Source organism: Myxocyprinus asiaticus, chromosome 9 (assembly GCF_019703515.2).
Source record: "Myxocyprinus asiaticus isolate MX2 ecotype Aquarium Trade chromosome 9, UBuf_Myxa_2, whole genome shotgun sequence".
NCBI classification, from domain to species: Eukaryota; Metazoa; Chordata; class Actinopteri; order Cypriniformes; family Catostomidae; genus Myxocyprinus; species Myxocyprinus asiaticus.
Window position 1 is genome coordinate 30007629 of NC_059352.1, and position 72089 is coordinate 30079717.

The following is a 72089-nucleotide window of genomic DNA, read 5'->3' on the forward strand; positions in this document are numbered from 1 at the left end:
AGAGAATATATATATATATATATATATATATATATATATATATTAAAAAGACATTACCTACCTGTGATATTGACAGTATTATCTGAGATAATTTCATATCTTTTCTCCATCATCCTTTTGAGTTAAAGTTATTGTTGTCTGTGTGAATCCTCCCAAGAACTTTTAAATCTACTAACAGTTTCACTTTTTCACTTCCTGTCTGAAAACTCCCCTCACACAGAGTCTCTGTTGTGCAGATTACATCCAGACATTCTATCACAGACACACACAGGCAGTGTTGGATGTTGGACTCACAGTGAGATATCTTTTAACAGCTTCTTCTATGGTTCAGCTCTGGGCCTCAACCTGCCCAGCTGTGCTCCACTGCTTTTGTTTATTCAGGAAGTAGCCCAAGCATGAGCCAATCACAACACTCCTCTCTCTTCGGAAAGGATCCCGCCTACTTTTACAGGAAGATAACAGTACTTTTTCTCTCTGCACTAGTTTTGGTGCTCCAAATATTTGCTAGTATAGATGAACAGATTTCATAAAAGAGTAGGTAAAGTGGCATCCAAGAAAACATGTTTTGGTTTGAAATATTGCTGTGGTATTTGTAACTGTACCATTTCCCTTGCTCAGAACACATGCAATTTTTGGGCTGTGGATGGAAATTTCTGATTAACTACTTGAATGAGTCATCACCTATACACTGCAATTTAGGTAGACCCAATTGTTTGCTGATTATAAGGTAAATCTGCCTGAGATGCAAAGCCTCTTGAGTATCTGCAAAAATATTTATATAATTTTATTTACATTACAGCTATGATTACTTTGAATGTATGATTACATGTGCCTCTCCTCTTTAAAATGAATAATCCTTTTGTGTGGGGTCCATGGAAAAGTAATTAACAGATAGCTCAACTCGATCTCTTTATTTAATTAATTTCCTGCCAGCTCAAATATAAATGGAAATTTCTACTTAGTGGGTAAAAAGTGTAATTGTAAATCAAATGAATACATGTAAAAATAATTAAAATTAAAATAACCTCTGACAATTACGGCTAATGAGAAGCAAAAATGGTTTAATGGCAAGACATAGTGAAGAGCCTCTTGATAAACATTAGGTTTTGACCGATGGTGCCTCTCCTTCAATTTCAAGGTTATGTGACAGATTACATCTCCCAAAACATGAGCTGAAATTTGATTTAGGTGGACAGGTGCAGGATGTGTGCTTTAGTGTGGACATCCGAAACAGCAGTACGCCTGGATGCTATTTGAGTATAATGTGCAGCATAAATACCAAACAGGTATCAACATTAAAATAGGCAGTTTATTTCCATTTAATGCTTAAAATAATCTGACACAAAACAATTATGAAAACTAAAGAAAATTCATTAAATGATCCTCAAAATAATTATTGTAACCTACTGTTATTGTCATAGTAATTAATTTACATTTAGAAAAAAAAAAAAAAAATAGATTCATCATTTATAATAGTGAAGCTACTACTTGATAGTTATTGATTTGTCTACTGCTTATTTCCTTGTTGTTAAAAAAATAATAAAGTCTAACAGGGGCACCTGCAGGATTTGATCTTGGGGTCACATGGAAAACCGATCTCATTGCCAAAGGCCATGGATAGTATGTAGCAGGATCTTCAGCACTTTTCACTTTGTGGGTAGGACAACACACATGTATTGCCTAGAGAACACATTGGTGCTGTGCATAGATGTGGCAAATACAGTGATCTGCAACAGTGAATAATCATCGTACAGTTAAATGTTTAATAGGATTTATACTAGCTAGTGTAGTATGGTCATTTTTTTATTTTCTATTTGGCTTTACTTTTAGAATAAGTGGAGTGTAGACAGGAAAATAGGGGTGAAGGATGGGGAGTGGGATCGGGACATGACCCAAGTTGGATGCAAACCAGGATCCCCGTGTGCCCACAGCTCTTATTTCTCCTGAGCATGTGCCACAGCTCTGGCTGGACTATCATTTTTGATTATACTGTTTGAAATGTGCATCACACCTGAAAAGATATGTAACAAAGCTTCACACAGGGAGGGAAGGAGGACACAGGGAACCGTGTTTCTTCAGTCTCAGGTAAGGCTTTTTAATTGTCAACTTACTGAGCTTACAGCTTCACAATAATTCAATAGCTTCACAATATCTCATTAGCTTTACATTAACTCTTTAGCTTCACATTAACACATCAACTACTCAGCGGGACTCTAGATCTCTGGCTCTCTCTCCCCTTCTTGTTGGTGGCGTGGTCCTTTTATACTGCTTTCCCCAAGCTCACTGCAACTAGAAACAGGTGTTAATCGTAATATAGCTCAGGTGTATGCACCCTTACTGCTTTCTCTCTCTCCGGGCGGACTCTCCACCACGTCCCCGCTGCTACATATACCCACCGCCCGACTCAGGCCGGCCTGTCTACCATTTCAGGAAAGGAAGTCGGCAACAGCCATCTGCGCTCCCGGTCTGTGGACCACCTTGAACTTAAACAGCTGAATACCCAGATACTAATGGGTGATCCGCACGTTGGTATCCTTCATGTGGTGGAGCCATTGGAGCGGGGTGTGGTCTGAGCAGAGGGTGAGGGCAGGTAGTACTGAAGAGTGAGGACTGCCCATTTGATGGCAAGACACTCCTTTTCAACGGTGCTGTACTTAGTCTCCCTCAGCGAGAGCTTGCGACTAATGTACAGCACCAGGCGCTCCTCCCCCTCCACCATCTGCGGGAGTACAGCCCCCAGCCCCCTGTCTGAAGCATCTGTCTGTAAGACAAAAGGGAGAGAGAAATTAGGTGAATGTAAAAGCGGCCCCCCACAAAGTATGCCTGTTGACACTGCTCCGTCCACTGGACCGGGTCTGGAGCTCCCTTTTTAGTGAGATCAGTCAGTAGGCTGGTGATGTCCGAATAATTAGGTACAAATCTCCTATAATAGCCAGCCAGCCCCAGGAACTGTCTCACCCCTTTTTTGGTCTTGGGCCTCGGGCAGGTCGCAATCACCGTAGTCTTGTCAATTTGGGGACGCACCTGCCCGTGGCCCAAGTGGAACCCCAGTTACCGTACCTCCACCCGTCCAATCGCGTACTTCTTGGGGTTTGCTGTGAGTCCCGCTCTTCGCAGCTCGAGTGCTGCCAATCATTGCTGTAAATGATGATGTCATCAAAATAGGCAGCGGCATAAGCCGAATGCGGTCTGAGGATTCGGTCCATGAGATACTGGAATGTAGGGCAGGGCCCCAAACAAACTGAATGGAAGCGTCACAAATTGGTGTAATCCAAACGGTGTAGAGAAGGCTGTTTTTTCAAGGGAAATTGGTGTCAAGGGGATCTGCCAATAACCCTTTGTCAAATCCAATGTTAAATAAAATCGAGTAGTGCCCAATCGACCGAGGCATTGGTTAGGCATCAAATTTAGACACCGCGTTGACTTTTCTATAATCCACACAGAACTGTACAGACCCGTCACTCTTAGGAACCAGAACAACCGGGCTGGACCAATCGCTGTGGGATTCCTCTATTAACCCCATATATCGAGCATTGCATCCAATTCTTCCCGGAAAATTTTCTTTTTGTGCTCGGACAACCGGTAGGGACGGCTACGTACTCGGTCTCGATGTGGTGCTGGATGAGGTTTGTATGACCCGGTAGAGCGGAAAACACGTCTGCAAACTCTTGTTGTAACTTGGCAACCTCTGCGAGTGAGAGGTAGTCTCCGTAAGTGACCAGGGTGACGTGATTGTGTTTTGTGTTTACCTCCGGCCCGAGCTCTGCCCTCTCCGGAACTACCATAGCCAACATCACAGGGACCGCGTCCCTCCATAATTTCAGGAGGTTGAGGTGATATATTTGATGTGCGTCCCCTCTATCTGTTCACTGTACCTCATAATCGAGTTCCCCCATACGTCGTGTGACCTTAAAGGGTCCTTGCCACTTGGCAAGTAATTTGGAGCTTGATGTGGGGAGTATTACGAGTACCTTATCTCCCGGTGCAAATTCCTGCAGCCGAGTTCCCCGAGTACAGTTGGCTCTGTCGTTCTTGAGCTTGAAACAAATTATCCTGTGTTAGTTGCCCCAAGGTGTGGAGTTTTGCTCTAAGGTCAAGAACGTATTGATTTCATTCTTACTGTTTGACGGTCCCTCCTCCCAAGCTTCACATATGACATCAAGCATGCTGCGCGGGCACTACCCATGCAGCAGCTCGAATGGGGAAAACCCAGTGGAGGCTTGTGGGACCTCTCATACTCTGAATAACAGGGGATCGAGCCATTTGTCACAATTTCTAGCATCCTTGTGTACGAATTTACGAATCATGTTATAAAGGGTTTTATTAAATCGTTCCACCAGGCCATCTGTTTGTGGATGGTCAACGCTGGTGTGAATTTACTTAATGCCCAATAATTCGTAAAGCTCGTGTAGTGTCCGTGACATAAAGGTTGTGCCCTGATCGGTGAGGATTTCTTTCAGAATCCACACCCAGGAGATTATTTTGAAGAGTGCCTCCGCAACACTACGTGCCAAGATGTTTCCCTTTGGGAAATCCCCCAAGGATTGGGAGGGGCTGCAGCTTCTCCCCCCCCCACGTCATCCTGATGTGGAGCTGACGAAGACGGCCCCGGCTCCGCCTCCCCTGCCAGAGCATCGCACATTTCACATCTCGTCGCTTTTGTGCAGGACCCATCTGCGCATATTCCCATTAATACATTTCTAAATTCAGGCCAATTAGTCCCCAAAATCAGTGGATGGGTGAGGCGGGAACTAACCGCGGCATCCACTCTATGCTTTGTTCCCCGAAATTTAATAACGAGGGTCACCACAGGGTGTATTCACATAGTTGTGAATATCCCCATGTACACATTTCACCCTCACCCTTTTAGTTGTGCCCAAAGCCTTGTGTTGAACCAAGCATTGGTGGATAGTGGTCTGGTTACAACCCATGTCCACCAAGGCTTGGTGTGTACCCGATCGGGGGCAGCCTGTGGTGCGTCAGGGATCCGGACTACAGTTCCCAACTCCATCACAGGACACTGATCCCGGAAGAATTCTGGATCCCCACAAAGCCAGCAGATACACTTGCACTCTCACTCGCACTTGTGGGGGTGGGTACATCTGCCTGAGGGGGAGAGCCAGTAGACCCTGAAATCGCCAGGAAAGGGAAAAACTGGCTCAAGCGAGGAGCCAGCATCGGCAGCGGGTTTCCATGCCTCCGGGGTGCAGGAACAGGGCCTGGAGAGAGAACAGAGTGAGAGGGGAGTGGAAAGAGACGGGAGAAAACACAGGGGAAGGGGAGAGAGAGAGAGCAGGCTCCTCCGCGCTTGGGCACGCCGCCATATGGTCCTCCACCAGCTAGACCGCTTCCTCCAGCGACGCGGGGCAATGGCACTGGACCCACTCCGCCATCCCTTCTGGAACCCGCGGATGAGCTGTTCCAGCACCACTTGGTCGACCACTCCCTTGATGTCGCGGTCCCCCGCCAGTAGCCATTTCCGGCAGGCATCACGGAGACGTTGAGAGAAGGCAAACGGGCGGCCGGTCCTCTCCAACTCCATCGACCGGGCGGTGTTGTTCTGGGCTCCAGCCAACCCACTGCAGGATGGTTTTCTTCAAGACATCGTAGGCCAGGAGACTAGCTGCTGGCAGATATTGAGCTGCGAGCTGGGCCTCCCCGGACAACAAAGGGATAAGCCGGGCCACCCACTGAGCACGTGGCCAACGCCAGCTCTTGGCAGTCCGCTCGAACAGGTCGAGGAATGCCTCGGGGTTATCTTCCATGCCCATCTTCACGAGTGAGGGTGGATGCAAGGGACTAGTGTTGTCCAGGGTTGCAGCTGGGGCTTCCTCCTGGCTTCGGAGGCTTCGGATTGCCTGCCAGTCCTCTGCTTGAGCCCTGAGGATCTCATAGAAGCGTTGATCCTGGCGGAGCTCAAGCAGGGCCTGTTTGTGGGAGTGGTGCAGGCCGGTGAGGTACTTGATGACTTCCGCCAGTGGTGAGGACTCCATGGGGCGTACTTCCTTCGGTTCCAAGCAGGTAATTTGTTCATCACCTGGAATTCTGTGTCAGGCAGATTTTTAACAAATTTCTGATGAACTAATGAGACTGGATCAGGTAAGTGAACATTTTCCTTATTCCCATCAGATTTTATTACATCAGCAGTTTGAACTGTGTAAGTCTCAATCATAATGTCGAATTGAGGTTGTGAGTAATATACTTCCTCACCATCAGAATTTGAATATTCAGCACTCTCCTCAATTTCAGGATTTTCGCAAGCTGTTACACTACAAGTCTTACATTTTGTGACTGAGTGTTGAGACTCAGCATCTCTCATTTCTTATGAAAGTGTTCCACAAGGAAGTAATAAATCACGGTGCAGTGTGCGGGGAGGTCCTGCCTGTTGCTCAGGATGAACTTTATACACCGGCAGTTCTCCATGTTGGTCTACAACCACATGAACAATTCCTTCCCATTTATCTGCCAATTTGTTTTTCCCTCTAAGTCTGACATTTCTGACCAAAACTCTGTCTCCCTTTTGTAACACGGATGCGGTTACTTTCTTATCAAAACGAGTTTTGTTTTTTCAGCCATCTTTTGAGAGTTTTTAGTTGCGATACGGAAACTTTCCTCAAGGTTTTCCTTGATTCTTCACATACTGTGAATGCGGAACTTCTTTATCTTTCAAAGGTAAACCAAAAGCTAAGTCCACTGGAAGTCTAGGTTGTCATCTGAACATGAGTTCGTAGGGACTGAACCCAGTAGTCTCATTCTTGGTGCAGTTGTATGCATGTACCAAGGGTTTTACAAATTCCTTCCAATGACTTTGCTTTTTGTGTTCAAGGGTTCCTAACATGCCTAGTAAGGTTCTGTTGAAACATTCAACAGGATTTCCTCTAGGATGATAAGGCTTTGTTCTAATTTTTTGCACTCCTACCATCTCACACAAATCTTTAATTCAGTGAGATTCAAAATCAGGCCCTTGATAACTGTGCAAGTGCTCCGGATAGCCGTAAAGACAGATAAACTGCTCCCAGAGACACTTTGCTACACTTTTTGGTTGGGAGTAGGAATGGCAAGTGCATATTTCATGAAGTGATCGGTTATCACTAACACATCCTTGGTGTTACTTGAGAAAATCCATGCACACTAGTTGCAAGGGACGATTAGTCGTTATGTTCACAAGTGGAGCTGCTTTCTCAGGAGGAACTTTTCTCTGGATACAGCGACCACAAGTTCTGATTTTGTGCTCAACACCTGAAGCTAACTTGGGCCAATAGAACCTTTGTCTGACCAAGTCAAGGGTTCATTCAACACCCATGGGTACAAGATCGTCATGCAGATGCTTTAGGACTGCTTTATGTGAAACTCCGGGCTCTGGGCTTAAACAGCTCGCTGTGCAGCTGGATCCTGGACTTCCTGTCAAGCAGACACCAGGTGGTTAGAATGGGCAGCAACATCTCCTCATCACTGACCCTCAACACTGGAGCCCTGCAGGGCTGTGTTCTCAGCCCACTCCTGTACTCCCTGTACACACATGACTGTGTGGCAACACATAGCTCCAATGCCATCATTAACTTTGCTGATGATACGATGGTGGTAGGTCTGATCACTAACAATAATGAAACTGCCTACAGAGAGGAGGTGCACACTGACACACAGTTCTCACTGCTACCATCAGGCAGGCGGTATCGCAGCATCAGGACCCGCACCAGCCGACTACATGACAGCTTCTTCCCCCAAGCAATCAGACTTCTGAACTCTTGATCTATCATGATCAAAATACATCAGCACTGCACTTTATTACTCTTATTATCTCACACTGGACTGTCATAAATTATATTCTCTCTTAACTACACACTGGCAACTTACTATCAACCGACAGCCTGAATATCAATACAGTACAATACAACCTACTGTATATTTTACATACACTATATATACTATTTTTATTGTATAATGTGTACTCTATATTGTGTGTATTGTATACTGTACATTGTATGTTATTATTTGTATATTGTGTTGTGTAATTATGTGTATATTAGATTTTAAATTGTGTTGTGTAAATCTGATGTTTATTGTAAATTGGTATATGTCTCATCACTGTCACGACTACTATGTTGCTTGGAACTGCACCCAAGAATTTCACACACTATTGCACTTGTGTATATGGTTGTGTGACAATAAAAGTGATTTGATTTGATTTGACTTCCACATGAAACTTTTCATGTAGAACCAGTTGGTAAGTACCTTTGTCAGCTATGCTTCTCTTTCTGTAGAGAATCCCATCATGGAACTCTAGACAGTCCTTCTCCCAAAGGAGGTAAGGTAACCTAGGAAGCACATTTCTAACTGTACTTGAAGGAGATTCTCCAGTTTGGAGTAAAGCAATAACTTCATGGATACAAGGGTCGGCTAATTGCGCATTTCGGATTTCAGAAGATGAAAGGTGAGTAATTATAGGTAAACCTCCACCTTGCTCTTCCTGAGCATAGACGTCAGGCACAGCAGTTGCTTGCATTGCCAAGGAACCGATGAAGGGAACGGGTAAATCACACAAACCTTCAACCCACTGAACGAGACGACTGTCACAAATAGCTTGTACCACATCATCCTGAATTTACTGACCATCAGGATGTGTCATGAGCTTTTCGGCAAACTGTAAGATACAACTTTGCTATTCTTTAGAGACATTGTCAACTGGAACTTCTGCATGGGGTCTACGGAATAACCCATCAGCGTCAACATTATGTTTTCCTGACCGGTATTGCAGCTTAAAATTATAAGTTGACAGAGCAGCTAACCACCTATACCCCGTGGCATCCAGTTTGGCTGTGGTAAGCACATAGGTAAGGGGATTACTGTCTTTTACCACAAGGAAAGTACTACCGTACAGGTAATCGTGGAATTTTTCTACCACTGCCCATTTCAATGCCAAAAATTACAGTTTATGAGCTGGGTATTTGGAATCACTGCACGACAATCCCCGGCTAGCATAGGCTATGACCCTGACTTGCCTATCCTTTTCCTGATACAAAGCAGCGCCTGATACAAAGCAGCACCTAAGCCTGACGTGCTTGCATCCGTGTGTAAGATGTACGGCAGTCTTGGATCGGCAAAAGCCAACACTGGCGCAGTCGTGAGTTCTTTGATGATTAATTCGAACACTTTTTGTCAAGTGGCTGTCCACCTGCCATTAACCCTCTGGGGTCTGAGGGTGTTTTGGGCCGTGGAGAAGTTTTGACATGCATTGACATTTGTGCTTTTTTCAGTTGCTTAAAACATATTAATGGCTAAAGTCTGATAACACTGTATTCAGCACAAACTGGGCTACAATAATATGTGAACAACATGTATGTGCATGTTTGTATTTTTGAGAAAATAACATTTATGTGTGGTTTTTGAAAAAAACTAAAATTGTAAGTCACTGAAATAAGGCCATATAACACAGACTAAACATTTGTTCACAAGACTTTTGAGAACTGGATCTTGTAGCCTAGAGTTTTTGCTACAAAAATTATGTGAAACCATCCTGATCACTCATTCATATAAAACAATATAGTCATTTAACTTTTGTAAGACACTTTTAGTGTTAGAAAGGCCATATGCGAGGAGACATGGATGATCACGAATACTGATGTGATTCACACCTGAGAAGACAAAGACCCCTCCCCTGAGAGAGAATGAATGTGAGGAGACTTAATGATTGAATGTATTATTTGACTATACATTTTCTTTACATAAAGACTTTACTTAAAAACTTTAGACCTACACTATCATTTAAACGTTTATAGATCTGTAAGATTTTTTTTTAATGTTTTTAAAAGAAGTCTCTTCTGCTCACCAAAGCTGCATTTATTTGATCCAAAATACAGCAAAAACAGTGATACTGTGAAATATTTTTACAATTTAAAATAACTGTTTTCTATTTGAATATATTGTAAAATGCAATTTATTCCTGTGATCAAAGCTGAATTTTCAGCATCATTACTGCAGTCTTCAGTGTCACATGACCTTCAGAAATCATTCTAATATGCTGATTTTCTAATATAAGCATATTTACAGCACATTTTACACATTTACACCCGAACAGATATTTGCAAGCACAAGCTTCGTTGATGATAATGAGGCAGCATAAACACTAGTTAAAATGTAATCTAAACATTCATATTATTTTTATATCATATTACATATCATATTTATATCATACAGCATACAATTTAAATACCTGCTTTAGCTGAAACAACATTTAAATGTAACTAAAACTTGCCTATTGGGACATATTTCAAATGTCAATACTCTGAATCCTGGCTGGCAAGTTTGGAAATAGTCCAGCTAGTAAAATATGTACATATTTATATAAAATAGCATGTCAACTAATATATGTAAAACTAAATGACTTACTCATCCAGAATTGTATCCTCGGCTGGATCCAATCGCTCTTCAAAATGTAAACATTCATCGTTGGAGTCCCGCTCTGCTTCTGAGGAAAATGTGAACTCTTCGTCACTATCCAGGACCATCTGAAAATCTTCCTCACCTGTGTAGCGTGCCATCTTCCAAACGCGCAGGAAAGTGAATGAATCTGATGATAAACTTGATATTTTTAAGGCACTGTTGGGGGCGTTTACCATTTGCATTGATTGCCTCAGCACATTACCGTATGAATAGCAGTGTGATCTCATTAGGGATAATGAGCTGAGCCAGGAGAAACTGTATCACTTTGTTTTATACAGATTACATCGCAGGAGAATATCTGTTTTAAATTTGAATTGTTTTATTTAAAAGTAGACATATTAAGCTTTCTTTAGACATATGTTTCATGTTTCTGTGATCAGTATTCACGGAGATTCACTTCATTTTTGTGAGATGTTTCAGAAAGATGCTCGCGGAGACAGAGACGGCTGAAAGCGCACCTTGTTTATTTTACAAAAGCACAAGGTTTTGTTGTTATTGTGAGTGTACACAAATAAAAGTAGACCCTTTATAGTTTCTAATGATGTCTTACACGTATCTGTCTGCCCAAAAATGACGGAGTATTTTAAGCTGTTTCCGCTGTTATGCGTAAAAAATCAAGCAGGACGCGCCAGCGCGTCCGTCGATCCCTGAGGGTTAAAGGGATCTGTAGGATTTCTGTAAAGAGCATTATTCGCTACCTTAAAGTTCTGACGGGTAGGGGGATACCCTGAGGTTAACTCTTTCAAGGGTTTTACTTTCTTTGCGAAATCTTTGATAAAACGACGGTAGTACCCAACAAATCCGAGAAAGGAACGGAGTTCTTTCAAGTTTTTAGGAACCGGCCAGGTTTTGACTGTAGCTACCTTCTCAGGATCAGTTTGAACTCCTTTGTCAGACACTATGTGTCCAAGGTATTTGACCGAAGTCTGTGTGAAAACACATTTTTCTGGAGCAAGTTTGAGACCATATTCCTTGTGCCGGTTTAAAACATGGAGCAATCGGTCCTCGTGCTCTTCCAAAATTTTGGAAAAAACGATTATGTTGTCAATAAATACCAAGACTTCACTTGGACCCAGTTAAGGCCATGAATGTGTCCTCAAGCTTAGGAAGTGCGTAAGTGTCTTTAATTGTCTGCTTGTTTAGCTTTCGGTAGTCAATACACAACCGAATGTCACCGCTCTTCTACCTTACCACAACTATAGACAAGGAAAAAGGGGATTCGGATTCACAAATGACCTTAGCATCAAGTAACTTTTGGAGGTGTTTCTTTACAGCCTTTAGATCCTCAGGATAGATGGGTCGGGATCTGTGCTTGAAAGGGGTTTTATCCGCAAGATTAATTCGGTGTTTGACTTTATCAGTGCGTCCGAAATCTTGGGAATGCAGAGAGAATACCTCTGGTATTTCCTACAACTTTTTCGTAAATCTGCCCTTCCACTCAGATGGAATGGATGAATTCCCAAAGTCGAATTCAAGAGATGGGCTCTCAGTAACATTTGCTTATTTGTTATAGCTCGGCTGTTCACCAGGAAACACAGACTGTACTGCCTTTACCTCAGCAACCACGCATCTGGGAGGAATTTTGACATCATGAGACGTAGGATTTACAACTACTGCAGGTAAGTGACAGTTCAGACAGTTTCTCCCAGAGTGATGACACACACCTCCACCAGTAAGCCGCTAGGTAAAGGAGAAAGAGATGGATGTTCAACAACTATCAACCTATCAGAGTGCGATACGCGGAAGTGAGCTGTACCGCAGAGAACTGCGCTTTGACCAGCTGGAATTACTTGAGAGGTTCGTTCAGGCATTCGCACCAGTCCAACATTTCCTTCTACATTTTACTACACTACTTAAATCGGTTACTTCCACATAGCCAAGGTAAGTGAAGTTAGGTGGTTCGAGCGATCAAGCCCTATTCATTTAAATTGCCATTGGACCCATAGTTGGGGCGCTGGATCGTACCCGTTGCATGGACACCCACTTGGCCACTAGCTTGGTGGCCATATGTCACTTTGCCATTACTTTGGGGTAAGTTTAATTTTCCTCCTTATCTCGCCATATGAACACCTCTAGGGGTGCTCTCGAGTTGTCGTGGTCACTTCGTGGAGTGCCCACGAGCCCCCTACTGCCCACAGGGCATTTAGTAATGTAAACAGCATCCACAGAGCCTCTTTCTGTACACCTTAACACTAGTCTTCATCATAGTCTTCCTCTTGTCCACGAACTCACTTCCTGTGTCCCCCTTACCCACTATTCTTCTAAATGGGCTTCCTGTTGTCCACGAACTCACTTCCTGTGTCCCCCTTACCCACTAGTCTTCATCATAGTCTTCCTTCCGTCCACAGAACCACTATTTGTCCCCTTACCCACTTAATACCACTTTGGCATGCCTTTGCCCCCAGTGTGCCCCCTGATGCCATACATCACCCTAATTTGTGCGGGCAACGCCCAGGCATCCTACATGCCCCCATAAGTGTGTTTTTAGGCATTCCAGACAAAAATAATTTTTTGTTACATTTTTTAATCCATTTCCTCATGGGGCACACGGCGGGGGCCCGCTGTGCCCGTGCAGAGTCCATTAAAGGTGTTTTCTAATGTTTGACCAAAACTTCACTGAAATTGTTAGCACTCTCAGTATGTCTTCAAGAGGCCCACGAGGGGTCACTATGTGAAATTTGGGGTCTCTGGGACCTCTGGGCACGCTGCCAGGGTGTATCCCATGAGCAATTTATTCCATTCATTTCTATAGGTGTTTCGTGGACACCCCTCAGAAAGCTCCAAATGACTCCAATTTGAAATCTGTAGCTTCACAGGGGCCCCTTAGTAAGTGTGCAAAGTTTGAAGTCTGAATGACTTCGTTAAGTGCTTAATTGGCTGACTTGTTAATGAAAAGTGAGTTATTTTTCTATAATATTTTTCTTGATTTTTTTTTAAAGTACTTCACAAATTCTGAGGGACATGGCTTTTTAATATGTTGTTTCTAAGGGCCCTACGATGAAGCATTCGAAGCCCCCAGGTCTTAGCACCTAATTTAAGGCTGTCCACGAAACACCTATGGAATTGCTTTGGTTTGATGGGCAAGTGGGCCATCTAGAAAAGGGGGTTTCAAAGGCCACAGGACCTTGAAATTTGACAGCCTCGACCGTCAGGGGCTCCCAAATCAGGTTCTAGAATTTGGAAGTCATAGGTGCTTGCTAAGTATTAAAGCCTCTGATGAATGTACTGATGCACATGGGCCTACAGGGCAGGCTGTCTCATTGATTCCTATGAAAAGCAGGGAGATCTATTGAAAATAATGGAAAAAAAATTTCATCCTAGGCTTTAGTCCCCTTATTATGTCGATAAGGGGCACTCAACGTGTCAGCGTGTGAAATTTGGGGTCTCTGGGACCTCTGGGCACGCTGCCAGGTCGCATCCCACGAGCAATTTATTCCATTCATTTCTATAGGTGTTTCGTGGACACCCCTCAGAAAGCTCCAAATGACTCCAATTTGAAATCTATAGCTTCTCAGGGGTCCCTTAGTAAGTGTGCAAAGTTTGAAGTCTGAATGACTTCATTAAGTGCTTAATTGGCTGACTTGTGAATGAAAAGTCACCAATAATATATTTCTTGATTTTTTTTAAGTACTTCCAAACTCTGAGGGACACAGCTTCTTAATATGTTGTTACTAAGGGCCCTACGATGAACCATTCAAAGCCTCCAGGTCTTAGCACCTAATTTAAGGCTGTCCACGAAACACCTATGGAATTGCATTGGTTTAGTGGGCCATCTAGAAAAGTGGGCTCCAAAGGCCACAGGACCTTGAAATTTGAGATCCTTGACCGTCAGGGGCCCCCAAATCGGGCCTCAAAATTTGGGGTATCTAGATCCTTCCTGAGCGTAGGTCCAAACCCTACCTTTGTTGTCTTTAATCTAATTCAAGAGGCTCTGTCAAGCTGTGAGTGCAAGTGGCCGTGTGTGAGAATCTTGCATAAACTGTCAAAAATACTTCTCCTCTTTTCTAGAGCCTCGTCCTCTCGATATGTCTTTCGAGAGTCATCGGGCTACCACCGTGTGAAATTTGGGGGCTGCAGGACCTTTCTAGAAAAGTCCCACCTGCAATTTATTCCATTCATTTCTATAGGTGTTTCGTGGACACTCCTCAGAAAGCTCCAAATGATTCCAATTTGAAATCTAGAGCTTCTCAGGGGCCCTTTAGTAAGTGTGCAAAGTTTGAAGTCTGAATGACTGTTATACGTTGTTTATGAGAGCACAAAGATGAAGTATTTGAAGCCCCTAGGTCTTAGCATTAAATTTAAGGTTATTTTCACCAGGTCACACAGGAAGTGCCCATGTACAATTTATTTGAATGGTGAAAAATACATGGTTCGTGGACAGTCATTTTTTAGCTACTTATACATTATTTTGAGCTGTAAGTTGCATAAATGGGTTCAATTGAGTATGTTGAGTGATATACTTGATGTTTGAGTGATAATATTACATGCAAATAGCAAGAATAGCTTTCAAAATGATGACCCATGAGCCATCTATTTGCCACCATTCAAATAAATTGCACGTGGGCACTTCCTGTGTTTTTGCCAAGTCATGCAGGAAGTGCCCACGTACAATTTATTTGAATGGTGAAAAATACATGGTTCGTGGACAATCATTTTAATGCAAATTATACATTATTTTGAGCTGTAAGTTGCATAAATGGGTTCAATTGTGTATATTGAGTGATATACTTGATGTTTGATTGATAATATTACATGCAAATAGCAAGAAAAGCTTTTAAAATGACTGCCCTGGAACCATGTATTTGCCACCATTCAAATAAATTGAACGTGGGCACTTCCTGTGTTTTTGCTAAGTCATGCAGGAAGTGCCCACGTACAATTTTTTTGAATGGTGAAAAATACATGGTTTGTGTCGACCCATGACAACCCATGAGCCATCTATTTGCCACCATTCAAATAAATTGCACGTGGGCACTTCCTGTGTTTTTGCTTAGTCATGCAGGAAGTGCCTACGTACAATTTATTTGAATGGTGAAAAATGGTTAGTGGACAATCATTTTAATGCAAATTATACATTATTTTGAGCTGTAAGTTGCATAAGTGGGTTCCATTGAGTATGTTGAGTGCTATACAGGGTGTTTTATTGATAATATTTCATATACATGCTAATAAAGTCATATAAATAAAAAGTGTGGCAATTTTTCCTCAAAAAATGTTAAGTCCAAAAGGAAGGTCACATCTGCAGTTTATTTGATGGATGCCAAACACATGGTTCATGGACAATCATTTTAATGCAAATTATACATTATTATGAGTTATAAATTGCATAGATATATTACATTTAGTATGATGAGTCCTCAACAGGTGGTTTCATGAATAGTATCACATACAAATACTATTAAATGTCCTAAAACATGATTGTCCACAGACCACCTATTTGTTGTCGATAAAATAGACTGTATCTGGGATGATCCCATGTTCAATATGTGACAAGGTCCAATCTTCTTGAAATTCACACCATAGATAGAAGAGGTTGAGATAAGCACAGCAGTACCAGTTACCTATCTGTCACTCACTTGAAGTTGTGTCGATGTAGTGACACTAGGGGTCACTCTTGGGAGCCCGAAACACCTCTGGTCTTTGATAAAAGGCCAATGAAAATTGGCGAGTGGTATTTGCATACCACTCCCCCGAACATACGGATATAAAAGGAGATGGTATGCAACCACTCATTCAGATTTTCCCTTCGGAGCCGAACGGTCGATGCTCACTGAGCTGAATTCCCATGGATGTTCATTCACCTCTGCTGGATCTGACAGCGCATTTCAGCGGCTTCTCCCCCCTCTGCACTGGTGCACTGCAGAGAACGCCCCTGGGCGCTTCAGAAGAAATATAAGAGTATATTTTTTTAAAACAAAGAGTATATTTCTCTAAAAGAGCGGCACACACGGAACTTCTTTTTAAAGACGTGTCTTTTTAAAGATGCGTCTTTTTAAAGATGCCTTTCCATTTGTGTGTTATTCCTCGTTGAGCTTGTTATCTCTCGCCTTCTGACGGTCACGATCGCTGTCTTTCGTGTCTCGGCGCTGCCCACACGGAGACAGCGTTCGTGGATGGGTCATGTACTCATCGCGAGAACATATCCATGGCAATGATGCGATCGCGGCTTGCCTTTGTAAGAAAGCAAGCCACCTCAGCGGCTGCCCACCCCGGTCCTTCAACCTATGGGTATGAGGCCAGCGCAGCTAGCACTGGGGGTGATTTGGGGACCCCAATGGGACCGCCTCCGCCGGGTATCTCCCCACGGACCTCCCTTCACATTCCGTGAAGGTGATGAATTCTCGAGAGCAGCATCAGAGAGCGGGCTCATCCAGTCGGACACGGAAGCCTCAACAGGGCTCCTCCGCTCGAGTGCGGTCACCCAGTCACAGGCGGACGTGGAGATGACGGACATGCTTTGCCGGGCAGCTGCGAGCGTGGGGCTAGAGAGGAACCCTCCACTCTCCCCTGAACCCTCGAGGCTCGATGATTGGTTCCTGGGCTCGTTGCGCCGCTCACAGCCACGCACTGCCCCAGTTCCTTTCTTCCCGGAAGAGCACGAGGAGCTGACAAGGTCGTGGGAGGCACCTTTTACTGCCCGGTCCTGATCTTTCAGCTCCCCCGACCTCACTACCCTCAATGGTGGGGTGGCCAAGGACTATTCGGCGATCCCCCCGGTGGATAAGGCGCAAATGATGCACCTATGCCCGCAGAGCGCCGCTACCTGGCACAGGCGCCCAAAGCTCCCATCCAAGGCCTGTAGGTTTACGTCATCCCTGACGGCCAAAGCCTACGGTGCCACTGGACATGCCGCCTCCACCCTGCACGCCATGGCTCTCCTGCAAGTCCACCAAGCCAAGGTGCTAAAGGAACTGCACGAGGGTAGTTCCGCCCCAGGATTGATGCAGGAGCTGCACTCGGCGACTGACCTCGCTCTTCGGGCAACGAAGGTCATGGTGCGGTCACTCAGGTGGGCGATATCCACCTTGGTGGTCCAGGAGCACCACCTTTGGCTCAACCTGGTCGAAATGGGAGAGGCCAACAAGGCACGGTTCCTTGGCACCCCCATATCCCAGGTTGGCCTGTTCAGCGACACCGTCAAGGACTTTGCCCAGCAGTTCTCGGCGGTGAAGCAGCAGACGGAGGCTATCGGGCACATCCTGCCCCGGCGCGGCTCAAGACCCCGAATCCCGTCTGCTCATTGCCAAGGGCATCCCCCTGTGGTGACTGAACTGGCTCCGCCGCAGCCTGCCCCAGCGGCCCAACCCCGGCGTGGATCCCAATGCAGGAAGCAGACGCCACCCTTCTCACGGCCGGCTGCCAAGAACCCGTGAAAGGCTTCGAAGATCCCCTGAGATGGGTGACCCAGGGACGACAAAACCCGCTGCTCTGGAGCTGGTAAGCAGACCACTCCATCCCACGGTGGAGGGCTGGGAGGAGAATCTTTTGTTACATTTTCATTTAATTTCGCCGCATGTCCAAGTGGCTGCGGTACCCAAGAGTTCAGCAAGAGCGGTTTCCTTGTTCCCTGGGTCACATACCCAGTGCGCACGGCAGTCATCATGACCACTGTCCACCATTCCATTTTGGCAGGTTTGGCGCTCCAGCTGTGGTCTCCCTGCCCCTGCGTGCCCAGCTGTGGCACAAATCCGCCCCAGATGTGACGGTCTCCACGGGTCATGAGGACAGGCCTCTTCCTCCCCCATCCCAGGCTGTTCCAGGGGTGGTCACAAGGAGCCAGATAAGTGCTTCGATGTCCCTGAACTCAGCACGGCCACGACACGGCGTGGCACCTTAGGCTCTGCCCCACCTGCCGGTACGTCCGACGAGATTGTCCCCTTGGTCCCCCTTGCCCGGAGCTTAGATGTGTGGCTTGCGCTTTCCAATCCGTAGCGATGGCTGGTCCAGACTGTCTGACTCAGCTACGCGATTCAGTTCGCCAGGCATCCGCCCAGGTTCAGCGGTATCCACTTCACCTCGGTGAAGGGCAAAAATGCCGCTACCTTGCACGTGGAAATCACTACCCTCCTACGGAAGGGTGAGATAGAGCCTGTCCCTCCGGCCGAGATGAAAAAGGGATTTTAAAGCCCCTAATTCATTGTACCGAAGAAAGGCGGTGGATTGCGGCCAATCTTGGACCTGCGAGTACTGAACCGGGCCTTACACAGACTCCCATTCAAGATGCTGATGCAAAAACGCATTCTAGCGAGAGTCCGGCATCAAGATTGGTTCACGGCGGTAGACCTGAAGGACGCGTACATCCATGTCTCGATTCTAACTCGACACAGACCCTTCCTGCAGTTTGCATTCGAGGGTCGGGTGTATCAGAATAAGGTCCTCACTTTCGGCCTATCCTTGTCCCCTCGCGTCTTCACGAAGGTCGCAGAAGCGGCCCTTGCCCCGTTAAGGGAAGTGGGCACTCGCATCCTCGTCAATTGCTCTGTGTATATGTTGTGTGCACACAAGGACCTGGTGCTCTCACACTTCAGCCGACTAGGGCTTTGGGTCAACTGGGGAAAGAGAAATCTCCTCCCGGTTCAGAGCATCTCTTTTCTCGGCTTGGAGTTGGACTCAGTCTCGATGACGGCATGCCTCATGAACGAGCGCGCACAGTCGGTGCTGACCTGTTTGAAGGCATTCAGACAGAAGACAGCGGTTCCACTGAAAATGTTTCAGAGGCTCCTGGGGCATATGGCATCCTCAGCGGTGACCACTCCGCTCGGGTTGATGCATATGAGACTGCTTCAGCACTGGCTCCAGACTCGAGTCCCAAGATGGTCATGGCACCGCAGGACACATCGCGTGGCAATCACGCTGGTCTGTCAGCCCTTGGACCGACCTCACATTCAGGCGTTCCCCTAGAGCAGGTCTCCAGGCACATCGTGGTTACGACAGACGCCTCCAAAAAGTGCTGGGGCACTGTATGCAATGGGCACGCAGCCGTCCATTGATGTTGGCACATCAACTGCCTCGAGATGTTGGCAGTTCTGCTCGCCCTGCGGAGGTTTCACCCACTAATCCATGGCAAGCATGTGTTAGTTCAGACAGACTACACACCAATGGTGGCATACATGAACCATCAAGGTGGTTTATGCTCCCATTGTATGTCACAACTCGCCCGCCGTCTCCTCCTCTGGAGTCAGTAGCACCTGAAGTCGCTGCGAGCCACTCACATCCCGGTTGACCTCAACACTGCAGCGGACACACTGTCATGACATGTTACCTTCAGGGGAGAGTGGTGACTCTACCCTCAGGTGGTCCATCTGATTTGGAGTCGATTCAGGCAGGCACAGGTAGACCTGTTCGCCTCCCAAGAATCCTCCCACTGCCTGCTCTGTATGCCCTGACTGAGGCACCTCTCGGTATAGACGTGCTGGCACACAGCTGGCCACCTGGACTACGCAAATATGCATTTCCCCCAGTGAGCCTACTTGTACAGACCCTGTGCAAGGTCAGAGAGTACGAGGAGCAGGTCATCCTGGTAGCACCCTACTGGCCCACCCAGACATGGTTCTCGGACCTCACGATTCACGCAACAGCCCCCCCTGGCGAATTCCCCTGAGGAAGGACTTTCTTTCTCAGGGACGGGGCACCATCTGGCACCCGCGACCAGACCTCTGGAATCTCCATGTCTGGCCCCTGGACGGGACGTGGAAGACTTAAGTGGCCTACCACCCACGCTGGTAGACACGATCACTCAAGCTAGGGCCCCCTCTACGAGGCACCTGTATGCCTTGAAGTGGCATCTGTTCACTAAGTGGTGTTCTTCCTGACGCGAAGACCCCCAGAGATGCGCAGTCAGATCGGTGCTTTCCTTCCTGCAGGAGAGATTGGAAGGGCGGCTGTTCCCCTCCACCATGAAGGTGTATGTAGCCGCTATAGCGGCACACCACGACACAGTGGATGGCAAGTCCTTAGGGAAGCATGACCTGGTTATCAGGTTCCTGAGAGGTGCCAGGAGGTTGAATCCCTTCAGACCACGCCTTGTTCCTTCATGGGACCTCTCTGTAGTTCTTCAGGGACTACGGAGAGCCCCCTTTGAGCTCCTGCAGTCAGCTGAACTTAAGGCACTCTCTTTAAAGACTGACCTCCTGACTGTGCTCACTTCCATCAAGAGGGTAGGAGACCTGCAAGCGTTTTCTGTCAGTGAAACGTGCCTGGAGTTCGGTCTGGGCTACTCTCACATGATCCTGAGACCCCGACCGGGCTATGTGCCCAAGGTTCCCACGACTCCTTTTAGGGATCAGGTGGTGGCTGCAAGCGCTGCCACAGGAGGAGGGAGACCCAGCCCTGATGTTACTGTGTCCAGTGCACGCTTTACGCATCTATTTGGAACACACGCAGAGATTTAGAGTCTCTGAGCAGCTCTTTGTCTAATTTGGTGGACAGGGGAAAGGAAGCGCTGTCTCCAAGCAGTGGATCGCACACTGGGTCATTGACGCCATAACAATGGCATATCATGCCCAGGACGTGCCGCCTCCAGCAGGGCTATGAGCCCATTCTACCAGGAGTGTGGCAGCCTCCTGGGCCTTGACAAGTAGCACCTCTCTAACAGACATTTGCAGAGCAGCCAACAACCAACACCTTTGTGAGGTTCTACAATATCCGGGTGGAACCGGTTTCGTCCCATGTAGTGGCAGTCACAAGCAGGTAAGCCCGGGACAGCTGGCCGGGTGTATCGCTTGCGCTTAGCGCCTTTCGCCTCCCCTGAGCTGAAGATGTGCGCTGTTGACTCCCAGTAATGTTCACAAACTGTGTTCCCTGGATTATTTCCTCTGAGCCCTGTGGCAGACGAGTTTGTGGAGAAACTCACTGCCGGCTCAGTACATGTGCAAACTAAGCCCTGTACAGTCACCATGTTTGTAGAAACTCCTCCTCCGTAGGGTAGGACGTACCATGGGACTTCTCCACATGACATACTTCCGACAAAGCTCGGCAAGACCATGTGATGTATTTACACTCAAAATACACCCCCCCGACATAGACCTGGTGGCCCCAGTCAGTTAACTCTTTTTTGGGGGAAAGGAAAAAAGAGGATAAGAGGCCACAACTGGGCTAGCCCGTCTCTATCTTTTGGGCAGTCGACTTGTCCCTGAAGGGCCGTTCAACACTCATAAAAGAGTTGGGGGAGGTTAAATGTCGGCCTGGTGCACTGACTACGAGGCACACAGTGGTATGCCCGTCACACACCGCCAGTTCACGTAACACAGTTCAGCCAGTTGTGGCATTTCATATAGGGACCCTTAGTGTCACTACATCGACACAGCGTCGAGTGAGTGACAGATAGGGAACATCCTGGTTACTTGTGTAACCTCCGTTCCCTGATGGAGGGAACGAGACGTTGTGTCCCTCCTGCCACAACGCTGGACTACCTGCTGAAATGGCCGGGACCTTGTCTCGGCTCCTCAACACAAAATCTGAATGAGTGGTTGCATACCAGCTCCTTTTATACCCGTATGTTCGGGGGAGTGGTATGCAAATACCACTCGCCAATTTTCATTGGCCTTTTATCAAAGACCAGAGGTGTTTTGGGCTCCCAAGAGTGACCCCTAGTGTCACTACATCATCACAACGTCTCGTTCCCTCCATCAGGGAACGGAGGTTACGCAAGTATCCAGGATGTTTCAACTTGCTAGCTCATTCTAGAGCTGAGATATGCAGATCCCACGTATAATTTATCCCATTCAAAATTTAGATGACTCTATGATGCCCCCTGAACAACATACACCCTTCAAAACCTCAAAATTTTACTGTCCACGAACCACCTAAAATTTTGAATGGGATAAATTGTACGTGGGATCTGCATATCTCAGCTCTGGGTTTAGCTAGGAAGTTGAAACTGGTATTTCTGTGCTCATCTCAGTCTCCTCTATCTTTGGTGTGAATTTTGAGAGGAGAAAGTCAAATATTTTGTCTCAGGGTTAATACACCTATACAATAAATTGAAAATGGACATTTAGTATGTTGGTGGACTAGGGTTAATATACCAATACAATAAATTGGAAATTAACATTTAGTATGTTGGTGGACACAGGGGTAATAGACCAATACAATAAATTGGAAATGGACCTTTAGTATGTTGGTGGACACAATAGACCAATACAATGAATTGAAAATGGACATTTAGTATGTTGGTGGACTTAGGGTTAATACACCAATACAATAAATTGGAAATTAACATTTAATATGTTGGTGGACACAATAGACTAATACAATAAATTGAAAATGGACATTTAGTATGTTGGCGGACTTAGGGTCAATACACCAATACAATAAATTGGAAATTAATATTTAGTATGTTGTGGACACAGGGGTAATACACCTATACAATAAATTGGAAATGGACATTTAGTATGTTGGCTGACACAGGGGTAATAGACCAATACTATAAATTGGAAATGGACATTTAGTATGTTGGTGGACTTATGGTTAATACACCAATACAATAAATTGGAAATGGACATTTAGTATGATGTGGACACAGGGGTAATACACCTATACAATAAATTGGAAATTGACATTTAGTATGTTGGTGGACTTAGGGGTAATAGACCAATACAATAAATTAAAAATGGACATTTAGTGTGTTGGTGGACACGGGTAATACATCTATACCATAAATTGGAAATGGACATTTAGTGTGTTGGTGGACACAGGGGTAATAGACCAATGCAATAAGTTGGAAATGGACCTTTAGTATGTTGGTGGACTTAGGGTTAATACACCTATACAATTAATTGGAAATGGACATTTAGTATGTTGGTGGTGACAGTGTGTCAGAGTGTGCACCTCCTCTCTGTAAGCTGTTTCATCATTGTCAGTGATTAGATCTACCACCGTCGTATCATAAGTGAACTTAATTGCTACTGCACCCACTTGCAAGTCATACATATTTTGTCGTATGCCCACTTGTCGCTGCCTCATGCGAGCACTTTTGGAAGCTTGCTTACTCTCCTTAGTTCGGAGTGAGGTCATCAGTTCTGTGAAGGACGGAAGGGAGTGTTTTCTCTGTTCTAGTTGTAACTCTGAAATCAAAGATCTCTCCCAAAACCCTCTACAGAACTGCCTGAGCAAGTGCTTATCTACTTCAGAACTATCCACTCTGCCTCGTCGCAGGGTGGATTGCAACATTACATGTAGCCGTTGCAGGACGGCACTTCACCTGAGTTTTGCAAGGTATTCAGAAACTTAATGAACAACTCATCACCAACCTCTATTGGTGCAAAAGCAGAATCAAGATGTTGTAGATAAGTGATTGGTGATGCCGTCGACCCTACTGACTTAACGATGTCAGCCGCCGGAGGCAAAAGACTCACAGATTCTACGCACTCTGTGGAAGTCGGAAACCATTGAATCTAAAAGTAGTAAATCAACGCTAGCGCGCCAAGTATCAAAGTCACCAAATTACCAAATTTCGTTGGAAGAACAAGGAACTCAGCCAGAAAACTTGGGAAGTCGCAACTGCGAGTTTCCGTGAACTGCCAGATCATTGTTGCACACAAGGTGTTCCACTACAACTTTCTGTATTACAGGTGGGTTCAATTTACTGATTGTAACAGATGGAACTTCTGAATTCATGACTGTTTGCGCCAACGGAACAAAGGGATGCTCTTCAGAGCTGGCTGTTCTTTGTGGCTGCTCAGACGTGAAATCAGTCAAAGACTGCTCAACCAAGTCTGCAGGTAAAGTATCACTGACTGCAGTATTAACAGACACCGGAATTGCGTCGGCACCGCAACCTCATGAATATGCATTAGCATGCCCTTTAAGACATCCTCAAAGGTTTCCCCACTGTGCTTAGCTAACTGTTTTAGCTCAGCGAGGTAAGTTTGAGTTGTGTCTTTTCCCAATTTGGACAGAGCATCAACATAGTTAGAAACAAGTTAACCTCAACTATCAAAGAACCTTGTGACTCTGCACTGGGGTTTTCGCATGGGATAATTCTGTGAATTGACCCCGTATTTTTCCACAAAGTTGAGTATTTCCTTGTCAATGTCAGTTTTAGTGATGCCAGAAATTAAGATGGCATTCTTAATTTTCACGCCTTTCTCTTCTACAACATCCATTTTGTTTCGAATTTCTCAGATTTTCTTTTAACGAAGGCTAAATTGAGCTGTTTACGCAGGAAAGTTCTAGATTTGCAAGTATTTATGTTGATTGTGTATGCCACTCTGCCTCCTGGCTGGCTCGCCAAAGAATTTTCCTTGTAACATGTGGCATGCACGTAGTACGTGTGATGCCACCCAGGGGCTGCAAGAAGTTGGGCCAATCAGAAGATAACCAGGTACGTGATGGAGGCAAAATATACACACACACTCAACAACTAACTTTTGTAAAATAAATTATTTATATTGAATAACTTGAATAACATAAACATCACAGATAAAACAACAGTCAGTACAACAAATAAATCTTAAATAAAATAATATAATAAACACAATTAGAGATTTTATTTCAATATTTTTGTTAATTTAATCTAATTACACCTATTTAGTTTATTTGAAAGCTAATAAAATGTTTATCGATTTTAATTCCCAATCTATTATCAAATTGAACTCAATTCAATAAAATGTAAATAAAACCAAACAAATAAAATTACAGTTACTATTAATTACCTATACAATTCAAATAAACAATTACACAATTAAACAAGCAATAATCAATCAACTGAATTACCAAATGTACTAAATTCAGAGTAGTTTCAAGAATAAACATTCAATAAATATCCAGATTCACAAATACCTCGACCTTTGTCGAATTAATTCAAAGTAGAGATGAATTGAAGATTATTCGGAGATCCACGAACAGAAGATGTTCACAGTTCAAATAAACTCTTGGGTTTTTGGCTTGCCATCAAACTTTCAAGAAAGTTCGTGCAGAAACATCCATGATGAAATGTTCACTATCCTCGTTGAAAACGTGGTCAAACTCAAACAAAACACATATGTACAAAAACTGGTCTGCACAAAGCAGGAAAACATTCTCAGAAACATTTTCCAACATTTCAGACAATTATTTTACTTTTCTTAACTCCTAATACATTCATTAGCTTTAGCTCTAAATGCGGTACCTCGTGGTAGCATTTACACAACACGTTTTCTCAACTGAGTTCACTCAATAAACAAGCTTATGTTTCTGATTCTCATTTATGTTTAGAATAAAAGATTAAACTTACCGATTTCCTCAACAATGAACTAAACTTGTTATTTTTCTTCCAGGTTTTATCCGGATGAACAGTGAAATAAATGACTTTACTTCATCACTCAGCTTTATCTCGATTAGACATCAAGATTCACTCTCAGGTAAGTATTTTTTCTCTTTTTCTAGAGCTTTAGTTTAAGATTAAACAAATCTTTTCTATTTGTCAGACTTTTGCTGCTATAAATTCCTAACAGCGCAGTTGATCGCCATCTCATTGCTCTTAGCTTCTGCGTCTGTTCTGTGTCTGTCTGCGTTAACTCTAGTGTGGAGTCAGCGTCTACAGCAAGATTGGCTGATTAGACAAATCACATTTGCAGCGATGATCCAGACCCTTATTGGTCAAGTTTATCTGCAATATGTTTTACATATATTTGCAAGTATTAATAATAAATATACAATTTTGCATATTTTTCTGACTCTTTGACTTTCATTCTGTTTCTAGTTACTTGTCTTTAGTTTCTTCACATATTTTAGTTAAATATGCACTTTAGTAAGTTTTGAGCTTATAACTTAGAATACAATTTACTCTGATTTTACATATGGGTTACAATTAGTTAATGCACATTAATGCACTATGAACTATTTGTATTAAAGCTACACTATGTAACTTTTGGCCCTCTAGCGGTTAAAAAATAAAACTGCATGTGTCTTGCAGAAGAACATTATTTTGGTTGTGGTTCGGCTCTGCTCCTCTGCCGGATGAATGTGGTTCGAGGCATACGGATACAGGACATCTTATCAGAGCGAATGGACAAATAAACTAAGAAAGAAAAGAAAAGATGGATATCCAAAAACATGTCATCTGAGCAGATAAGTGCCATATCTTATGCTGTTGTTTTGACTTACTGGAAACATTGATGTTTTGAAATAAATGAGGTTACAAAAGTTAGGCAACATTTGTTAACATTAGACACAACGATTGCTATTATGATAAGGTCAAACGTGGCCAAATAGACCATGGTAGTAACTAATTTATAGATTGTCATTATACCAACAAGTGGTCAACATCATTTCAGGACTTGGCAAGCCTAGGACTAAAGGATTTATTTATGTAAATTATTGTCGTTATAAAGAAAAATACACACGTGTGCTAGCAAGTGAAAAGTTCTGCACAGATTACAGTATAATTATTGTATTTCACTACACACACACAGACTATGCATAAACCATATCAATAAAATATCTTACCTGTTGAGTAAGAAAAAAGCCATCTCTAAGTCGCTTTTAAATCCTGTCAGTTGTTGCCACCTCTGAAAATCTAAGCCGATGTTGATACGGGTTTTATTACGTACTCTGTCGCTTTCCCTTTTTGCTTGTAGACTCTGCTCTGTTCGGGGTTTTTTTTTGTTTTTACAAAGTGATTCCCTGGAGGTTTGCTGCTTTGAATGATCCATGGTCATTTTTTCTCGCTCGTTGTGACAACAAACTTTCAGCTTCAGTTACTCCCACACACGTGCTACAGTAATCGTATTTTCTCTGTGTATGGATATGACGTCAGCACGCAAGGGTGAATGACATATGTATGCAATTTCCTGTGAAATCCGTCCTGACAGCTCTAAAATATTTATAATATAATATCATTATTATAGGTTTATTAAAGTGTATTTGGGTAAAGTAAAGACATGGTTTGGAAGATGGATTTTTGTTGCACTCTCTCATTAATAACAATTTGTTCTTTTTTAACAAAAAAAGTTACATAGTGTAGATTTAACTAACATTATGATTAGTAAATGCTGTAAAAATATATTGTTCATTGTTTGTTCATGATACCTAATGCATTAACTAATGTTAAAGAAATGAAACCTTTTTATTAAGTGTTACCAAAATAACATTAAAATTACATTAATTGTGAATTAATAACATTTATTTTTTATTGAAAACAGTTATTAATAGTTCAAATTAATAGTCAATATCAAAAGGTCACTGTGACATACTGGCATCCAAAAAACATGAGAGCATCACACACAGCAGAGATCCTTTCAAAAATAAGAAAAATATATCCATTACAAGCTTTAAAATTGCTCCAGTGAGAAATCATTCATATCTATGATTTGTTTACCATCTTTGGCAACTTGTTATAACACAAATCACTAATTATTAAGCAAATGCATGAAGACACAGTGCCGTCTGTTATTAGTGGTATTGTGACCAACATTAATCAGATTTAAATTGGGATCCTCACAGAATAGCACTGCGATGATGAGATATTGAGAGCACCTGGAGAGCCGCCTGTTTGATTGACACCGAGAGCGCTCATATTAAAGAGTGTAAACCTAAAAGTGCTCATGAAGGCTCATATAGTCTCTATTGCTCCACACAACGTCTGATTTACACGACTCATGTTACATCACGCGTACTCAGATTTGTATTTGCATGTTTATTTATAGTTTAATTTGTTTTTATACCCATTAGCAGCCTGTTTATCCTCTTCCTGCTCACTGTGCAGCGAGTCAGAATAACTACCACACTGACTCTAGAAAATGGCAACTTAATATTCTTACACCTGTAATTCTTAAAAATGTTTAAAAACAAAACGGCATATTCATGTGAATTACATCATGTCTGAAAGTTTACATTTGTGAATGCTTAGAATTGCCAACAACTCACCCTCAAAAGGCCACTCTGTCATGATTCAAGGGCTGAGCAAGTGCTCATTCATTAGAGGAGCAATGTATGTGTGATTCCCTGTGTGCTGCAAAAAAGATTGGTCCTGATTCTAGGCACGATCGGCCGATCGCGATCACGGATTTAAGATGAATATCAGCCGATTTCGATCGGTGACAGATCGATTGGTGCACCCCTACTGTAAATGAAGTTGTTCATGGTCTAATTTGATATTTTCTGTGATATATAAGTAAGTCATGGCACTCTATCCACAGACCAAAGTCTGAAGTCAATCTGTGTATTTGCAGTTTGGGGATTCCACCAGCAGGTGCTATCAAAGCACTGACGTGCACAGAACGGGGAGACATTTTAATAATTAAATGAAAATAGTTAAATAAAACAAAATTAAAATCTCATCATAATCTCACAATAACAGTAATAATATGTTATGAGATTTCTTTGTAAATCGCGGGCGTATTAAAAAAAATAATCGGAGGTGCTTTAAGAGCACACACTACAGCAGGTCGGGGGCGGATACCAATCGCAAGTGATCCTCCCTATGCCCTATACTCACTCCGAACTGCAGAGCCCTTGAAGTGGGTACTCTGAAGGAAACATGGCATTACTTTATGCATGTACCCTTCCCTAACAGTCTCGTGGAAGGGCCCTCTGAGAAAAGTTTAATTTTCTCACTTTCATTTTGAACGAGCTTTCGAGTGGCATCCCCTCCCACAGCAGTGCCCTTCAAGAAAGCAAAAAATGTTTTGATTTCGCCCTGGAGCATCGAAGTGCTGTTACCTCAGACAAGTAACAGGTCAGATAAAAAGTCCACTCCATTTATTGTGCTGTAAGTTCATCAAAAGAATAATACTCGATTGCTACCGTATTCCCGACATCGCGTACCACTATTGTAGACAGATTTATTAATTATAATGGGAGCAGTCATGTCACTTTCAGTGATATAAATTCAATTAGTCTTTTATAGAATATTGACATAAACTGAAGGAGCTGTCTGGTTCAGCCAAAGCCAGTTTGGTTTTGTTGAAACTAATAAGCCATTAGACTAATCACTTTCTGAAAAATACCATTAGGCTTCCACAGTACTGCCGCTCTCTACAAGCATATTCCGCAGTATGTGTAGGGCACCAACTCCCTAGAGGGGCACCAGAAACTCCACCGGCTGCCCTTACTCGCATGTTATACGTTAATCAAGGACCCTGTAGCATTTGCGGAACACAGTCGACCGCCTTGTGCTCGCACTTTCTCATCGTGCCTTCGCACTGTGCACCACGTTAGCAGGGTAATGCCATGGTACTGAATGATGATCATGTTCATATTTCATGATACTGTCATGGTACTCCAAGGTACTTTAAAAATACCATGATTTTACAATAACACATGTCAAAAACATGGGGTTATCACAGACTAACTCTAAATAATTATAAAAATAAATAAATAAAATAATTACTAATAAAAAAATTAATAAAAAAAAATCATTGCCCTTTTTATCCTTCCATCCCTGTCCCTGCTAAGGTCTGTGCACATCACTGTATCAAAGTACATATCCAAACTCTGGAATTACAGTGACAGTTGCAGTTATTACTTCAGTACCCATGGTGTTTTGTCTCAGTAGATCAATATGACTAATTGTACTTACATTCTCTATAATTTGACAGAGCCTACATATAATTAGTCCTTACAAGCACCACCTTTTCCATGCATAAAGAGCATGTCCTAGAGGAACTGCCATTCAAGAAGGATGCTGTTACTATGCAAAATAACGTAAGACACAAATGAACTATTTTTCTAATACTATCTAATGTATTGCATCCAGCCCATTTACACTAGTTACACTAGAATCTTATGAATGGACTGTCTTCATTTATAGCTTGCACATTGCACTCACAATTTCCCTAACCCACTTATGCCTAGACTTAGCACATGCTTGCTCAGAAATATAAAAATTCAATGGCCATGCCCACCAACATTGCATGTATGGTGTATCACATAACACTGCATTGAAGAATTAACAGTCTTAAAAATAGGGCACAATGCATTTAAGCTGATGTTAATAATACAGTATCTGTTTTTTGCACATCCTGAAACTTCACTTATGTTTTTTACCGGTGGCTAAAATAGCCATATATACATTTCGAGGAGGTACACACTCGACTCGACTGCACGTCCTAGCACAGAAACTGATTCTGTGAAGCAGTGCATGATTATTCATTACGCATGCCCAGGGCATAATAAACGTGGGAGCAGATTTACTGTGTCGTGAATAGAGACTTCACCCGCAAGCGGTGAGCCAGGCATGGGAGAGGTATGGACAAGCTGCAATATCTCTTCGCATCACCCAAAATGCTCACTCATTTTTATCTGAACCAATCAGTTTTAAAGCGAAACTGCACGAGAGAGACCGAGTGTGTGCGTGAAACAGACTGAACGGCAGCCAGAAAAAATTATAATTCTAAGATTTTAAATTCAGCAAATTAAACTTCAGCATTAAATTTTATTAATATGTGTATGTATAGTGTCTTATAAGTCTTTGATAATGTACTCTTACGTTTATCTTGCCAATAAAGCTTGATATAAATTGAACCTGCCCATTTGATCCTACTAGATAACTAGGTTACTTGTGTAACCTCCGTTCCCTGATGGAGGGAACAAGACGTTGTGTTGATGTAGTGACACTAGGGGTCACTCTTGAGAGCCCGAGACACCTCTGGTCTTTGATAAAAGGCCAATGAAAATTGGTGAGTGGTATTTGCATACCACTCCCCCAGACATACGGGTATAAAAGGAGCTGGTATGCAACCACTCATTCAGGTTTTATGCTGAGAAGCCGATATAAGGTCTGGCCATTTCAGCGGGTAGTTCAGCGTTGTGGCAGGAGGGATACAACGTCTTGTTCCCTCTATCAGGGAACGGAGGTTACACAAGTAACCATGATGTTCCCTGTCTGTCACTCACTCGACGCTGTGTCGATGTAGTGACACTAGGGGTCCCTATACGAAACCCCACAATTGGCTGAACTGTGTTACATGAACTGGCGGTGTGTGGTGGGCAGAATACTGTGTGCCTCATAGTCAGCACACCAGGTCGACACGTAACCTCCCCCAACATAGTTATGAGTGTCGAACGGCCCTTTTTTGGGGACAAGTTGACTACCCAAGAGATAGAGACAGGCTTAACACAGTCGTGGCCTATTTTCCCCTTCTCTTTTTTCCACTCCCTAAAAAAGAAGGGGGATTATCCGACTGGGCCACCAGGTCTAGTCGGGGGGTGTCCCTCACATGGGGAAGACACAGCGGAGACCACACCTCGCCCAAAGAGAGGGGGGGATATTTAAGTGGAAGTATACATCACATGGTCTTTCCAACCATGTGGAGAGTCTTCAAGGTAGATCCTGCCCAATGGGGGAGGAGTTACTACAAACATGGAGACTGGGGCAGAGGGGCACTGCCTCAAGGAAGACACAGTTTGCCAACAGGGAAACAAATTAGCGGAAGATATATATCGCATGGGGTTAGCCTTACAAGGAACCGCCACATGCGGAACACCTACCCCAGAACAGGACTCTTAGTTAGCATGTGTACTGGGCCGGCAGTGAATCTCTCTGAAAACTCGACTGCCACAGAGCTCAGAGGAAGTCAACCAGGGAACAAACTTGTGAACACCACTGGGAATTAATGGCGCACGTCTTCAGCTCAAGAGGAGGTGGAAGGCGCTATGTGCAAACGATACACCCGGCCGGCTATCCTGGGCTTATCCGCTTGTGTTGCATGCCACTACCTGGGATGAAACCGGTTCCACCCGGAGGTTGTAGAACCTTGCAAAGGTGTTGGGTGTTGCCCAGCCCACTGCTCTGCAAATGTCTGTTAGAGAGGCACCCCTGGCCAGGGCCCAGGAAGTTGCTACACCCCTGGTAGAATGGGCTCGTAGCCCTACCGGGGGCGGCATGTCCTGGGCGTGATATGCCATAGTTATGGCTTCAATGAGCCAGTGGGCGATCCTCTGCTTGGAGACAGCGCTTCCTTTCCTCTGTGCACCAAAGCAGACAAAGGGCTGCTCAGAGAATCTAAAGCTCTGCGTGCAATCCAAATAGATGCGTAAAGCACGCACCGGACACAGCAACGACAGGGCTGGGTCTATATCCTCCTGGGGCAGTGCTTGCAGGTTCACCACCTGGTCCCTAAAAGGGGTTGTGGGAACCTTGGGCACATAGCCCGGTTGGGGTCTCAGGATCATGTGAGAGTAACCCGGACCGAAATCCAGGCACGTTTCGCTGAAACCCTTACCCTCTTGATGGAAGTGAGCGCAGTCAGGAGGGCAGTCTTCAAGGAGAGTTCCTTAAGCTCAGCTGACTGCAAAGGTTCAAAGGGGGCTCTCTGTAGTCCCTGAAGAACTACAGAGAGGTCCCATGAGGGAACGAGGCACGGTCTGGAGGGATTCAGCCTCCTGGCGCCTCTTAGGAACCTGATGATCAGGTCGTGCTTCCCTAAGGACTTACCGTAGACTGTGTCATGGTGTGCTGCTATGGCAGCAACATACACCTTAAAGGTGGAAGGGGACAGCCTCCCTTCCAACCTCTCCTGCAGGAAGTAAAGCACTGATCCGACTGCGCATCTTTGGGGGTCTTCCCGTTGGGAAGAACACCACTTAGCGAACAGACGCCACTTAAAGGCATACAGACGCCTCATAGAGGGGGCATTAGCCTGAGTGATCGTGTCTACCACTGCAGGTCCTTCCTCAGGGGAATTCGCCAGGGGGGAGCTGTCACGAGGAGCGTGAGGTCCGAGAACCACATCTGGGTGGGCCAGTAGGGTGCTACCAGGATGACCTGATCCTCATCCTCCCTGACCTTGCACAGTGTCTGTGCTAGTAGGCACACTGGGGGAAACGCATATTTGCGTAGGCCAGGGGGCCAGCTGTGTGCCAGCACGTCTATGCCGAGGGGAGCCTCGGTGAGGGCGTACCAGAGTGGACAGTGGGAGGACTCTTGGGAGGCGAACAGGTCCACCTGTGCCTGTCCGAATCAACTCCAAATCAGCTGGACCACCTGAGGGTGGAGTCTCCACTCTCCCCTGAGGGTAACCTGCCGTGACAGCATGTCCACTGTAGTGTTGAGGTTGCCCGGGATGTGAGTGGCTCACAGCGACTTGAAGTACTGCTGACCCCAGAGGAGGAGACGGCAAGCGAGTTGTGACATACAACGAGAGCGCAGACCACCTTGGCGGTTGACATATGCTACCATTGCCGTGTTGTTTGTCCGAACTAACACGTGCTTGCCCTGGATCAATGGCCGGAACCTCCGCAGGGCGAGCAGAATTGCCAACAACTTGAGGCAGTTGATGTGCCAATGCAGTCGCGGACCCGTTCAGAGGCCTGCGGCTGCATGCCCGTTGCAAACAGCGCCCCAGCCCGTTTTGGAGGTGTCCTGGAGACCAGTTCTAGAGGAACACCTGCCCATAGAAACGAGAGGTCGGTCCAAAGGCTGAAAAGATGGTGACAGGCCGGCGTGATGACCACACGATGTGTCCCGTGGCGCCATGCCCATCTCGGGACTCGAGTCTGGAGCCAGTGCTGAAGCGGCCTCATATGCATCAACCTGAGCGGGATGGCCACCGCCGAGGATGCCATATGCCCCAGGAGCCTCTGAAAAAGTTTCAGTGGAACCGCTGTTTTCTGTTTGAACGCCTTCAAACAGGCCAGCACCGACTGGGCGCGCTCGTTTGTAAGGTGCGCCGTCAAGGAGACTGAGTCCAACTCCAAACTGAGAAAAGAGATGCTCTGAACCGGGAGGAGCTTGCTCTTTTCCCAGTTGACCCGAAGCCCTAGTCGGCTGAGGTGTGAGAGCATCAGGTCCCTGTGTGCACACAACATGTCTCGAGAGTGAGCTAGGATTAGCCAGTCGTCGAGATAGTTGAGAATGCGAATGCCCACTTCCCTTAACGGGGCAAGGGCAGCCTCTGCGACCTTCGTGAAGACACAAGGAGACAGAGACAGGCCAATGGGAGGACTTTGTACTGATACACCTGACCCTCAAATGCAAACTGCAGGAAGGGTCTGTGTCGAGGAAGGATCGAGACGTGGAAGTACGCATCCTTCAGGTCTACCGCCGCGAACCAATCTTGATGCCGGACGCTCGCCAGAATGTGTTTTTGCGTCAGCATCTTGAACGGGAGTCTGTGTAAGGCCCGGTTCAGTACTCGCAGGTCCAAGATTGGCCGCAACCCACCGCCTTTTTTCGGTACGATGAAGTAGGTGCTGTAAAACCTCTTCTTCATCTCGGCTGGAGGGACAGGTTCAATCACGCCCTTCCGTAGGAGGGTAGCGATCTCCGCGCACAAGGTGGCAGCGTCACGTCTTTAAAAAGACATAACGTGTATGCCACTCTTTTGGAGAAATATATACTCCTTTAGAGGAAAAAAGCTCTTTCAGAAAATATACTCTCTTGTTTTCTGCCGAAGTGCCCAGGGGCGTTCTCTGCAGTGCACCAGTGCAGAGGAGGGAGAAGCCACTGAAATGCGCCATCAGATCCAGCAGAGGTGAATGATCAGTAGAATTCAGCTCAATGTGCATGACCGTTCGGCTCCGAAGGGAAAATCTGAATGAGTGGTTGCATACCAGCTCCTCTTATACCCGTATGTCCGGGGGAGTGGCATGCAAATACCACTCGCCAATTTTCATTGGCCTTTTATCAAAGACCAGAGGTGTCTCGGGCTCCCAAGAGTGACCCCTAGTGTCACTACATCGACACAACGTCGAGTGAGTGACAGATAGGGAACAGCATAAGATTTGCACAACTTTAAATTACTGCTTGTCCACTCATTTTATGGCCTGTAAATATATACTTTTATCAAAGATTTACTGTATACATGTAAAAAAAGAAAACATTGTAAAAAAACAAAACAAAACATCAAAATATATCATACTATATTCTATACTATTATTTTGTAATTGTCTTGAAAATGTTTTGAAAATTTGACACTATCTGGGCTTTTTGTAGATTTGCCTCTAAAGTCCCGAGTATGTAATAATGTTTGGCGAAACACCCATGCATTTAAGGGTTAACCATGAGCTAATGCAGTGGTTCAGCCAATAAAATCCCTCTTCTGTTTATTTGAAAGTCTAAGTGAATGTCAAAAAAATAAAAAGCCAGTTTTGATGTCCAAAACATTCCACTGAATATTAAAGCTTAAAAATGTTTAAAGTCAGCTATGCTGAAGTATTTTCCCTGCAATTGTGAGAGGAGATTACTCTTTTGTCAGTTAATTCTTCATTTTTATATTTAAACACACTGATTCCTGTTTCCCAAATGTAACTTTCATGCTTGGAGAATTAACTTCAAAATCCATCAAACAACAGACAGAGAGAGAAAATGGAGGCAGTGTCTTTATGCCCATTAGTTTGCTTTACCATCTGTGGAATGTCTCCAGGCTTGCAACACAAAGCCATTGCCAAAACTAAACAGCTTCCCTTACATAATCATTCTTACAGTGATGTAAGAATAATTAATCCAGTCTGTTGAAGTTTTGAAGCTTTCAAAATGCTAAAGGGAATTTGTAGTTACAGGCAGGGGTGTCGGAGCACAGGTAATGATGGACCTGAGTAACAGGGGCCCACACTGGAGGGGGGCCCACAGAAAGGCTACACTGATATTCCATTATATTATCATTTGTTATACATACTGTACCGTAATAACATGTTATTGTTTGGAATAAAAGGTGGCATGAGTCTGTTTTCCACCTGTAAAAAGTTCCACTATAATCTGCCTTGTCTCCTCTCATGTTAGCGACCCTCACCCACCTCATCAAAAGCGAAAGTGGTCTGTTCCATCAGCCAGTGTGTGGTCCAAACTGAGTACATGTCATGATGTACATTGCTTCAGTCAGTTAATGCATCTACAGAAATTAATCCAAAATCTGACATTTCAAAAGAAAAGGGAGTGGATAAAGAGCAGGAGGACAATTTTTTAGTTTTTTACAGTAGAAAGTGAGTCATACCTCTCAACGTAGCTACTTTGTGAATATTAGTTTGATATCCATGAAAACATGATCCAAAATTAACACATTTGAAAAAAGTGCTTTTGACAAGAAAATAAAAGGGAAATATTCACCAGGTGGTAGGTAACATTATTAGCAACTGCATCATTACATGCTTTTCATTAAACAGTGAACAACAATCAGATTCTTGCTTAATAAAGACATGCACAATTCAAATCAAACTGTCAACATCTGCTGCTACTCATGCATCTACTGGATAAACATATTTTACTTCAGTGCAAAATTTACCATCAGATGTTCGTCTATGATGCCTAAATGTTATTTTTCTCCAGAACTCCATGGGGATGGTACATGTGAAATTTTCATCACATTAAGCCACAAAAAGAATATGTGAGGAACAAAATCAACATCTAGGTTACTGTTGATACCCCCATTCCCTGATGGAGGGAACAAGACGTTGTGTCGATGTAGTGACAGTTGGGAGCCCCAAACACCTCTGATGTTTGAGAAAAGGCCAATGAAAATTGGCGAGTGGAATTTGCATGCCACTGCCCCGGACATACGGGTATAAAAGGAGCTGGTGTGCAACCACTCATTCAGGTTTATGCTGAGGAGCCTAGACAGAGTCCCGGCGATCACAGCGGGTAGTTCAGTGTTGTGGCAGGAGGGACACAATGTCTTGTTCCCTCCATCAGGGAACAGGGGTTACAACAGTAACCTAGACTTTCCCTATCTGTCACTCACTCGACGTTGTGTTGATGTAGTGACACTAGGGGTCCCTATACGAAACGCCACAACCAGCTGAACTGTGTTACTTGGATCGGCAGTGCAGGCAGCCACTGCGTGCCAAGTAACAAGTGCACTGGCCCCATCATAACCTTCCCAACGCCCCGTGCACATCGTATGGACCCTCGCCCCACAAACACATAAAAGGGGGGTCAGACGTGCCCACAATTGGAACAGACCGCACCAGCTGTTTCTGAGAAAGAACTCGATTGATTCCAGCTGGGGCCAAACGTATTCGCATTGGGGTAGGTGTCCTTGGAAAAAGACACCGCGGAGACCACACCCTGCCTGAAGGGGAGGTAATTGTTTGGAAATATTTCACATGGGCTTACTGATTCTTTATCGGCAGTATTGCATGTGGAGGAAGTCCCCATGTTAGGTCCTACGCGGAGGGGACAGAGCTCTACAAACACGCGACTGGTGGCAGAGGGGATTCTGCCTAAGGGGAGACATGGGTCTGCCGTCAGAGAGACCGTACTGTGGAAGATTACGTCATATGGGGTTACCGACAGGGAACCAATGCATATGGAGCACCTATCCCAGTACAGGGGCTGACCTGAACAGGGCATACTGACACAAGTACTGGGCCTGGCGTCGAATTCCTCCACTGAATTTGCTTGCCGCAGGTGCTGAGGGAGGAATCCAGGGTACACCGATCCCGGGAACTCATGTGGATGAAAGAGCACACGTCCCCTGGGGAAGGGAAAAGGCGCTTGTGTGCCAGCAGTACACCTGGCCAGCTGCCCGCATCCTTACCTGTTTGTACCTACCAACACACGGGATGAAACTGGCTCAACCCGGAGATTATAAAATCTCGTGAAGGTATTGGGTGTTGCCCAGCCTGCTGCTCAACAGATGTCTGTTAGAGAGGTGCCGTTGGCCAAGGCCCAGGAGGAGGCTATGCTCCTGGTAGAGTGTGCTCGTAGTCCCAAAGGGGACAGCGCACCCTGGGCCTGGTATGCCAACGCAATGGCATCCACAATCCAGTGGGCATTCCTTTGTTTGGAGAAGCATTCCCCTTCTGCTGTCCCCCGAAACAGACAAAAAGCTGCTCGGAGCATCTAAAGCTCTCCATGCCTTCCAAATAAAAGACGACGTAGTCTTACATGCCTTGGATGGGAGCCTAGGACGGTTCCGCCAGGTGGCAGCGCTCTGTGGGCACAAGTGCACCGCAATCGCCTGCTCTACCTGGGGAACGTCTGTGTAGCCCCTGGCCGCCCCGCCGTCGAGGGTGGTGAGAGCAGCAGAACTCAAAAGCCCAGTCCGGGCAGTGAAAGGTGCCCGCCACAACTTCACGAGTTCTTCATGCACCTCCGGTACGAAAGGCACGTGAGCGGCACTCCAACACCAGGAACCAATCATCAAGCCACGAGGGTTCAGGGCAGGGTGGAGGGTTTCACTCCAGCCCGACGCTCTTGGCAGCCCCGGCAAGCATGGCCGTCAACTCAGTGTCAGCCTCAGACTGGGTGACCACACCCGAAGGCGGAAGCCCAGCCTGCTCTCCAATGCTGCTATTGAGATCTCATCCTCCTCCTGAGTGCCAAATGAGAGGTCGAACCTGCTCTGAGGTGGGCCGCCTGACTCATCCCAGAACTCAACCGGGGCGCAAGAGCACGCTGGGGAATGGGAGGTCCGTGGGGATTCACCCGGCGGAGTTACTCCCATTGAAGTCCCCAGATCGCCCCCAGTGCTAACCATCACGGTCATGTGCCGGCAGGCAGAAGAACCGGGGCAGGGAGCGACTGGAGTGGCTTTCCCTCTGAGGAAGGAAAGCTGCGATCGCAACGTGGCCATGGTCATGCTCTCGCAGTGCGGACATGAACCATCCACGAATGCTGTCTCAGCGTGTCTGGAACCCAGACACGTAAGGCAGCGATCGTGACCATCAGAAGCAGAGAGATAACGACCGCAACCAGGAACTGCACATAACCGGAAAGGCATCTTTAAAAAGACGCTTTCCGTCAGTGCCCACTCTTTTAGGGAGAAATATACTCTTTTAGTGCTCAACGAGCGCTGTTGAAGCGCCCAGGGGCGTTCTCTGCACTTATCTGTGCGAGAGGGGGAGAAACCGCTGTGATGCGCCATGAAAACCAACAGCCGTGGAGATCGCTTGCTTTCTACAGAGGCGAATGGATTGGCAGTGGAATACATCAACACCGCTCGGCTCCGAATAAAAAATCTGAACGAGTGGTTGCACACCAGCTCCTTTCATACCCCTATGTCCAAGGGAGTGGCATGCAAATTCCACTCGCCAATTTTCACTGGCCTTTTCTCAAACATCAGATGTGTTTGGTGCTCCCAAGAGTGACCCATAGTGTCACTACATCGACACAGCGTCAAGTGAGCGACAGATAGGGAACAGTAGTTGCACTCAGATGCCATTATCTATTTAAAGAGACAGTACCGATTTAGCATGTGTTCTGAGTATCAATGTAAATCATTGTAAATAGAACAATCTATGCATGTAAGCAATAAACATAAAACAAATATATGTTTGCAAAATAACAAATGCAGTTTCAAGACATTTATTGATGGAATATAATGATTTTGACCATTTTTAAAAGCTAAAATGTGACCAATATGATGAAAAACTGACAAAATATAAAATTTAATCTAGAAATCTGTAACAATACTAAATAAATTTTGGACCCTGTGAAAATATCAGTTGGCCAGTTAAGACTTTCTAAAACTACCTGAGAGCAGAAATGTCTCAGGATAGACTGAACAAACTGGCACTCTTCTCATTTCAGAAATGTTATGGTGACTTTGCCAACAAGAAAACTCATGTAACATGTATAATTTATTTTGTTATTAGGTTTTTTTTTTATTTTTATAATGTATTGCTTTATTCAAATAATGTTTGCATATTGAAAATAAAAAGTTGTGAATTACTTATGAATTAGCACTGTTAAATATCCATCTAAAATTTTTATTCTGGATATTATCCCCACCACAAACCGAAATTGCTATGGGGGCCCTAAAATAGTTCTCTACCAGGGGCCCAAAATTTAGTGCAACGCCCCTGGTTACAAAGGGGTGGACTTTGTCCAAGAAGAGATGGCACACCAACTCTTCCAAAGAGGGACAGAAAGAAGCTAAATTAGTCTATGGAAAATTCTTCATATCTGCAGCAATTTGCTTGATGAAGGGTTGAGTAAGGCCTTCTGATTGGATAATTAAATGGCAAGTCTCTTTGCTTTTCATGAAGAGCACTATTATTAAAACAAGCATCTCCAGTCATTCCTCTAGATAAATAACTTAACACCAAGTGCCATGAAGCCCATTAAATTGCTTTTTTGGAGATGGATCTTGTCCAAACACACAATCAAAGGATTTGACCAGGATTATCTCCAATTAGAAACACTCAGAGACAAATGAGGAGATGACAGGATATCATACATTGAGAGAATAAATTAGCAGTTACATATCAGCACCAATTTGGTGATGGCTGTTAGTATAAAAAAGAAGGGAAGAGAACTGAAAGAGAGCAGGAGAAAGAGGTTTAGCAAAACCATGTTGCCTTGAAATGGAAAATGCAATATAGCATGTTTATACCTTATTGAAAGTTCTTAGCCTCTTTCTCTTTGTAAATAAAGACTTCATCTGCCAAAATAGACTGAGAAATGCTACAAAATAAGACAACCCATATGAAAGGTCAGATAGCTGTTTTCCTTTTAGTGTGATGTATGTATTAAACATTGTTCCCTTAGAAGAAGGTAACTTCGAGGCTGTGTCAAAAGCTAATGGTATGGAGAACCAGTCAGGGGATGGGACTTGAAACCTATTTTATTGGCTGGTGAAGATTAGGGCTCCGCCTATTCTGTCGCCATTGCAATCAAATAAGCAGAAGCTAGCTTCACATTATCAGAAATGTCTTTTTTTTTTCAGGGCAGTGTAGACTTCTCTCGTGCTACTGGAACTCTAAACCAATGCTTTGCTGAGTATCTTGCAACTTGTCAGTGGGAACGAGAAATATTTTTCTCCATGCATGTGCCAGCAAAGAAACACCTCTTCAAATCACTTCTGGATTTGTAAAGTGTTTACATTGCACTCCTAAAGAGTATATTGAAGAAAACTAAAAGAGAACACTTGCTGAAAGTATTTTTAAAGTGTTTTCCACTTGCGACCATCCTTTTGGCTGACGGGCTTGACTGCTGTACCCTAACAGTGCTCATTGAGACTGATTGCATTACACTCATGACACTTGGCTCTAGCAGCTCGCTTTCATCCTGAAAGCCGAACCCACTCCTCTCTCCTCCCGCTTGCTCCACTGCGGCACCCCAGGGACCATATGAGAAAGACATGAGAGGAGGGGATATAGAGCGCTGAGATTTTTGGAGGGCTCAAGCCTTACGTGCCTCCTTTTTCTCTTTATTAAGCGGCTGCCCGTTCATTTTGAGTGCTGTATATAGTGTTTTTGAGCCTCATTGTCACAGCACTCGCTGAGATTGATTGTGTTCATGGTGAACACATGAAACTAAACATGCTTTGCTCTCAGCAAACGCTTTCGTTCTAAAAGCCGAAGCCACTCCCCTCTCCTCCCACTTATGCTCCTCATCGGCTCCCGAAGGACCATATGAGTGAGACGCGAGAGGATGGAATATAGAGCATAGAGATTTTAGGAGGGTTTTTTGCCAGCTCAAGCCTTGCATGCCTCCTTTTTCTTCATATGAAGCGGCTTCACCTGAGCATGATGATTGCCACCTCACTAATGGTGCGTGTATGATACGATCACGTTCAGAGGAAATTAAAGCGTTGCTCGCTGGGCTCTCATTAGTGAAATATATATGCACTCAGATGAGGCATTTGCCATTTTTTCACCCAAGGTTGGGAAATGGGACAAAGCAGCCCCTGAGACTGAGTTGCTTTAGGTTTTTACTTGAGATTAAAGAACAGGGCCAACTGGTTAAAGAATGTGTTGGTGCTCAGTCAGTAAGTTTCCTTCCTAAGAATGAATCTCGACTTGGTTGCCATGTTGGCACACGTGACTGACTAATATGTTCAGTCCACTCTTCTATGAAGCTTCACATGGTTCAAGCCAGAGTGAGCCCTGTCATTATAAAAGGCATAAGGTGTTGCCACCCCTTTGAGCTTTACCACCAGCGCTGCCTTTTCCAGAATTGCAAATTTTGATTTGATGTTCTCCCTATTCAGTGAGAGTTCAGGTCTCTAATGCATTTATTGTTAAAAGCACCATGCCACGAATTATCACTCCGGTCACCAGGAAATTGGTAGGTCTGTGGATGGCCTGGTGTCAGTGGTATGACACCCTTGGCTAAATTGTCAGAAATCTACATTGTGAGCTGGGAACGAAAGAGAGATATCTCCAAAGGAACACAGGATGGTCAGCCCTGTTTTAACTGTTGTTTATGCCATGCCAGAAAACTGCCATGTCACAACACAAACTTAAATTCACATTGCAAGGTATGTATGCTGGATAGACCCTGGAGCTGTTTCTTTTGCATTCACAGGATAAAGCTCTCGCTTTCCCAGCCGGTGTATGCTGGGAACGAGAATGCGATTTCCGTTCTTTGCCGTTTAGTATGCTAGAACACTGCCATGCCCAGCATGACTGACAGACCTCGTAGCTTCTGCACGAGACACAAGCATGCTCACAGAAATGAGCAAAAATCCAGCTGATATGACTCGGTGGCGTTGAGCGACCATCCCCTTGATGGGAAGTGGCATTCAGCTACCGGCGGCCACACACTGAGCAAAGTCAAACATGGCCATGAGCTGCATAAGGTGACCGCTGCAGAAGCCTCAAAGGCGTTCTTTCCTCCAGCATACAGTGCAGGACTCGCTGATTTTATGCTCAGAGGTACAATACCTCCTTGCCAAAAATGCGATTGGTGTGCAAGGAACAGAACGTCTTCTACAGCCATTCATTTTTCCAGTCGCATTGTAGGATGGAGGGCTGGGGCCCATACTGGTCCTGAGGCGGCTGAATTGGACACATATGTCTCCATTCAAGGTAGTTACTCAGAGATAGATTTGTCTCATGTCTGTCCACTAAACTGGTGCAGATATCACCTTGCTGCAGGCCAATTTTTAAATTCACCTTCAAGAAGACAGCATTCAAGTTCAAGGACTTGCCCTGTGGGATGTTCTTACCCTTCGCACATTAACAAATGTGTAGATGCTAAGCTCCAAGGTGGAGCAGAGTCCTTATTACCTCAACAACTGATTGCTGATAGCTCAATTAAAGGAACAAACATTCAAGCATGGAGACCTGTGCTAGCGCATTGGGGCCTCAAGGGCAACTGGACAAAAAGCGTGTGAGTGCCCAGTAATCAAGTTTCCTTCCTAGAAACAAAACTCATAACCATGTCGGCACCTGACCAACGAAAGTTTCAGTCAATTCTCCAGCACTTGAATGCGTCAGTACCAAAAGCAAATGCTGAGCTTTATGGCCACTGCAGCCATCACCCCCCTGCTAGGCTTGCTACAGATGAGACCTCTTCAGTGCTGACATAGCCTGAGGGTTCCTCATCACACTTGGAAACACAGTCACCTTTACCTCATAGTGACACATCGCTGTTAAGCACTGCTAGCTATTGAGGATATCCAAGTTTTATTGAAAAGCTGTGACACTCGCCAAGATGGTCAGATGCGAAGTGTCACCACGGACGTATCCAACACAGGTTGGGAAGCCCCGCGCAATGGACGTCCATTGTCTGGCACCTGGAATAGTACACAAATTGTGTGGCACATAAAACTGCTTGTAGTCCCTTTGGCTCCGAGAGCCTTTTGGTCAGACATCAAAGTTCACGTCCTGACTCATACAGACAGCACTGCAGTTGTGGCATATTTAAACCACCAATGAGTATGGTCAAAGCCCCCATTGTTTAACCTGGCAAACTGAATTCTCCTCTGAAATGAATAATGTCTCCTATGTGCAACGCACATCCCCAGCCACCTGAACAACAGACCAGGTTTACTCTTGCTTCCGGGTGGTGAGACAGGGAAATGGAGACTCCACCCTCAATCAGTTCAGAATAATTGGGAGGTATTCGAGAAGCCGAACCTGTTTGCCTCCCTGCAGACCACGCATCATCACCTCTGGTACTCCATGACAGCAAGCTCCACTAGGCTTGGACTCCTTTGTTTACAGATGACAAGCAAAACACGAATATGCTTTTCCCCATTAGCTTGCTACATCAAGTTAGAGGAAGAAAAAAAACAGCCACTGGTCCCCGATGGGGTAGAGCAATGGGGTAGAACTGTGGATACTCCCCCATGGGAAATTCCTTTAAGGTCCGATCTGCTCTCACAAACTTAAGGCATGATCTTGTAACCCTGGCCAGAGCTATGGAGACTGCATGTCTGGCTTCTAAACTGGGCTTGTCTGACATAATAGGGCTGAAGCAACCAGGCCAGGGGCCCCTCAATGAGGCAGCTGTATGCCTCAAAAAGGGTAAATCTTTGCTAATTGTTGCTCCTTCCAAGATGAGGACCCAACATGCAGTACTCACTCCATCCATACTCAAAGTATATGTCGCTGCTAGAACAGTTACTCATGACCTCTGAGGGCTTGTCTATAAGCAATACCCTTTGATCAGAAAAATCATGCATGGTACGAGAAGGCTAAGAGCCTTTTTCGGCACGCCATTGTCCATATGTCTCTAGAAGACATATGTAGGTTGGACTTCCCCTAAAACCTTTGCCAGGTTTATAACCTGTATGTATCTTCCTTATCTTCCCAGATCTTTACTGGGGAAGAAGTATGATCAATGACCAATCAGTTAGTATTGGTGTTAGAAACTTTGGTCTCTCCATTCCCAGTGGTGTGAATGACAGCATGTCTATTGTCACTGTGCCAAAATCCATTGTTCACTACCATGTTGGCTATTGACATTGTGCCAAAGCCCTTGGTCTGGTGAACGCTTTGCCCCCCTCATTACCGCTGACTGGGAATAGGTATTGGGACATTGCTCCACTGCCCAGCATGACATCTTGCTGTTGGTTTATGATTCCACATCCATTCCTGTTTTTCAGTATGAAGGTGTGGGCTCCAGCAATGCTTTTGACTACCCTGTAACAGCTTGTATGGAATTTCATATTAGCGGTATGGTCCTATGGCATCATGGTATACGGCTCCCATAGCATCAGCTTCTGACGCAGCATCGAAGTTACCATCTTGAAAGTTAAAATCTCACTGCAAAATGTCCAGTACAGTTTTTTTTTTTTTTCTGCTCAAGACACTTCACCACACATGTGGATTCACCACTTGTGTACTGATAGTGGAACTCCCCCAGCATTTAGCCACATCACACACAATGACATCACAGTACTCACTATCACCCACAACAAACAGCAAGTACTGTAATGTTGGACATTTATTTGGAGTCCTGGTACTTGGGCAAAAACATTAACGTGATCTTAAAGGTGTCATGAATTGGATTTTTATTTTATTTAATAATGTTCCTTGAGGTCCACTTATGATGTTAGTGTGATTTTTTTCATTAAAAGTAGTCATAATTTAGGAATAATTGGTCATTTTCTATCCAGTTTTTGAGCCTCTGATTCAAACACTCCGTTTTTTGGGGCGTGTGTTCTTGAAGATTTCAGTGTAAATGCCCACTGCTGTGATTGAGTAACATCTTTGCATGTGAAAAAGTGTAAATGCCCCTGCCATTACGTGTGTGTGGGGTTGTTTTGAAAACTTCGGATGGTTAAAAAAATGACAGCCGGAGGAATTCATTCATGCATGTTTGAGCCAGAGTCTGATCCAGCATTTGAAGAAAATTAACCCCCTCCACAAACACCACGGACAGTCTGTGACAGCGTGGTAAGTAATCACTGTAATTTACTTGTCTATTTGTGTCATAAGTACTTTTATTGTTGTTTAAACCAAGACGTGACACAACGGTGTATATCTTGTTACATAGTTGGGGCATTTTCCAACGGTGAAACATTTCCATGTTTTACAAATGCTGAGTAATGCATGACAGTACCAAATAAAGTGTAAATACATGGTGCTGTCACATTTATAACTTTGAAAGGATACACTTACTGTGCAACATGTAAACGTATACGGGATACATTCACCGGTGTTTGTCGCACTGTCGTTCGTCATATAATCATCTTTCATCATATATTCAGTGCAGTGACAAACACATATGTTGTTCATTACAATGAGTCATGTTTTCATTAAAAAGGAAAGAGATTGTCTAAATATACTGATATCAGTACTCTTTAGGTGCATCTGTGGCAATTGTGCCATCATGCCAACAGAACAAGAAAATATATGCTGCTTAGGGATCCCTGTGCATTAAAACTAATACACAAGCATCTAAAATCACTAGGATCAAATCAAATACTCAGTACACATTTAACAGTCTATGACATATGAAGCAAACCAATTAACATGGATACTCACACTTGTTTGTTGCAACATCACTGTCGGGTCCAATATAGTTGGCACTGCATCAACTTTTAATTTAAGTCTCTCTGCAAAGTCTGCTTCGAACTGTGTCTTGTTTGTGAAAGAATCATCGGTAAAATGAAGCGAACAAACAAACACATTCTTACCGATGCGATCCGGGACTTCATTAAAAATAAATGTCAGCCACACTTTCTTAATGTTAGGATCCTTGCGAAGCAAATGCAAGAGATCTAGTTTCCCACAACCTGGCACTGCACAACATCTTGACATCTTCATGGCCATCGTGACACCTCCTGTTGCTCCTAAAATAATCTCACCACTCTACTCTATCCAAGACCGGTGGGCGGGCCTAAGCAGTGTTGATGTTGGCGTTGATCTGTTTATGCAGAGGCTGGCCTGTGCTGATGTAATACCTCAATATGACGTATTAGTGAGGAGGAAGTAGAGAACGAGTCATTTTGGCACATTGGTTTCAATAAAACCTTTTTTGGACTAACAAAGAAGTTTTCGGTTCTGAAATTTATAGTATGTTTTTATAGTGCTATGAACTCTTATATGTCAAGATATCATGGCAAGTTTGATTTTCCAATTCATGACCCCTTTAATATTAATATTTGTTTTAATGTATGTTTTGTGGTATCCAAAATTCTTAGTTGCAATGGAAAATGGCTGTAGATTGTGCATACTTTCTTAAAGTAGCAGTGACTATTATATTCCAACTTAAGTGTCTCTGAAATGAAGGAGGATATTTATTACTAAATAAAGAGCTTCTGAGAAGCATAAATATCCCAGGCCACTTCTGGCTTTCACAGATTGCAAACTAGTTCGTATTAAGTATGTACGTAATCACGTGCTTCTTTACATATATTAAAGAGTATTAAAGATCTCTTTCCAGCGTATTAAAGTCAGGCTTTGAATTTCTACCGGACAGGGACAAAGAAAGACCTGCTTGTCCTAGAGTTTTGTGTGCTTAACAATTGACCCATGTACTTGACACAGTTTATAGCTTAGTCGACACCTCTGATACCCTCTCGAGAGACTTTACTCTCTCATTCAGTCCTAAGACATTTTGTTGTATTTGCATTTGAAGATATTCTTTACCTTCAAAAATGGTAATGTAAAATGTCATTATTATCCTGACATCTTTTTTTTTTTTTTAAACGACAGCCTCCTTCATGTGGGATTAATATTTAAAAGGAATAAAGCATAGACAGGGATAAGCATTATAGATCATCATTTATCTTCTTAGGCAAAGACTTCAAAAGGAAATATGTGCTGTAGATAAAAAGGTTGGAATTGAAGTTCGGGTGTTAAATCGAAGTGTGCAGTTTTGTCAAATTAATTTAGAAGTACAGAGGGCCTGTATTGGTTTGGGTCAAAATGTGTTTTTAGTATAAATTTGCCTTTAAAGGCTCGAGTAAAATCATATAAAAGTAGATAAATGGGCTAAATAAATAACAAGCTTAGGAATATAGATCAAGCCTGTGTCTTTTCCCACACACTGTCAGCTGTCAAGTCCTCTCTCTGCTAAAACAAAAAGTAAACAGATGTCCTACAGAGAGATAAAATGTGCAGATAAATCCTACTAACTTAGCTATATTAGTAATAACCTTCTGTACATTAGATTTACTGTTGATATTTGTTTGTTTTACAACTCACTAGTGATGTCCGATTCTTGAACAAATCGTTCTTTTGAGCGGATTCTCAGCAAGTAACCGGTCGAGCCGGTTCACAACATCGAACTGAATCGAACTTTAGTTCTGGGTTGACATCTGAAGTACATCTACTGGCTACGCAGAACGTCAAACTGTCTGAAGAACTGATTGAGCCAGTCCCACTGACTGTCGAAGTTTGCAGAGGATTACCGAGGAGACTGATGAGTGAGTGAACTGCTGATATGAGCATGCGTGTACTGAGGACATAAACAAGCCAGGGGCTAACTGTAAGTTTCTTTAATGACAAACAAAACATACTAGGAATATATGCTAATGACTATTTTTATTAAATTACATGCAAAAACATGCAAAAACTTTTCAGTCGAGAGACGTAAATTTATTATACTATTGTTTATTGTGCATGCAGATTATATTTTAAATGGTTATAAGCTCAATCATGGTTTCTGGTGAGTTGATAAAACTAGTTTAATCTCTTTATATGCTTTAGACATGTAGAACATACAGTATCTGTGTTTGTGTATCAGTGTCTGTAGTGGGTGCTTTGGTGAAAATTTTTTATATAGGAAACTTATCCAAGATGTAATAAATATTTGTCAGTCGTATTCGACATGCAGGATCACAGAATAAAGCACTGATGATAACCCCATTATTATTTTAACTTAATTGAATATGCATTCACAGATGGCATTATTTAAATGTTTGAGTGTGAAAATCATGACTCCATTATGTTATCATTATGTACTAGAGACATCAATACGTAATGACGTAAAATAACCGCTGAATCGGTTTTTGAACCGGTTCATGGAAATTAACTGTTCGAAAGAACCGGTTTGCGGAAATGAATTGGACATCCCATCACTACAACTCACCATTGGATAAAGACTCAATGATACCAGAATGAGAGTTTTATGGACTTTCAGTCCATGTGTGTTTGCTTTGAGGCCATCTGTATGCTTTTGTTCACTCTAAAAAGATGACAAAATTCCCTTTTAGCAGATATATGCACTCAAAATATAGTCTTTCTCTTAGGGATGATTCAGTCTGCACTACAAAGATTTTTTTCCTATCAAATTCTCTCTAGAATGAGTGTGTACTTCCACCTGCAACTGATCAGCAAGTTGGAAATTATGGTTCATTGCTGTTATGAAATTTTAAATAAAAGGGACAAGACCTTCAACAAAGTACCAATTCCTTTTGGTGACACTAATGGTGCAATAATTACACACATAACCTTAAAGAATTACCATTTCCTTTGTCAACATTTATTTACCAGATCTTATGATAACTGAATCAACAATGAGTATGACTTCTAGTTTGCTACATGACGGAAACAACATTATTTAGCAATCTTGATTTCTTGCTTATTTGCACTCTGGATGCTGCTTTTGACTTACACATGAAGAACCAAATCTCTCAGCAAAATGAATGTCTTATTAAAGATCCCAATGGGTATGGTGATATCTTTTCCTAAGTTTATCTTTCTAGATCTTATTAAACAACATCTTGTCTTTGACAATTTCTCATCAAGATATGAGAATAAGATGAAGGTGTTGCACCATATCAGGAATCAAATCCCACTCACACCATCTGAGGTGATGTTTACCTGGTTATTTGCCCAAGAATCATATATAGTTTGGATTGGTCACCAACATGAGCAGCAAGCTTCCAAGCAGCAGATTTGAGAGTTTAGTAATGTCACCTACAATAATCAAGCCAATTGTCATGTTGTGAGGCCAAGATATAATTCACACTCTACATTATCAGGAATCAAGAATGTCTTCTGCTAAGACACTGATTTGTGCATGGCACCAGGCATTACATATGTGACAGATTGATACTGTAAAGTGAAAGTAATTAGAATCAGTGTTTCATGGCACAAACAGTGTGAAAATTCTACACACATTTCTCAATTTAATCTGAGAAGCATTGACTAATAACTTCAGTGGTGGCAGAGACAGATCAATGATTGTGACGTCTTTTTCCACCCGCGATCTAAAATGGGTGGAAGTATAGGAAAGGCTCACCCTTTTTTGTCAAATTAAAAGGCATGCCACTCTGTGTTAGCCTCATTAATGTCTTCACTGTTCCTACAAAGTTAATGATGGCTGCAATGTCCTCTATTAAAAAATTCAATATTTAGACTTAGAGGGAAGACATTTAAATCCTTCTTCCTGGTCCGGAGTGGGTCGGCATGTCGCCCGTGTGCTCTCAGCTGTCTTTTGTGCTTACTTAACGTGAACACTGGCCATTATAAATCAAAAGAACTTTCTCTCCTTACCCCTCTCTAAATAGTTTACAGTTCTTTCGACATATATTAGAAAGCACCTAATTAACTGGCACATAAAATTCAAACACAAAGCTGCCTTAACGGTAAAACAAGTCGGTTGTCAGAGTGAGCAGGATCATGGGAGGACCTGCAGAGGGAGGCCTGTTGGAGGCCTTTGATCATGCATTCTAATGCAGTTCTGACATCTTCTGCTCCTAAATTTCACTGCCTCAGTTAGCAAGCCGGCTTTCAAGAAATTAGTCCTTGCTGCAGCCTCACATATCCCAGTCACAGACCCTAACAGACCTGGAGGGCTATGCGCAATCATGTTGAATTATTGAGATTAAATTTAATTTTGAAATGTTCAGCTGCAGGATGAGAATTTGGCGAGCTTTTGTCCTGTTTTTCATCTAACGCCTTCACACATCTAATAGAGTGTGAAAGTCTTGTTAAGATCTCTACTTTACATGTTAGGATATTTCATCAGCAGTTGTCAACAGCCTGTCGGAGAATGACTAGTACACATAAGAGGTAAACAGACTAATAAAACAGAATAAATAGCCCTTCTGGCCTTGTGTAATACGTTTGCAATTTTTTATTATTATTATTTGTTACAGTACTGTAAAAAAATATATATTTGCCCCATCCTGATTTCTTCTCTTTTTTGTGTATATATCATTCTAAATTGTTTCAAAATTAAAACAAAATCTAACATGAAACAAAGGCAATCTGAGTAAACACAAAATACAGTTTTTTTTATCCCCTTTTCTCCCAATTTGGAATGACCAATTCCCACTACTTGGTAGGTCCTCGTGGTGGCGCGGTTACTCACCTCAATCCGGATGGTGGAGGACAAGTCTCAGGTGCTTCTGATTCTGAGACAGTCAATCCGCGCATCTTATCACGTGGCTTGCTGTGCATGACACCACGGAGACTCACAGCATGTGGAGTTTCATGCTACTCTCCGTGATCCACGCACAACTTACCATATGCCCCATTGAGAGCGAGAACCCCTAATCGCGACTATGAGGATGTTACCCCATGTGACTCTACCCTCCCAAGCAACCGGGCCAATTTGGTTGCTTAGAAGGCCTGGCTGGAGTCACTCAGCACGCCCTGGATTCAAACTCACAACTCCAGGGGTGGCAGTCAGTTTCAATACTCGCTGAGCTACCCAGGCCCCCACAAAATACAGTTTTTAAATGATATTGTTATTTATTGAAGCAAAAAAAGTTATCCAATACCAACTGGGCCTGCATGAAAAAATAGTTCCCGCCTTAGTTACTAAATCTCCAAATCTATAAAGCTGCATTCATAATGGGGTTCTGCTGGTCTAGATACACCCAGGCCTGATTACTGCCAGCCCTGTTCAATCAAATCAACACCTAAATAGAATCAGCAGCATGAAGTTGGCTAAAAGGCCTCACCCAGTAGCACACAATTCCAAGGACAAAAGAAATGCCAGTAATTATGAGGAAAAAGGTGTTTGAAATACATCAGTCTGGGAAGGGTTACTAAGTTATTTAAAAGGCTCTGGGACTCCAAAGAACCACAGTGAGAGCCATTATCTCCAAACGGAGAAAACTTGGCACAGTAGTGAACCTTCCTAGAAGTGGCCGACCTTCCAAAATTCCTCCAAGAGTACAGTGATGACTCATCCAGGACGTCATAAAAAAGCCAAGGGCAACATCCAAGGAACTGAAGGCCTCTCTCGCATCAATAAAGGTCACTGTTCATGACTCCACTATCAGAAAGACACTGGCCAAAAATGCCATCCATGGAAGTGTGGCGAGGCAAAAACAATTACTAACCCAGAAGAACATTAAGGCTTGTCTGTATTTTGTCAAAACACACCTTGATGATCCTCAAACCTTTAGAGAGAAAATTATGTGGGCTGATGAGGCGAAAGTGGAACTCTTTGGAAAAAAGGGGTCCCGTTACATCTGTTGTGAATCAAACACAGAATTCCACAAAAAGAACATCATACCTACGGTCAAGCATGGTGGTGGTAGTGTGATGGTGTGGGTATGTTTTGGTGCTTCAGGGCCAGGGTGACTTGCAATAATTGAGGGAAACATGAATTCTACTCTCTACCAGAAAGTCCTAAATGAGAATGTCAGGTCATCAGTTTGTTGACTGTGTTGAAGCTCAAGCGCAACTGGATTATGCAGCAAGACAATGATCCAAAGCATAGGAGTAAGTCCACCTCTGAATGGCTCAAAAGAAGCTAAATTAAAGTTGTGGAGTGGCCTAATCAAAGTTCTGACATGAACCTGAATGAGATGCTGTGGCAGGACCTTAAATGGGCAGTTAATGCTCGTAAACCCTCCAGTGTGGCTGAACTAAAGCAGTTCTACAAAGAAGAGTGGGCCAAAATTGCACCACAGCGTTGTGAAATCTCCAGTTATCAGAAGCATTTGGTTGCAGTTGTTGCTGCTACAGGTGGCACAACCAGCTATTAAGTTTAAGGGGCCAGTTAGTTTTTCACATGGGTGATATAGGTGTTAGATAAATTTCCACTCATTCAGGTTTTATGCTGAGGAGCCGAGACAAGGTCCGGCCATTTCAGCGGGTAGTTCAGCGTTGTGGCAGGAGGGACACAATGTCTCATTCCCTCCATCAGGGAACGGAGGTTACGCAAGTAACCAGGACATCCCCTATCTGTCACTCACTCGACGTTGTGTTGATGTAGTGACACTAGGGGTCCCTGTACAAAACGCCACAACTGGCCGAACTGTGTTACGTGAACTGGCGGTGTGTGATGGGCATACGACTGTGTGCCTCGTAGCCAGTGCACCAGGCCGACACGTAACCTCCCCCAACATAGTTATGAGTGTCGAACGGCCATTTGGGGTATAGAGACAGGCTAACCCAGTCGTGGCCTCTTTTCCCCTTCTTTTTTCCCACTCCCTAAAAAACAAGGGGGATTATCCGACTGGGCCGCCAGGTCTAGTCGGGGGGTGTCCCTCTCAAGGGGAGGACACCGCAGAGACCACACCTCGCCCAAAGAGAGGGGGGGATATTTAAGTGGAAATATATGTCACATGGTCTTGCCGACCATGTGGAAAGTCTCATGGTAGATCCTACCCAGCAAGGTAGGAGTTACTACAAACATGGAGACTGTGGCAGAGGGGGCTTTGCCCAAGGAAGACGCAGTTTGCCAACAGGGAAATGAATTAGCGGAAGATATACTTCACATGGAGTTAATTTACAAGGAACTGCCACATGCGGAGCACTTACTACAGAACAGGGCTCTTAGTTAGCACGTGTACTGGGCCAGCAGCGAGTCTCTCCAAAAACTTGACTGCCACAGGGCTCGGAGGAAGTCAACCAGGGAACGTAGTTTGTGAACACAACTGGGAATTAATGTCTTCAGCTCAGAGGAGGTGAAAGGCACTATGTGCAAGCGATACACCCGGCCGGCTATCCCAGGCTTATCCGCTTGTATTGCGTGCCACTACCTTAGACAAAACCGGTTCCACCCGGAGGTTGTAGAACCTTGCAAAGGTGTTGGGTGTTGCCCAGCCCGCTGCTCTGCAAATGTCTGTTAGAGAGGCACCCCTGGCCAGGGCCCAGGAGGCCACTACACCCCTGGTAGAATGGGCTCGTAGCCCTACCGGGGGCGGCATGTCCTGGGGGTGATATGCCTTAGCTATGGCGTCAATGAGCCAGTGGGCGATCCTCTGCTAGGAGACAGCGCTTCCTTTCCACTGTGCACCAAAGCAGACAAAGAGCTGCTCAGAGATCCTAAAGCTCTGTGTGCGATCCAAATAGATGCGTAAAGTGCGCACCAGACACAGCAACGACAGGGCTGAGTCTGACTCCTCCTGGGCCAGCGCTCGCAGGTTCACCACCTGGTCCCTAAAAGGGGTCGTGGGAACCTTGGGCACATAGCCTGGTCGGGGTCTAAAGATCACGTGAGAGTAGCCCGGACCAAACTTCAGGCACGTTTCGCTGACAGAGAACGCTTGCAGGTCTCCTACCCTCTTGATGGAAGTGAATGCAGTCAGGAGGGCAGTCTTCAAGGAGAGTGCCTTAAGCTCACCTGACTGCAAAGGCTCAAAGGGGGCTCTCTGTAGAACCTGAAGAACTACAGAGAGGTCCCTTGAGGGAACGAGGTGCGGTCTGGAGGGGTTAAGCCTCCTGGCACCTCTCAGGATCCTGATGATCAGGTTGTGCTTCCCTAAGGACTTACCATCCACTGTGTCGTGGTGTGCTGCTGTAGCAGCAATGTACACCTTCAAGGTGGAAGGGTACAGCCGCCCTTCCAACCTTTCCTGCAGGAAGGAAAGCACTGATCCGACTGCACATCTCTGGGGGTCTTCCCGTCGGGATGAACACCACTTAGCAAACAGACGCCACTTAAAGGCATACAGGCGCCTCGTAGAGGGGGCCCTAGCCTGAGTGATCGTTTAGGTCTTCCGCGTCCTGTCCAGGGGCCAGACATGGAGATTCCAGAGGTCTGGTCACGGGTGCCAGATGGTGCCCCGTCCCTGAGAAAGAAGGTCCTTCCTCAGGGGAATTCGCCGGGGGGGGGCTGTTGCGAGGAACGTGAGGTCTGAGAACCACATCTGGGTGGGCCAGTAGGGTGCAACCAGGATGACCTGCTCCTCATCCTCCCTGACCTTGCACAGAGTCTGTGCAAGTAGGCTCACTGGGGGAAATGCATATTTGCGTAGGCCAGGAGGCCAGCTGTGTGCCAGCGCGTCTATGCCGAGGGGTGCCTCGGTCAGGGCGTACCAGAGCGGGCAGTGGGAGGATTCTTGGGAGGCAAACAGGTCTACCTGTGCCTGTCCGAATCGACTCCAAATCAGCTGGACCACCTGAGGGTGGAGTCTTCACTCTCCCCTGAGGGTAACCTGCCGTGACAGCGCATCCGCTGTAGTGTTGAGGTTGCCCGGGATGTGAGTGGCTCGCAGCAACTTGAAGTGCTGCCGACTCCAGAGGAGGAGACAGCGGGCGAGTTGTGACATGCAACGAGAGCGCAGATCGCCTTGGCGGTTGACATATGCTACCATTGCCGTGTTGTCTGTCCGAACTAACACGTGCTTGCCCTGGATCAATGGCCGGAACCTTATGCATCCACCTGAGTGGGGTGGCCACCGCTGAGGATGCCATATGCCCCAGGAGCCTCTGAAAAGGTTTCAGTGGAACCACTGTTTTCAGTTTGAACGCCTTCAAACAGGCCAGCACCGACTGTGCGTGCTTGTTCAGGAGGTGCGCTGTCAAAGAGACTGAGTCCAACTCCAAGCCAAGAAAAGAGATGCTCTGAACCAGGAGGAGCTTGCTCTTTTCCCAGTTGACCCGAAGCCCTAATCGGCTGAGGTGTGAAAGCACCAAGTCCCTGTGTGCACACAACATGTCCCGAGAGTGAGCAAGGATTAGCCAATCATCGAGATAGTTGAGAATGTGAATGCCCACTTCCCTTAATGGGGCAAGGGCTGCCTCTGCAACCTTTGTGAAGACGCGAGGGGACAAGAACAGGCCGAAAGGGAGGACCTTGTACTGATACGCCTGACCCTCGAATGCAAACCGCAGGAAAGGTCTGTGTCGAGGTAGAATCGAGACGTGAAAGTACGCGTCCTTCAGGTCTACCGCCGCGAACCAATCTTGATGCTGGATGCTCACCAGAATGCATTTTTGCGTCAGCATCTTGAACGGGAGTCTGTGTAAAGCCCGGTTCAGTACTCGCAGGTCCAAGATTGGCCGCAACCCACCGCCTTTTTTTGGTACGATGAAGTAGGGGCTGTAAAACCCCTTCTTCATCTCGGCCGGAGGGACAGGTTCTATCGCACCCTTCCGTAGGAGGGTAGCAATCTCCGCGCGCAAGGTAGCAGCGTTTTCGTCCTTCACCAAGGTGAAGTGGATACCGCTGAACCTGGGCGGACGCCTGGCGAACTGAATCGCGTAGCCGAGTCGGACAGTCCAGACCAGCCATCGCGACGGATTGGAAAGCACAAGCCATGCATCCAAGTTCCGCGCAAGGGTGACAAACGGGACAACGTTGTTGGATGTACCGGCAGGTGGGGCCTTGCGGCGGGGCGGAGCTTGAGGTGCCACACCATGTCATGGCCGTGCTGAGTCTAGGGACATCGAAGCACTTACCTGGCTCCTTGTGACCACCCCCGGAACAGCCTGGGATGGGGAGGAAGAGGCCTGTCCTCACAACCCGTGGAGACTGTCACATCGGGGGCTGATGTGTGCCACAGCTGGGTGTGCAGGGGCGGGAAGACTGCCACTGGAGCGCCAATCCTGCAAGGAAAAACCCGTGGACAGTGGTCGTGATGTTGACCATGCACACTGGGTATGTGACCCAGGGAAGGAGGAAACCGCTCTTTTGCTGAACTGTTGGGTACCGCAGCCTCTTGGGCATGTGGTGAAATCAAATAAAAATGCAGCAAAAGATTCTCCACCCGGCCCTCCACCGGGGGATGGAGTGGTCTTACTACCAGCTCCAATGCAGTGGGTTTCGTCGCCCCTGGGTCGCCCATCTCAGGGGCGCTTTTACGACCTTCGTGGGTTCTTAGCGGCCGGCCGTGAGAAGGGTGGAGTCTGCTTCCTGCGGTGGGCTCCATGCCAGGGCCAGGCCGAAGGGGCAGGCTGCAGCGGAGCCGGTGCAATCACCGCAGGGGGACGTCCATAGTGACAAGCAGATGGGGTGCAGGATCTTGAGCCGCGCCGGGGCAGGCTATGCCGGATAGACTCCATCTGCTGCTTCACCGTCGAGAACTGCTGGGCAATGTCCTCGACGGAGTCACCGAATAGGCCAGCCTTGGAGATGGGGGCAGCAAGGAACCGTGTCTTGTCGACCTCACCCATCTCAACCAGGATGCTCCTGGACCATCGTCCACCTTAGAGACCGCACCGTGACCTTCGTCGCTCAGAAAGCGAGGTTGGTCAGCGAGCGCAGTTCCTGCATCAGATCTGGGGCGGAACTACCCTCGTGCAGTTCTTTTAGCGCCTTGGCTTGGTGGACCTGCAGGAGAGCTATGGCGTGCAGGGCAGAGGCGGCTTGTCCAGCAAAGCTGTAGGCTTTAGCCGTCAGGGACAATGTGAACCTACAGAGCTTGGATGGGAGCTTTGGGCATCCACGCCAGGTGGCGGCGCTTTGTGGGCATAGGTGCACCGCGAGCTCCTTATCCACCAGGGGAATCGCCGTATAGCCCCTGGCCGCCCTGCCATCGAGGGTAGTGAGGGCGGGGGAACTGAGAAATCGGGACTGGGCAGTAAAAGGTGCCTCCCACGATTTTGTCAGCTCCTCATGCACTTCCAGGAAGAAAGGCACTGGAGCGGGGTGTGGCTGCTTTGAGCGGCGCCGCGAGCCCAGGAACCAATCATCGAGCCGCAAGGGTTCAGGGGAGAGTGGAGGGTTCCATTCTAGTCCGACGCTCTAGTCCGACGCTCGTGGCCGCCCGGGAAAGCATGTCCATCATCTCTGCATCAGCCTGTGACTGGGCAATTGACCCTGAAGGGGGAGCCCAGCTGAGGCTTCTGAGTTCGACTGGACAAGCCCACTCTCCGATGCTGTGCTCGAGAGCTCATCAGCTTCGCGGGCTCCGAACAAGAGGTCGAACTCGCCGTGAGATGAGCTGGCAGACTCATCTGGAAGCCTGATGGGGGCAGACAAGCATGCTGGGGAATGGGAGGTCCGTGGGGGGATACCCGGCGGAGGCGATCCCATTGGAGTCCCCAAATCACCCCCAGTGCTAGCTGCGCTGGCCTCAAACCCATAGGTAGAAGGACCGAGGTGGGGAGCCACTAGGGTGGCTTGCTTTCTTACGAAAGCAAGCCATGACCGCAACGTTGCCATGGTCATGTTCTCGCAGTGAGAACATGAACCATCCATGGACGCTGACTCCGTGTGGGTCGCGCCCAGACACGAAAGACAGCGATCGTGACCATCTGAAGTTGAGAGGTAACGACCGCATCCAGGAATAACACACAATCGGAAAGGCATCTTTAAAAAGACACGTCTTTATAAAGACGTTCCGTGTGTGCCGCTCTTTTAGAGAAATATACTCTTTCAGGAAAATATACTCTCTTTTTTCTGCCGAAACACCCAGGGGCGTTCTCTGCAGTGCACCACTGCAGAGGAGGGAGAAGCCACTGAAATGCGGCGTCAGATCCAGCAGAGGTGAATGAACAGTCGTGAGAATTCAACTTAATGAGCATGACCGTTCGGCTCCGAAGAGAAAATCTGAATGAGTGGTTGCATACCAGCTCCTTTTATACCCGTATGTCCGGGGGAGTTTTTCAAGGTTCAATTTTCATTGTCTTTTTATCAAAGACCAGAGGTGTTTCGGGCTCCTAAGTGTGAACCCTAGTGTCACTACATCGACACAACGTCGAGTGAGTGACAGATAGGGAACTAAAGTTAGAAGAATTAGATATTTATTGGTCAAGGCATATTTACAAGAAAAGCACTTTATCCTCCTAAATCAGAGGGGACGCATCCTTTCATTCCTGAAAAATTCAATCTGATCGATGCAATAAAGTATGTGAAACCAATATTCAATATCCAGAATGGTGAACTTCAGCAGGGAGGACAACGGGTCATGCTCTTCGCCAGAGTGAGGACAACAGCAATTATGAAAATTGAAAAGTGAATAAATGAAAAAGCTCTAGTGGGGAACGAGGGGAGAGGAGCCATGCAGCAGAATAGAGCCATCGCTTGATTGATTCTGAGCATGGACGGCCACAGCCTCGGGTTCATGCAGTAATGATAGCTTTATAATTAAGATTAAAGACCACCTAACATGAGGAAGACACAGAAGAAGGGCAGGGGTCTTCTTCTGTGACATTATGAATAATTAGAGGAATGGGGCTAAAGAATAAAATCCTGATATTAAAATGATACACACTTTTGGAGGTAGATGACAGATTTGAATGAGCATAGTTCTTTATTATTAATAATAATAATGTTGTAATATGTGAGTGAGTTAATTATCAATATGTACTACTAAATATTAATACAATCATATTACAGTGTAATTACATAGTAAGTACACAGTAATACAATTACTGTGTAATGATTTTGTTTTGCTGCTTGTAATTACAAACTGTTTCTATTATTGCTACGCAAACTAATTATATAAATGTAATATGTATAATACGGAGACTAAAACCATCTGTAAACTATCTATACTAGCAAGTAGTCTATAACATTGAAATGTATTCATATTAACAACTGAATAGATTTAATGCTGTCATCAACAGTCAATAACTCACAACACAAAACACATTGTTATCATAAACCATGTTTATCCTAATTGCAAGCAACCCCATTTTTAATGAAGCCTGCCTCATATTTTATTTTGCCTTGTGATGTTCTTTCCATAGTTAACTCGTTCTAGGTGGCATCTGCCTTGTTTCTACAAAGTGACAGATGAATTGGTACAAAAAGTTTGATTGTACGCACTGCTTTTGATATCAACAACAAAAGATATGGGAAGCGTTTTCTCCAACTTTTTAAAAAAAAGTTGATACGCTTATTTATGCTGCTAGGTTTTATTGTCCTGAGTGTAAACATGTACTGAATTATATAGTTGTACTAAAAAATCTAATTGAGTCAACGATGTTGAAAAGTGTGAATATCTCACACTTACCAGTGGCATCAGTGTGTCCTGCTGCTGGTGAACTCCAGTCAGTCAGATGACTAATAATCATATCAAAGGTGCCATGTCACTCAACAGATTTAAATAAGAGGGATTTAGAAGAGCATTTGCATGCATCTAGCTGCCTAGGCTAAGAGGCTAATGCCATAAAGTACTGCAACGATGTGATTTAATGTAATCTGTCATGTCATATGCTAATCTTCATCCTCTTCAAGCCGACCAAAAGAAAGGGAAAGAGAGAGGGAGGGTGTGTAAAGGAGAGAGAGAACTGTCCTTTCCTTCCATTCTGATCAGGTCACTACCTTTGTTTCGCTCAAACTGGTCCTGGGCAATACGTTCAAGATTCAAGTCACTTTGATAAGGTCACATCTGTGCATGTCTCTCTGTCTCCGTCTTTCATTTTCCTACCCCCCCTCTCCCTCCATTCATTCTCCATCTGTATGTAGGAACAGCTGTTTCTTTCAGGATATTGCATTTCAGGCTGGAGTGGCCTCTCTGGAACTCAAGCATACTTCTATAAAAGACAAGGGTGGTTTGATTGGCTGCAACTTCTGGTTATAAATAGCTCTTACAAATTGCTAATCTACCTCTCAGCATCCTAAGTGCCTTCTCCTTTCAGAATTGGGTTATTGTACAACACTTTCTCATCAAGAAGTCAAACAGAGAAGCAGGAGATTTATTTATATGACTTACTAAGGGAAGAGGAAGCTGTCACCCTGCACCCCTCCACCTCCACACTTTTTTCCTGCTGTCTCGTCGAGTGGCATCAGTAAGTAGGCCGCACTTAGGCTTGGCTTCTCTTGAAAGCATGAGACACTAATAAAAATTCATAGTTTTAAAGGTGAGGAATCAGTGATATGATTTTTGGTTTCTATCCATTTTTCGCACTGCTTTGTTATCGACAATGTGAAAATACATAAAAAAAATGTTTGCGAAATTTGCCGTCTTCTGCCTGTTTCCATTCAAATGGCCTTTTATCGATAAAAATGGCGTGCATGATGACGTCATGCCTAAAAAAAAAAACCCACTTTGTCGCATAAGAAATCTGCCCTTAAGCCGTTTCCAAACAGAAATGTGTGTTTATCACTAATTCGAAAAAAAAAAATTTCATCCGAAGTTTTGGTAAAATGGTGAGAGTATTGAGACAATTCATTGAAATTAGCCAGCTTACTGTCATTTTAATTTCACAAATAAATGCAATCAGATGAGGAGGAATTGCAATCATGAGGGAACTGTTGCCCTTCTGATGTTGCGGCTATCGCAGGTTGCCACCGGTTCCGACCCGAATATGAATCGTCATGGCACTGTTCAAGCTGGCAACCTGCACCAAGTAGTTGGGGAAACTTTTGGTCTTAGTATAAGGACCATCCATTGATGTGTATATGCTGTGCGCACAGCTATTAAAGAAACAATTATGCGGTGTAATATCAGGGTTTACATACATAATATATTCCTGATATTCAACAGGCTATTTTGAACAATCAGCTAATCTAAAGCATCGCCATCACAACTGCATAATGTCCCACATATTTCTCCAGCAACTTTTAATGACCAACTGAACATGATGTCATAATGCAATTTACATTTTCTGAAGAAGCTCTGCAAATGAGATCCGAGGTAAAGACGGTTAGATTTAAAATATTTAAATGTTTTAAAATGTTAAAAATGTAGTTTTCTGAAAGTGAACTCATTGGGCATATAGTTCTGATAGCTTATAGTCTTGAAAAAAAAATTCGAACATTCTGAGAATGTCATTCAGCCGAATTTTTTCATCTGTAGAACAGGGTAAAGCTAATTTAAGTTTGTGTAAAGAAAAGGCATATATAGGTCTAAAAATATATATTTTTTCATTTGATAATTTATTTTTTAATTTAATGCTTTATTCGTTTGGTAATTTATTTAATTTAATACAGGGAATTTTTAAGCAGTCGGGCTATATTAGTGTTCCAAAAAAGCACACTGAAGCTTTTCTCCTAGTATTGTGTATTTATTTTTAATTTAAAACATCTTTGTGCACAGAAATGATACGTTTTTTGTATTGTGGGCTAATTCCGTGTCTGCCGTCGATTATTTTGAATGGTGTGTAAAAGCTACTTTAATAAATAAACGGATGTCTACCATGATTAAATTAATTGCAAACATTGGCCATTAATTTGTTCTCCGTGCACTTGTCGATGTGCATGATATGAGATATTTGTGTTGGCACTCCTGGAAGTGTCATGTTGGCAGCATCGGATCTATATGTCGTTAAGATCAATCCATAATCACGTACAATAAATTGGCTTTCAAGGATGCCGTCGTCATGTGACACTAAATTTTTGCATTAATGCCAATTTTCTCGAAAAAAAAGTGTTCCCAAACCAGTTTTGCAGGACATTTGAAGTATCGACATAGAGTTTATGCGCTAGAGTTAAACGGAAAAATATTATGTTGACACTTGTGAAATTTTAGCGATAATTTGCATTTCCATCAGCTTTATTTTGATGCGCTAAAACTTTTTCGCAAAAAATTCTTGGATGGAAACATAGTTACTGATGCACATGTGAGCAGTTAGACTTGGTTTTTGAAGCATATCCACTGAGCCACTGCAACAGTAGTTAATATAAGCTGACATGTATGATTAGCTTTTCATCCGAGGTGCTCTGGATTCTCTTCGATGCTCGACCTAATTATGAAAAATGTTGCTGTATCCGAGACTTCCACATCTCCTCATAAATAAAGGAATAAATGAACAAAAAATTAAAGTGAATGAAATGGACTGCACTCAAAATGCTCAAACTGAGCATGTATTCTGTGCCCGAATAGCACAAACAGGTTTTAGATGTTTTTGTTTATGAGAAGAGAAAAAGGTAATATTTCGTATTCTTTATGATATAATATTCTTTAATACGGGAACAACTGTTGGACAAAAAGTGAATAAAGACACACAAAACAGCTTTAAATAAACACAGTGCCTGTTTTGCCGCTAGTGGTTTTTCTTGCACTTTCATCAAAGTCATGCTGTACAAATGGTTACAGAGATGAAGTAAAATCTATCTTGAATGGCCTTGTCGCCCAAATACCAGCAAATGAAAAATCCATTGAGAGAACCAGGGCCAAAGCTGTGCCATGCACTTTCAGGGTATGAAAAGGTACAATTACATTCCACCTCCTGTCGGGCTATGGAAGTGGTATTTCATATTGGTGGCCTCCATTGCAAAACCATATAGTTATATAACCTGGCCCCCCTTGAGCTTACTAAAGGAGATGTGTAGTGTGTGGCATGCACGTAGTATGGGTAGCACGTGTGATGGCACCTGGGGCAGCAAAAAGTTGGGCCAATCAGAAGATATACCCTCATTATATCTGAATGAGGCAAAATGTACACATACACACTCAACAACAAACTTTTGTGAAATAAATGATTTATACTGAATAACCTGAATAACAGACTTTACAGATAAAAGAATAAACAATACAACAAATAAATCTTAATTAAAATACAACAAACACAATTAAAGATTTTAATTCAATATTCTTTCCTTCAAATTGTTAATTTAATCTAATTACACCTATTTAGTTTATTTGAAGCTAATAAAATGTTTTAACAATTTTAGTTCCTATTTTGGTACCCAATTTAAATGTTTTATAAACCTTTTTCCAAATAAATTAAATAAAATGTAAATAAAACCAACAAATATAAATAAAAATTACAGTTACCTATTAATTACCTATACGATTCAAATAAACAATTACACTATTAAACAAACAATAATCAATCAACTGAATTACCAAATGTACTAAATTCAGAGTAGTTTCAAGAATAACATTCAATAAATGTCCAGATTCACAAATACCTCGACCTTTTCGTTGTCAAATGAATTCGAAGTAGAGATGAATTGAAGATTATTCAGAAATCCACGAACAGAAGATATTCTCAGTTCAGATAAGACTCTTGGGTTTTTGGCTCGCCATCAAACTTTCCAGAAAGTTCGTGCAGAACATCCATGTTGAAATGTTCACTGTCCTCGTTGAAAATGTGGCCCAACTCGAACAAAACACATATACACAAAAACTGGCCTGCACAAAGCAGGAAAACATTCTCAGAAACATTTTGCTAACATTTCAGACAATTGTTTTAACTTTCTTAACTTATAATACATGCTTTAGCTTTAGCTCTAAATGCTATACCTCGTGGTAGCATTTACACAACACAGTTTCTCAACTAAGTTTACTCAAACAAGTTTACATTTATGTTTCTGATTCTCATTTATATTTAGAATAAAAGATTAAACTTACAGATTTCCTCAATAATTAACTAAACTTGTTCTTTTCTTCCAGGTTTTATCTGGATGAACAGCGAAATAAATGACTTCATCACTCAGCTTTATCTCGATTTGACATCAAGATTCACTCTCAGGTAAGTATTTTTCTCTTTTTCTAGAGCTTTAGATTAAGATTAAACTAATCTTTTCTATTTTTCAGACTTTTGCTGCTATAAATTCCTTGATCGGCATCTCGTTGCTCTTCGCTTCTTCGTCTGTTCTGTGTCTGTCTAAGTTAACTCTAGGGTGGAGTCAGTGGCTACAGCAAGATTGGCTGATTGGATAAATCACATTTGCAGCGCTTATCCAGACTCTTATTGGACAAGTTTATCTGCAATATGTTTTACATATATTTGCAAGTATTAATAATAAATATATAATTTTGCATATTTTTCTGACTCTGGATTTCATTCTGTTTCTAGTTACTTGTCTTTAGTTTCTTCACATATTTTAGTTAAATATGCACTCTAATTAGTTTTAAGCTTATAACTTAGAATACAATTTACTCTGATTTTACATCTGGGTTACAGATGTCTTACGGTTCTCATTGGTAGAAACATCCACTGTCAAATGTCAGAATGATCTCACAGAGAAATCAGAAACAGCAGGTAGACTGACTTTTCTTTAGTTAAGCTTACCAAATTGCAAAACACTTTCCCCAGTGGCCAAAGCGGTAAGTGTTGTTGGGTGATGGGCATGTGTGAGCTTCATTTTCTGCTTGTAATCTCCATAGAGGGATGCCAAAAGAGAGTTGTGAAATGAGCTGTTTTAGCAGTACAAGAGGAATGCATATTTTACACACTGTACCGCCCAACCCAAACCCAAAATCTTAACCTAACCATCAGTGGAGTAAAAATGTAATGTTAGAGGGAAAAATGCAACCTACGAATCGCACTCGTCACTGATTATGCAAACACAATTACTTCCTGGTTTCAACGTGGGATCTGAACCTGTTGCTGACAAAACACGTTTCCAGTCGTGCCACAGGGGAAAGTAAACATGTTGGAGCCGATGCAAAAATGTTTGGAGATTGCGCTTGTCGGTGAGTCAGCATAATATGGCTGATCTTAGGGTACCACACCAGAACTCTCGGAAACAACATGCCGACTTTTCGTGTGCACATGTTGAAAAGGTAACTGTTTCTTTGTTTTAGTTTGCATGTCTGTGTTGGGAAGATACTAAGATAAGGACCATGTACTGTTAAATATTGTAAAATTATGTTTTAAGAAGCATAAAGTATGAGTCACGTTGTCACTTATGGGGAAAGGGGCATTCACAAATGTTCACAAATGTTATATGGAAATGGACATTCACATTTGTTTATATTCTATTAAAAAGGGTTGTTGTTTTTTCTCGTATGTTATTAGTTATGTGCATTAGAGTGTTTTATGATATATTTTATATTATGTATGTAATGGTTATTGAATTATTTAAGTGTTGTACATTACAGTGATGTATTATTTTTGAGAGGAGACTGTTTGTTATTATTGGCCACAATTGAAAGGCCCATTTTGATGAACTTTTTATGATCATGTGGCCTTCTTCCCTGTATTATTATCAGTATATTTTACTTTAGCAAACAGAACTGAAACAAACAGAACTCAAATAGGTTTGTATATTAACATGATATAATTTAATGAACTTTACAGTTAGAACAGTAATGCCTGTAATGCGGGTATCTGAGTTACCATAGACTTTGTCAGTTCGAACCAGTCTGGCCATTCTCTGTTGACCTCTCTCATCAACAAGGCATTTCCGTCCGATAATCGCATGGATGATTGTTGGTGCCTGACGGGCTGGTTTGATTATTTCTGTAACTGCTGATCTCCTGGGATTTTCACACACAACAGTCTCTAGAATTTATTCTGAATGGTGCCAAAAACAAATAACATCCAGTGAGCAGCAGTTCTGTGGATGGAAATGCCTTGTTAATGAGAGAGGTCAACAGAGAATGGCCAGACTGGTTCGAACTGACAAAGTCTATGGTAACCCAGATAACCGTTCTGTACAATTGTGGTGAGAAGAATAGCATCTCAGAATGCTATTCTGAGATGTGGTTTGGCACAGTTTTGGAGGCACGAGGGGGACCTACACAATATTAGGCATGTGGTTGTAATGTTGTGGCTGATCGGTGTGTATATATATATATATATATATATATATATATATATATATATATATATATATATATATATATATATTAGGGCTGTCAATTTAACGCATTAATTCAGTGCGATTAATTACACACACACCAAAAAATAAAAAAAACATGTTAAAAAAATTAACGCAATTAATCATGTACCCAGACTGTGTTTTTTGTAAGGAATATTCCTTATATCTGAGCAATTCAATCTTGGAGTACCACCTGTTTTCTCCAGGGGGCAGTAAGCGAAACTTCCTGTATTGGCAATGCGCAACTTACACAGACAGAGAACAAACCACACTTACCAAGAGCAGACAACACAAGATGGCTGTGTCTTGTTTGGAAGGCTGTGTCCTCCGGAGGTCGCATTTGTCAGCTGCATATGTCATCGAGGCTGTCTCGTTTCAGAAAAGCGAGTAGGACACTTCAAATGCAGCCTTCGAATGCGACCTTCTTTCATGGGAATTCGGAGGATGCATGAAGTGTATCCTTCGTGGGCACTCACAACCCACAATTCTTTGCTTCAACGGAAATGTAAAAAAAAAATGATGTCAATTTGCCCGTAAATATGATGTTCAAACACAAGGAATGTTAATTCCCAAGTTGAAGTACCTCAGTAGATGGGTGCAGAGTATATAATATGTATAATTATATTAATATATAATTAAAATAAAGTATTAGACTAAAACTACACCTGTAAAATCTATTTTCTTTTCTCTTTACATCATTATAACTCTCCTAAAATGTACCTTGTGTTTTCTACATTTCAAACTTCGCTTAGCTTGACACAGCGACCTAAAAACTTTATGTTTATGAAGCAACGCAACCGAGACGCTCCAAAAGCATCCAACTGACACAGGTGTACATTGACCTGTCCTTATACAAGCCTTTATAATAAATATCGGACTGATTGACGAATTCAGTTGCCAAATTTATTGTTATGGGCTGTAGACCAATGATAGGCTTATGTTCAGTTCACTAGCAAGGACCACACCACAATGATGAAGATAAAGGATTTTATTGAAATGGTTGGGTTTGGATGAATAGGGAGGGAAAGGATGTTGAGGTCCTCGATCTGGCTGATCGGGGAGTCTTGGCCAGGGAGACTCATAGTGGGGGCTTCGTCTCAGTAGGTAGCAAGCCAGGTGACTTGAAGACCCCCCCCCCCCCCCAGATGCAGACTGTGGAGCAGAGGGGGGATGTTTAGAGATTGGAGCAAAATTGTGGGGGGGGGGGGGTGTTGAAGGGATGAGTTAGGAGGGGAGGGTTGGGTGGGGTCGAGAAACTGAGACAAACAGAGCTGAGGTGGTTGGTTCAGTATAAGTACGTTGACAGGAAGTAGCTGATTGGTTGAGGTGTGGCCTGCTCCCGAACTTTAGTTAACTTGTTAACTTAATTTCACTAGCAAAGACCACACCACAATGATGAAGATAAAGGATTTTATTGAAATGGTCGTGTTTGGATGAAATAGGGAGGGAAAGGATGTTGAGGTCCTCGATCCGGCTGATCGGGGAGTCTTGGCCAGGGAGAGTGGGGGCTACGTCTCAGTAGGTAGCAAGCCAGGTGACTTGAAGACCCCCAAGGTTTTGAATGAGCAGATACGGGCTTGAGCTTGATGGAGATTGTTGAGATTATTGCAGATGTATGAATGATATGCTTCGGACGACCAGCAACCTAGGACTCTGATTGTTTCGAATTCCAAGCACCTCAGGAAGCCGAAGAATGTGAGAATGAACATAGACTCTAGTGTTTTGTTGACCGAAGGACTCAAGTTGCCTGAGCGTAACGTGAGGATGCATTGGCTAAGAAGGTCGGAAGTTAATGGCAAGCGTTTAGTAATGGGGACTGGTTCGTGTTTCCGTAGTCCTTTAATGAGCATTGACACGTGAGAATGTGAAATGGAGTGGCATTGGTTGCCGGTAGTGAGTTTGTGGATAAAGTTGATTCCAGATAGGTAGGTCTGAATGGAGGACGCACAGATTTTTTGATTGGAATGGGCATGAGTGATGAAATTGCAAATAGACCAAACATCAGTTAGAGGAAAAGGGAGTCGGTAAAAGGAGTGGTATGCCTTGAAACAGTTCCAACCGGTCAGGAAAGCGGAGAGGGTACTCTGGGTGAGACCGTCGAGGATAGCTTCTCGTGAAGCATTTGAAAGATCTTCCAACTGTGGATTTAGTTGAAGATGTAGGCTGAAAATGGTGGAACTGGCGTGGGGTGGATGTCCGATTCTGGAGCCAAGGTTCTGAACTTTTGGAAGGAAAAATGAGACAAAGAGTCAGCTATGGTATTGTGGTAGCCAGGAATGTGAGCTGCTTGAATGAGAAACTGGTGTTGGGCGGATATTAGTGTTAGTCTGCGAACAAATGGCATGATGGCTGGGGAACGTGATCGGCCTTTATTTATGATTTCAACTACTGCTGAGTTATCTGAGTGAATGAGTATGGAGTGTCTGGACCATTCATGCCATCAAAGGATAGCTGCTATGATGACGGGATACATTTCGTAGAGTGCAGATGAGGGAACGTCTGATTGTTGGACGAAGCGGCTGAACTTCGGGCGGCCATTCGGAAGCGAACCAATGGCCGCTGTAGTATCTCCCGAAGCTGGTGGAAGGCGCTGCATCTGTGTACAGCTGAATGTCTTCGGGTTGTGTGATGTAGTCATTATAAAAGAAGGATATGCCGTTCCATGAAGACAGGAATTGTTGCCAGAGGTGCATTTCCATTTTACAAGCTTCATCCAGAGTGACTTTGTCATGGAGGGAGGGGATTGTTGCTGCTTTTGTTAGGAGGTTGGAAAGGAAAGATTTTCCTTGGGGAATTATTCTGATGGTGTAGTTAAGGTGACCGAGGAGGGCTAATAGTTGTTGCTTTGTGCACCTGACTGCTAGAAAATAATTTGATAAGAGCAGTGATATGCAATGTATTTTTGTGGCAGAGATGCTTGGAAGGAGACAGAGTCTAAGGTGATACCTAGAAACTTGATAGAAGTGCATGGCCCTAAGGTTTTCGCTTTTGAAAGGGGAACACCTAGCTCGGAAAAGATTTGATGAGTGTGGAAAGCCCTGATTGAGAAGGCGCGGATGGAGGTGTGATGATGTGGAAGTCGTCGAGAAGGTGGAGGATGAAGGGAAGCTTGTAGTTATTGATGAGAATCTAACATAAGGCCTCCAAGAGGGAGTCGAAGATCTTGGGGCTGCTTCTACAGACAAAAGTGCGAAATAATAAGCTCATTTCCAGAATATTCCAAAGAAACGCCAGAATTCTGGGTGAATGGGCATGACTTTGAAAGCATTGGTGATGTCTGCTTTGGAGAGCCATGCTCTGTGGCCTGCCTTGTGGATGAGAGTGACGGCGTGGCCGATGGTTGCATATTGCATAGAGAAGTCAGGGGCTGGAATGATGCTGTTGATGCTAGGAACATTAGTGCCATGGGGGCAAGAGAGGTCGATGATTAATCTCTTTTTTCTGGAATACTTCCTAGTGGCAATGCCAATGGGACTAATGCGGAATGGAGAAAACGGAGGCTATTTGAACGTGCCTATCATGAAACCTTGCTGGACTTCTTTGGCTATTAGTGTGTCAATGGTGTCTGGTTCAGAGAGGGTGGACTGGAGGTTATGGGGGATACAAAAAGTGTCAAGATTTATTTCTATACCTGGATGGAAACCGTTTTTGAACCCGTTGATAATGAAGTCGACGAACTCTCTGTCGGGGTGATCTAGTAAGGCGGTGGCTAGGGCTTTTACATTAACTGGTGTGCCGAGATACTTAAGTAGTCAGTCTGGTAGAGCGGTTGCGTTGTGGGGGCAAGAGTTCCTTGCATGGGCACCGCCGCAGAAGGAGCAGTTGTGAAGGAGTCTGCAGTTGGAAAGGGAGCAGCCAAGATGGTTGAAGTTGTTGCAGACCATTCTGCCTCCTTGGTAGATGATTGGTCATCCTCTTTTGTCAAAGCTTTTGGGTATGGGAATGTTGACTGTGGGGCGTATGTCAAGGGGTTTTGGAAAAATAGGAGGAGGTGAGGCTGCTGTAGATAATCGGTTGAGTACTGAGATGACAGTGCACGCTGAGGCTGGATGTGACGGGGCTCTGAACAGAAGAGTTCAGCATCAAGGGTGCCCCAGTATGTTCCTTGGTTGAACTGCTGTAACCGACCTGCTGCTTGAGTGGCGAAAAGAATGTGGTAGTTGTAGAAGCCTGTCCCTCCGAAACGTACGGCCATGTCTAGAATGATTGATAGGTAATCGTCTAGCCCGGTCCTTCGATCTGGATAGACAGATCAAATTATGTTACAGAGAATCGAGAAGGCTAAAGCGAATTCGGTAGGGGTGAGGTCTTTAGAGCGGGAATTTATTGTGTGGTTGAGCTGCATTAGGCCTTGGCTGGTTTGCAGTTCTCTGGGCTGGCTGATATTTAAGAGGGATGGCTGAAGAAGTTGGGCTAGGTCGGTGTAGTTACCTGATAGGATTTGCAGACATAAGGATGAAGAAACGTGGGAGGGCCAATGAATTGATGAAGCTGGGCGAGGAGGTGGTGCTGCTGTAGCCAGGGTATATGGGCTACTGTTTATTGGCAGGATGTGAGGGTATTGGGAAGGGGAGGGGTTAGGATAAGTGAGGGAGGGCAAAAGGGGTAGATTAGTTGGAAAGAAAGAAGAAATAGGATGAGGTTGAAAAGATCCGTTGAGAGGTAGGATTCCTGGGTTTACTGCAAAGGGAACTTGATTTGGGTTGGTTGATAGAGAGGAACTGGGAATGACAGGAGCCGTGCTGCTGTTAACGGCTGAAGGAATGGTAGAGGAATGGATGGTGGGATGAAAGGATGTAAGTGCGTGAGGATATGGAGCTGTTTGTGAGCATAGGGATGAAAAGAAGTATGTAATGATCTGGGATAAATCTGAGGTAGAAGGAGCAGATATTGCTGGAATTTGCGCTTCGACTTCACTAGGTGGCGCGAATGCTGCTGGCTGAGACCATTGTGGAGGATGCGTGGTGACATCATGAATGACGGTGGGAGGATCGCATGAGAATGCCGGAAGTATTGAGGGCTCAGAGTTTATAGTTGCTGACATATTGTTGGATGCTGTGTAAAGTTGAAATAATTTTGATTTATTGTCAGAGCGGCAGAAGTGGATGCCTTTATCCTTAAGAGCTCACTGAAGGCGAGCCACGGTCCACTCCTTGATGCTGGTCTCTGGTCTGGGAGACGTGCCGTGAATGTGAACGTGCTGAGGAGGACTGCGGGTGAATGAATGAGAGAGACACTGTTGATGAGGAGATCGATCGCATCGGCTTCTCTGCCTGTGGCAATCTCAGATGGTAGTTCTTGTGAGCAGAGAAGAGTGGTCCTGTGATAGAGTCGGGGTTGGAGAAATCTCCGACAGTGAGCTTGGATGAGAATGCCCGCGAGGTTGGAGATTAAGAACGGCGGAACGCAGCCGGTGTGAAATTTGGCTGTGAGAGGACTGTTGAGATGATTTCCTGGGTGAAGGAGAATTTATTCTAAATAAATCATCGTCTGAGTCAGAAGGATTGATCTGAAGCTAAGTGCTATAAGTGCGTTGACGGGAAGTAGCTGATTGGTTGAGGCGTGGCCTGCTCCCGAACTTTAGTTAACT